Source organism: Aegilops tauschii, chromosome 1 (genome assembly GCF_002575655.3).
Source record: "Aegilops tauschii subsp. strangulata cultivar AL8/78 chromosome 1, Aet v6.0, whole genome shotgun sequence".
NCBI lineage: Eukaryota > Viridiplantae > Streptophyta > Magnoliopsida > Poales > Poaceae > Aegilops > Aegilops tauschii.
Window position 1 is genome coordinate 14664166 of NC_053035.3, and position 70309 is coordinate 14734474.

The window sequence follows — 70309 nt, forward strand, 5'->3', positions numbered from 1 at the left end:
ATCATCGACTTGGTCATCTTTGTGGGTCTCGCTTGTCGTCACTAGTTCGTCAAGGTCTTCTGGGATCTGTCTCAGGAGATGTCTCTTTAGAGTGTCAGGGTTGTAGACTAGGAAAATAGATTTAGTTACCTTATCCTACTAGTGAGTAGGCGTCTCAGCGTCCTTTTGATTTAGTCCATTCTGATGTATGGGGTCCGGATCCCTTCGCTTCGAAAGGGGGCCATTGATACTATATTATTTTCATAGATGATTTCTCTCGTTACTCTTGGCTTTATTTTATGACTTCTCGCAGTGAGGTTCTTTCCATCTATAAGCGTTTTGATGCCATGGTTCACACTCAGTTCTCTTCGCCTATTCGTGTGTTCCGTGCTGACTTTGCTGGCGAGTATATTTCCAAGATGTTGCGTGGTGTTCTTGCTGAGCAGGGCACTCTTCCTCGGTTCTCTTGTCCTGGTGCTCATGCTCAGAATGGCGTGGCTGAGCGAAAGCATCGCCACCTTCTTGAGACGGCTCGTGTGTTGATGATCGCCGCTTCTCTTCCACCTCATTTTTGGGCGGAGGCTATCTTCACCTCCACCTATCTCATCAACCTTCAGCCGTCCGCTGCTCTCCAGGGTGGTGTTCCTTTTGAGCGCCTCTTTGATCGTTCTCCTGATTATTCGACGCTTCGCTTGTTTGGTTGTGTTTGCTATGTTCTTCTTACCCCTCGCGAACGCACCAAACTGACCGCTCAGTCTGTTGAGTGTGTTTTCTTAGGCTATAGTGATGAGCATAAGGGCTATCGTTGTTGGGATCCTATCGATCGTCGGATGCGTATTTCTCGGGATGTGACTTTTGATGAGTCTCATCCCTTCTACCCGCGTCCATCTTCCTCGACCTTTTCAGTGGAGGATATCTCTTTCCTCACCTTTTCCCGACACACCTATCACTCCAGTTGCGCCCTTGTCTCTCCTTCCTGTTCACTCTACTTCTCCACATCTTGCTGATTTGCCGCCACCATCTCCCACGGTTTCCTCACCTCGCATGTCACCGGATTCTGCACCTTCATCCCCGGTGATTTCTTCGTCTCCACCTCCTGATTCTACCTCGGCTACTCCTCCTCGTATTCTTCCATCTTTTTCTCAGTATTACACTCATCGTTCACGTAATGTGGATGCGTCTGTTGATGTGCCGTCCTCCTCGTCTCAGCCTACCTATGGCTTGCGTCCTCGTCCGCTTCCGCCTATTGATCGCCTTGGTTTCTCAACCGCTGGTGCTTCTGTTCTTGAGCCAACTTCTTATCGTGGGTTGTTGTTCATCCCGAATGGCAGTTTGCGATGGCAGAGGAGATAGCTGCTCTTGACCGCACTGGTACATGGGATCTTGTTTCTCTTCCTCCAGGTGTCCGCCCCATCACTTGTAAGTGGGTCTACAAGGTTAAGACTCACTCCGATGGTTCTCTTGAGCGTTAGAAAGCTCATCTTGTGGCTCGTGGCTTTCAACCGGAGCATGGTCGTGATTATGACGAGACTTTTGCTCTTGTGACCCATATGACCACTATTTGTACACTTCTTGTCGTGGCCTCTGCACGCCACTGGTCTGTATCTCAGCTTGATGTTAAGAATGCCTTTCTTAACGGTGAGCTGCGTGAGGAGGTATACATGCAGCCACCAACTGGCTATTCTGTTCCTGATGGCATGGTATGCCGTCTTCGTCGCTCTCTCTATGGCCTTAAGCAAGCCCCCCGCGCCTGGTTTGAGCGTTTTGCCTCTGTCGTGACTGCCGCTGGTTTTTCAGCGAGTGCTCATGATCCAGCATTGTTTGTCCACCTTTCTCCTCGTGGTCTTACTCTTCTTCTTCTCTATGTTGATGACATGATCATCACTGGCGACGACCCCGAGTATATTGCCTTTGTAAAGGCCCGTCTTAGTGAGCAGTTTCTTATGTCTGATCTTGGACCTCTTCGCTATTTTTTGGGATTGAAGTCTCTTCTACCTCTAATGGCTTTTTTATATCCCAAGAAAGGTATATACAGGATCTTCTTGCTCGTGCTGCTCTTACCGATGAGCGCATTGTTGAGACTCCCATGGAGCTCAATGTTCACCTTCGTGATACTGATGGTGACCCCTTGCCTGACCCGGCGCGTTATCATCATCTTGTTGGGAGTCTTGTCTATCTAGCTGTCACTCGTCCGGATATCTCTTATCCGGTTCATATTCTGAGTCAGTTTGTCTCCGCTCCCACTTCGGTTCATTATAGTCACCTCCTTTGTGTTCTCCGATATCTTCGAGGCACGATCTCTCATCGTCTATTCTTTCCTCGCTCCAGTTCTTTACAGCTTCAGGCCTATTCGGATGCTGCGTGGGCTAGTGATCCCTCCGATCGCCGTTCACTTTCTGCTTACTGTGTTTTTCTTGATGGTTCTCTCATTGCCTAGAAGACGAAGAAACAGACTGCACTTTCCCGTTTGAGTGTAGAGGCTGAGTTACGAGCTATGGCTCTTTTGACGGCAGGCCCATCCCCCACAGCCGCCGGCATCCCACTCTCCGGCGAACTGCCTCCCCTCCCCCGCTCACTGCATCCGGCAACCGGCACCGCCCCTGGCCACGCGCAAAGGCCGCTTGCCTCTTTCCGACCACGCCCCCAGGAGGAGGTCTTCCCGAACCCCCCGCCGCTAGAGGCCTTCCCCGAACCTCGCACCGGATCCGCCGCGCGCTGACCTCCCCAGAACCCCCGCCGCTTGCAACCTCCTCCACTGCTGGCGCGCCTCCTTCCTCGTTGCCGGCGCGCCTCCTTCCCCACTACCGGTGCACTTCCTCCCCAATCGCTGGCGTGTCTCCTCCCTCGCTGCCGGTGCTTCCTCCTTCATTGTGACTCCACCGCCCCCTTCCTTCTTCCTTGTGCCCAACGACCTCCGCTGTCCTCGCATCGCGCTGCTGGCCCAACCCCCCACTACCTCCCGACCATGTGCGCTGCTTCCCGTCAAGAGCGCCAACCACCGACGTGCCCCGCCCTCCGTCCGCCAACGCCGGGGACCCAGCCGTAGACCTCGCTACCACAACCCCTGTTGCTCCTTGGTCGACCAGGACCCTTATCGTTGCTCGATTTATCCACCTCTGCCTGGTTTCTCGCTGCTCTCCACCACAGCAGCGCTCAGGCCGTTCGCCGCTACCAAATCTGGCCGTTCAATGATGCAGCACCAAGACGTTCAGCACCTCAGCCGCCGGCGTCCTGATGGCCCCAATCCCCGTTGGTGCACCAATCCCGCGTGACGCCCGTTCTCTTGGTCGTTGGCTGGTGCAGCTTCCTGCGCCCATGTGGCTCCTGCACCGTCCAACTACGACCTCACGCAGTCCAACCTCGTCTTATACTGCAGGTTGTCCGTCGCTCGCGTGGAACAAGGGCGTGTGTGATGTGTGCGGTCGTGCGTGCTACCTGCATCTGTCGTTTAGGATGCAGGCAATGAGGCAAAAGTATTCTTTCTGAAAGGAGTATGGGTTGTTCACACGAAAAGAACTCTTGAGTGGACGTAAAATCCTGCCCAGCAGTGATTAAACCTCTAAAATCAGTAATTTCTTACAATGTTAGTCCCTTCAGGAAGTTGAAAGTGTTATAAGTCCTATTGGAACGGACTGTGGCAGGTTGAGGAACGCGAGATCCAAGCAGCCGCAGCAAAGGATTTCCTTTTGCTCACTGTTGTCCATGAGAGTTGTTCTTCTCGCTCCAAATTCAGATCAAAATGTACAAATGTTGATGATTGCTTCTGTATGGGGACTTGGTGGCCTAATACGCATGAGCCGCCGTCGCAGAATGATTGGAAGGTCAGATGCAAAAACCAATGAAGTTCAATGATAAAATACGAAAAAAAACAGGAGAACTCTGCAATCAATAGTATTTCAACAGCAGTTCTGCTGCATATGCATAGTTCCATAAATAAAGAACAGACAAGCACTGAAAGTGTGTGCGAGATGCAGGCAGAATGCTAGGTGGCCGAGTACTAGTTGTATTTTTTAATTGAGACTACTAGTTCAAGACGTGGTGGGGCATGTACTAAGTTGGGACATCTACGGCAGAAGGATTTTTTGTTTTCCTTTATTTCCTTTTCGCAGAGAACTAGTGCTCCACTGATGTCTGTCTGGAACCCCATTATATCCATCTGGAAATTTTCAAAAAGTTGAAATTTAAATAAAAATGAAACTTCAAAAAACTGAAGCAAGTTAATGTATCTTGTTAGAATCTTTTCTCCATTCATGTGTCGCCAAAAAAATGTACACATAATTATTTACCATGGGGCACTAGACCCAATGTTCAAAGAAAAAAATTACAAAGTAGTTCAAAAAGGTAAATAAAAACGAATTTTGCCCAATTTTTTAAAAAGCTAGTAGTTAAAATTTAAATAACAGAGCGGTTCGATGATTATTACAAAACTCGAATTTCACCAGTTATTAAAGAATATACCAGGAAGTTCAAATTAAAAAAACTGAGTGGTTCGATGATTAGATACCAAAGAAGAAAATAAACGTCACCTAGAAAATATTAACTCTCAAAGTTAAAATTTAATAAGTTGGAGAGTTTAAAGAAAATGTTATGGCTGTAGAAAAAAATTCCCATGGATTTTCCTGTTATCAAAAAAAGATACTCAAAAAGTTCGAATTAAAATAACAGAGTCCTTCATATTTGTAACAAAAAACATATTTTCAAGTATAAAAAACCCAGAAGGTCAAACTAAAATAACATAGCAGTTCAAAAATAAAAGAGCACTCAGAAGCAGATATTTCACCATTTCTGAAAACAAAAAACAAGAAGTTCAAATTTTAAAAATAGAGAAGTTCAAAAACCATAGAAAATGACTTTCGTCATTTCTAAAATTAAAAAAATCTAGAAGTTCAAATTTAAATAAAAACTTTCCAAATGGTATATCCTATGCTCTATTCCAAAGGGTATATCACACACTCTATTCCGAAAAAACAGTTAAAACAAATTGGTGTATGTTGTTCATAATTAATATTGTGGGATGTCCGACCTCCAATTACATGTTTTAAAATGGCAAGAAATGGCGTCCGATGTTCAATTGCGTGTAATTCGATGTATACACAAAAATGTGACAGAAGTTCATAGTGAAAACAACGAGAGGTTCAAGTACTACAAGGATTGCATTTCAGGTGAGAATAAAAGTATAGAAAAATAAAAGCTTAAAAGGTTGTTGAAAGAAGTTCAAGTGCTCTGTCCGGAGAAGTTCAAAAAAACTTGCGAGAGAGGTTCACCTTGTATTTCCATGTTTGATTTTTTCCATATAAAAATCGAATACAATTTTTACTCAAAATATAAAAAGGTGAAGTTCATATTGAAATAACAGGGAAGTTCGGAGTTTATTAAAACCTAGGATTTACATGTTCAAAAAATAAAAAACACAACGCCATTTTTTGCACTTTTAAAAACAACTCATAAACGAAAAAAATGGTTGCTAGAAGTCCAAGTGCTCTGCGAGGAAAAGTTCAAAAAATTCTTGTGAGAGAGGTTCACCGTGTATTTAGATGTCCAAAATACATAAAAAAAAACATGTTGTTTTTTGTGTTTCAAAATAACTCTCTCAAACCAGAGAGAAGTTCAAAATGATAATAACCAGAAGTTCACGTACTACATAGTGTGTATTTCATATAAGAAAAAAAACAATAAAGTGAAACAGAGTGAAATTCAAACATACATGCACCAGTAGTTCAACTACTTCACGCAGTGCAAAAAACAGCACGTCAAAAACAGAGTGAGGTTCAAACAGACATGCCCGAGAAGTTCAACTACTTCATGCAGTGTGTTTCCATTTGCAATGAAGGCAGAAATCATGATCCCGTCATTTCTCTAATTTATTTCAAAACGACAAGAATATCATTTGTGTGTGTTCAAGTCCTCGGTCGGAGAAATTTAAAGAAAATATCGTGACAGAGGTTTGTACAAAAAGAATATTATTTGTGTAACACTGACGAAATGGATGAGAAAATTACAAACAAAAATACGTCACAGAAGTTCAACGTGAAAACAGCAGGAAGTTCGACTACTATAGTGAATGAATTTGAGATGAAAAACTTTTAAAATAGTCGTGAGTATGAAAAAATGATTAACACGGGAAAGTTGCGTGTTTACATCAGCTTTCCACCGGTATATTACTTGCTCAATTCCGGTGAGTGTTCCGGTGAGTGGATGGAGAGCTACGGGCAAAAAAAGCACGTGAAAAACAGAGTGCAGTTCAAGTAGACATGCCGAAAAGTTCAGGTTCTTCACGCGGTGCATTTTCGAAGAATCTATTTCGCGATAAAGGCAGAACGAAATCTTGCCATTTTCGAAATTATTTGAAAACGGCTAGGAATCAGAGAAAACCATCAACATGAAAAAGTTTCGCATTTTCCTTAGCTTTTCATCGCTATATTATTTGCCCCATTCCGATAAAGTTTGTAGAAATTACGGTGAAAATAAGTTTTTATTCATTTTCAAAATTGACTTAAAACAGTAAGGAATTGGGAGAAACAATATATACCAAAACGTTTCGCATTTCCTCAAGCTTTCCAATGCCATATCATTTGCTACATTCGGACGCACGGTTAAAAAGTTAGCTCGAAAATACGAACTCGGTGCAACTTGGACCGTTTGATAAATCACTTTTAAACCGTTCAAAATTAGAAAGAAAATTCAACATTAAAAGGTAGCGCATTTTCATAATCTTTCCAACGCCATATCATTTGCCTCAATTGGATTAGCCGTTTAGAAATGACAACGAAAATATGAACTCGGCTGTTCGGTTTGTGAAATTTTACGATTTTCTAAATTACTCTTTAACCGTAGGGAATTAGAGAAAACATTCAACATGTGGAAGGAGCGGTTTTGCAGCAGCTTTCCAACGCCATATTATTTGCCTCATTCCGATAAACGATTTTACAATGCGATCGAAAATACGATTCACGTTTTTTGTATGACGAAAAAACGATTTTCAAAACTGCTTTTAAACCGCTTACATTTTGCCAAAAATTTAATTTGGCTCATGATACTGGTGTCCATAGCTTTCCAACAGTATATCGCAAGCCCCATTTGGGCAATGTTGGCGGAAGTTCAACTTAGCACTGGGAGAAGTTCAGGTCGAACAACTCAAGCAGTAAAATTGCAAAAAACGCAATTTCATCCCGACCCGAGAGCAAAATCCGTCAATGAGCGAGATTCCTATTTACAACCGGTATTTAGTTACTAAAAACGTATTTAGATTACACTAACATCATATAGAACACGACTAACCAGAATATTTCACGGGAAAGCCACGGTTGCGAAGATAGCCCGAAGGTCGGGTTCATATAGAGGGAAGTTCAGGCACGTTACTCAGGCAGTTTAGGTTGTGATCAGAATATTATTCTGATCCCGTGTGTGTGTGTGTGTGTGTGTGTGTACTGGCCTATGGCCTCCTGGAAATACAAGTTGCATATTTCCTAACACACACAACTAAGTGGGCACATGGTGTTGCCTCAAAGTAAGCAATAGTACGATCTCAGCAAATGTATCTTCAGGCACCTATGCCTCATCACCATGCCTTTGCGAGGGATACAGCTAGCATAGTTCGAGATGTTCTGGCACGCTCCTCTTGCAAGCTCCCATCTAGGCTCCAATACAGCTCCGCGGCCATCGCAAATTCATCCATAACCTTTCCGAAATGCTGGACTATTATCGGCTCAAATAAGGCTCTTAGATTGTTCACAAACCTGGTTGGGGTGCTCAGGGTGGTGGTCATGTATGTTCTAGGGTCGTGCACCCGCATCTCCCTGATCGAAAAAGAGCCTTCTGCCTCGATGATCTCCCTCAGCTCTTCGCTGGAAGATCCATACAACGGCACGTAGAAAGAATCAAACTTTGCTTTGTCGATCACACCCTGCCAATCATATCATAGACCATGTGGTGAGGTAATGGCACGTTGGATCGCAAGAGAAAAAAGTGTTATGCTAGAAATGTACCTCTGCGACCAGGACACTCAGGATCTGAGCTACAATTCCCGGGAAAAGAATAAATTTGGAGGCAATTGCGTTAGAACACGTCCCTACCAGGGAAATAACCATTCGGCCTCCTGAGACCAATTCCTTGGCTCTCAGCTCCAAATAAAGTGAGAAATCTTTCCTGAATTGTTGTGCATAGGCCTCATGGACCATAGGGAGCCTTTCACGCCTAGCGTGTTCATCAATGTCGTATACCGGGATGTGGTTCCTTGTTAAATCTTCAGGAGCCTGTAAAGGTAAGATTTTGCTTACGATACCCACAACTAATTCAATTGGATCAATTTATTGAGCTCACACCTTTGAGAGCCAATGCAAGCTGTTGGACGAGCAGACAAGATGCAAGGAGTCACTAGTGAACAATCGCTCGTAAAATGACCCCGGTGCGACACCAGTCACAACAATAGTCTTCTTGCTTTGACGGAGCGTGACCAAGTTCTTCACCACCATGTTGAAGTCGTTGTCAGGCAAGCCATTTAGTAGCACACACACTTCCGGTGGTGGTTGGTTTATCTGAAGGCAGTTACCATGGATGGCGTCAGTGGCAGTTGATATCAGTGCTACCGCATTTGGGCCAGAGGAGCAGCCCACATCCACGATCATCATCTTTCCATGCAACCAGTGGCGAAGACAGGGGGACCAGCAGGGGCCCTGGCCCCCCCCCCTAACATCTGAGATTTATTGCTAATTTGCTGATGCAGACTGTAAATTTAGTGATTATTTGGTGCTCAGATCATGTTTTTTCTTTGGTTTGGCCCTCCCTGATCTGTTTCAGCAGCACTCAGCCCCCTCAATCCTTTTTTCTGCCTCCGCCACTGCATGCAACAAGGTGTTGGTGTTGCTGTATAAGTCAGTGATTGCCGCGTCTATCAGAGGCTTCATCCTGTTCTGCTCAGCATTCTGCAATCAGGCTGTGGTCCTTTAGAAAATCTAGTCTAACATTTTTTGCTAACGAGTGTGCTAATTAGCTCCTTCGCTCAGTAGGTTGCATATTCCTTTTATCTGCAATTTCCAAATTCTCCATAGTAGTTTCCAGTGACTTACTCTTCATCAGCACATAAGTACTATCAAGAAGCGAATTTGTTTTGTCTTGAATACATTTCTTTTCTCCTTTCATGTTGTTTAATTCACTCATGATGCAGAGAGGGAAAGAGTTTAGCATCAGTAACAAATGCAATGAGCTGCAAAAGGACACATACAACAGAAATACCCAACGGGTCTTTGGGTCCCATTGCACCTGATTTGAAAATGATAATTTAGAAATTGTAAAAAATGTCAAACATCCTGAAACTTTTTGGAAACAAACTTGATCTAGTGCTATATTATGTACAAAAAAATTCGTGAAGGAGTGACTTCCGTGGACTTCAGGACAAAAAAACAAAAAACAAATCGAGAGTTCAAAAAGTGTGAATAGTAATCTTTATACAATATCAAAAATAGAATACCATGGAACTCATTTGTTCGCACAACTTTTCGCACAAGTATAACACTATAGCATTCTTGTTTCCAAGTAGTTTCAGCAATTTTTGACTAATTTTGCGGGAAAAGAAAAAACAATTCGGTTGCATTGGCACCCGAGACCCAAAGATCCACGTACCACGTACAACCAATAGTTTACCAAATCATATCCATCCCGATTTCTTATCTAGGGTTGCTCTATCGGCTGTAGCTTGTTCTCCTTTGATTTCTTATCTAGGGTTGCTCCATCTTATCTAGGGTGGTACTTCACCGGAGGGTGCAGCGGTTACCGGTCATCTTTGTTTCGCTGATCTACCGGTGTCGGCATTTGTTTCTCTTTCTTTTTCTCTCGTTTTTATTTTGGGCTTGTTTGTGTTGCGACCCAAGTGAGCTGGTTGTATCGGATGGTTGCTTTATAATATAAAGCGGGGGAAACCCTTTATCGTCAAGCTCCTAAATCCATATTATGTAATAGTTTGTCAGCCAATTGCATATTGCAATGAAGTTTCTGGTTGTAACATTTGTATAAAAGGAAAAAAATCCTTCATGTGTTGTTTTTAATTAATGGATAATAACAATGCACATGCTTTCATGAGAAAATCGATTTTAAGAATTAAAAATGACATTCAAGTGTTATTATCATTTGCAATGCAATGCAGAATAAAGAGGTCAATGTTTGTGTACCACCTTCTTTATTTTGTGCATCAGGTGTATAGGGTCGAATTACATTTTTTTATCAAAGTACGCTGCAAGTGAATTATTTCAATTATTTTTCTGTTTATTATTGCCTATCTTTCTATCTACTCCCTTCTTCCATCTATAGGGCCTAATGCATTTTTCGAGGCTAACTTTGACCAAATGTTAGAGCAATAATATATGACATGCAACTTACAACAAGCATACCATCAAATTCCAATGACATAATTTTCACATTATATATCCCATATACTATTAATGTTGTCAATAGTCAAAGATGGTCTTGAAAAACGTACTAGGCCCTATATAGATGGAAGGAGGGAGTATGTAAAATTTGACATGCAACAAATACAAATTTTCAGAAGCCCGTGGCAACGCACGGGCAGTCTACTAGTTGTGACAGAGAATGAGTCCAGATTACAGCAGTTATCCTATCGATTAGTTCTAGGCCTGGCCACCATCGGACCTATAAAAAAGGGTTTATTAGCAGCGCTTGCATGGGTTTCAACATTATTAAGGTTCCCTAATTGAATTATTAAAAATATCCGAGGTAATCCAAAGAAGGGATTGACTATTCGTCACCATGGGTGAGGAATAGTTATTCTCGACCCCCTCTATTTTAACATTAATGCATCGTAATTTTATGTTCTGTAAATTTTGTCTTATTTCATACATAAAAAGAGAACATAAGAAAATATATTATCTTTCCAAAAATATTTTATGTTATGTAAAATTATCATACGTAAAAACATAGTATAAAATATACATAAAATACATTTTTTCTGGTCTTATGACCTATATTTTTGTTTTCATATGCCAATTTTTACATAATGAACCAATATGAATGTAAATATTTGTATTCCAAATGTAATTTATTTTTGAAAGATTGTAAGATTACCTTAGGTGAAGAATAACTTATTCTGCACCATGGGTGATGAAAATGCTCAATGGAGCTTGGCCTCCATGGAAGCCAAATTTGAAATGATCAGAATTCAAATTTGCTTGTTTCAGTTTTTTTAAAATAAATATAGATATACTTAAAGACATAATGCACAAGTGTGTAAATTTTTAGGATGAAAATACGTTAAAATGAGTGCTATTAAAAACAAATCAGAGGCTTTTTAGTAGATGCACTATTCATCCTCAAAGTCCATGAATTTGTTTTTTCTTTGGCACAAATCGCAGTTTAAGGTATTTCATCCTAAAATTTTACACACATACACATCATTCACATCTTTGTTTACTTGTAAAAAAATCAGATTTTTTTTACAAGTTAAAAGTTTGATTTTATTTTATTTTTCAAAAATTTCAGCCTCCATGGAGGATAGTTTGTTGTACTCTATCTCAATAAAAGTATCATATTTTTTTCATGATTATCTTAGTTCAAAATTGAATTGTTGGTGCCTAGCTAGTTGATGAGATTTGCACTCATGCTCTGCCGTGTATCTGAAGTATTTTACCTAGGCTAGAGTGATACAGGTGTACCAAATGTCTAAGAGTGTAAATGCCTCTGAATTTTATTTACAAAATCGACAGCAGTGTTAGTTATCAGGTCATGAAAATGCATGTCGAGATTCAATCTATACTACTAGAAGAACAGGCCAAGAAAATACTAGTAGAAGAAAATAAAACAAAATGTATTAAAATTTCGGACATAATTGAAAAGAAAATGAAGAGACTATTCAAAAAACTTGTATTTTGTTTCCATTTGATAGTTGATATATGTACACCAATAACAACAACAAAGCCTTTAGTCTCAAACAAGTTTGGGTAGGCTAGAGGTGAAACCCATAAGATCTCGCGACCAACTCATGGCTCTGGCACGTGGATAGCAAACTTCCACGCACCCCTGTCCATAGTTAGTTCTTTGGTGATACTCCAATCCTTCAGGCCTCTCTTAACCGAACGAATTTCTTTTTTCTATTTCCCATTATTAGATAGTGGGCATAAATCTCATGATAAGTCCCCAAAGATTCATATTGAACTTCAATCGGAACTTCTCTTGACCTAATGACGCGTTGATCCAGGTTTCACCTTTTTCGAGAACCTTTTAGAAGTTCTACCCATATGTGTTCTGATCGCCAATTCATATTAGATATACTAAATCCAGCAGCGGTCGATTGAAATTGAGAGAATAAGCTAAATAATTTTGAGGACTCATCTCATGTTAAATTCGGTCTACCCCGACCTCTGTTGACATTCTCCGCACGCTTTAGCCGTCCTCTATGCACTGGAGTTTCTGGAGGCCTGCGCTGAATATGCTGAAACCATCTCAGACGATGTTGGACAAGCTTTTCTTCAGTTGGGCCCTGATAGTTGATATATATAATGGTTCAATTTTTGGAGGGTAGTTTGTTGTGCTTTACCTCATTAAAACATCAGTTTTTTCGTAATTATTTTCTCTGCCTTTTGAGATTGGTATAGTGGTACCGTAAAAAGCTTTGAGAATGGTCACGTATCTATGATAAACTAGGTGATTTCCCCACGCGTTACTGCGGGAATTTAAAGATTAATTTTGAATGAATTTTGAATTGGGTTGGCATTGGCCTACGTTCGGCGTTCCTTTGCGTCCTTGACAAGCTCCTCCTCCGAATGCCACAAGGATCTTGCCGCCGTCGTAGCCAGCTACGTGCCCGTGCTAACCCATGCCTGGGGCTTCGCCACTTCCGACCTCGAGGTGGCGCGCACGGCTGCCGAGCCCATGGGCGGCACTGCGGCCACATCAGCCTCTGTGTTCCTCAAGGTCGTCGATGCCATCGCCACTGCGGCCATGGTGTTGGAGTCCTCTACCTCATCGTCCAAGGCGAGGCTGGCGCTGGTGTGCGTCAAGAGGCCGATCGCCGCCAGCGAGGATTTGTATGGGGACACGGCGAAGCTGCAGGCGCTGAAGCAGTGAGCCGGGGAGATGAAGAGTGAGAATGTGTTCAGGAGCCTCATGCCCACCAAGGTCTCTCCGCACAACATCCAGACGCCAATTTAGTTTCATATTGCTACCCACACAGTTACTCAAGCGATCTCAGGGTGAAAGGATTGTTGCAATAAGACTTGCTTGCTGGCAAAGATTAAAATAACTGGAACTTCCATCGAACAATATGTGTGTGAGGGATCTTTTCAACTTTGCTTCCTGTTCAATTCGGTGCATATTTCATGTTTTTTTCGAGTGGATTTCAAAATAGTTGGACAACTTAGAGAGGGGGTCAACGGGCAAGGTGATGTTCTGTATATTTTTGTGTAGTTTGTCTCACAGAAGTCGCATTCATTTCTCTTGATATTTGTCTGTGTGTAGAGAAAAATAGCTAAAGGCCGGCTTTAGTTAAGACTGATATAGAACTGGTTGAACAATGCCAACATTGCATAGTTGTATGTTAGTTAGGGTTGTCTAAAGTTCACAACAGCTGGAGTTGTCTGATGTCTCCGACTATGTTGATCTCACGAGGTAATAAATTTTATAGCATTATACTTAGCATACTTAGAATGAAAAGTTAAATCATGCATGTATTCAGGAACTAAGTTCAAACTCATGCTATCAGTTTCTTTCTAAGTTGCGAACACTTTTTTTAGCAAATGTTGGGGAAACATTTGGTTATGCTTGATTTTCGTCTTTCTTACGCCTTTGGTCATCACGGTAATATATATTTTACCGTAATGCACTGACATTCAACTACAATATGAAGTAATTCTTCACAGATTCGTCGATGAAATTGCTAAATGTTGTCTGTGGCGCACACAGGCATTGTCCTAGTAGTTTTTAAATATTGTGTAAAATATTAATTTAGTCCTTGCGATTGAAACTATGTGCATGTCACTTTTAGATGTAGGTGTACCTAAAACCCACTCCGAATGCGCTCATGCATGTTACATACTATGTTACATGATAGAGGACTCTCATGCATAGATCGAACAGATGCTACTGGATCAAGCTAGTAAATTTAACGGTTATAACAATTTTTATAATGTGGAAGCACGCTTAGAAAATTAGAAGTTATTCTTTTTGAAGATCACTATCAGTTTTTTTTTTTTGGAGCAAAATCACTCTCAGGTATATAGGGTGATGAGCTGGCATGATCAGGTGGGCCTAACGTGACACAGCCCAGGGCCCAGGCCCAGTCAAAACACGACCCAGCAGTTCGGCAGGTGCGTAAACGCTCTCGGAAGGCGGAAAGCGCCCTCTCTCCCTCTCCCCTCCTCTCCTCCGTGACCTCTCTCTCCATGGCCGCCAAGAGGAAGCTCCGCAGGTCGCCGCCGGCGAATGCGAAGGCGTAAGCCAAGGAAGAAGACGCGGAGGGGCTCTTCTCTTCGCGCTCCTTCGCCCGCCTCCAAGGTCCCTCCCCCCTCCCCCTCTCTGATTTGGAGCCCTCGGGGAACTAGGAGCTCAACCCCCTAATGTCGTCCACGTCTTTTTTGAGAAAAAAAAAATCTGTACATATGATTTCCTGATTTTCAAAATGATGTTCGTAGTTTAAAGTAGTAGAAGTTTGACACAAGGCATGTCCAAAGCGTCACCCACCAAAGATGTGATATGGAGAGAGTAATAAATACTCCTATGTGTGAACATTGGTGCATTCTATTGAATTCCCGTTTAGATTAAGCCCAATTGCCGTCTTCAAATCGGAAATAGAAAATCCACTGTCTAGGTATGGTATTACCATTAATCTCATGTCTTGTAGGCCAACTGATCCAGTTTATTCATCAGGAATTAAAAAAAAACGACAGAAGAAAAAGTATTTTACAGTCACCTTTTTGTCCACTATACAAAACAATGACCAACAGACCCAGCTAGGGGCTGAAGGTCCAGTTAATTCAGAAGCACTCACCCACGACAGTGGAACATAGCGAATTCGGGGCTTGATTGCGAGTAATTTGGGCGAAGCTCAGATACACCTTAAGGGCCAATCAGGAACACTGGCGGCTAAGGTTCACCCCGATACAAGCAGAATAGTCTGGAAGTTTCTCGAACCTTGGCTTTATAGCCTTACAAATGGGATGAGAGCGAAAGATAAGGTAAAAACAGAGTGGTTAGCCACTGTAGTAGCCTTTGCCAGAAAGTTGAAGACATCTTCAACAGCATAAAGTACTTATCATCATATATAATCTCTGGAAAGGTAAAACTGTCTGAATCTTACTTATCATCATATGTTTCATTAGGTTTCCATTTGGATATAGCATAAAGTACCCTCCCTTTCCATCCTTGTAGCAGCCAACCGCGATCTTCAACAACAAAGAATTCCTCATGAGAACGTAAGTTCTTCATTTGTAGTATTATCTTTAACATGGCTGGGTCGACAGGAAGCTGCTGGAACCCAGCCTTGAGGCACCTTGCTTGCCACTGCCTGTAACTTTCTGGCCTCTCAGTTCTTTCTGCACCTTCACATGCTATGATGTTAAGTGCATCCTGCCCAAATAGGATCTTCTCAATCAACTTTCTTGCTTTGTTATCCTGTCGAATATTTGCATCAAGCATGTCAAACATTGAAGAATAATGGAACATAACCTCTTTGAAGCGTTGTATGAAGAAGGGTGAACAGCTTAACCCATTCACGGTGCCCAAAATAAGAATCTTTGGGTTCATCCTCCTCATAGTTTTTAGCACCCTATCCCTACTATTTACGGCTTCGGTTTCATGACCGAGATTCTTCATCCGGAACATGCAGTTGATTATCAGAACTTCATCCTCGTCAATGTTAAGATCCTCAATTTTGATGGTCTCCCATCTTGAAGCTGCAATGCCCTGATACTGAAAAGGTACCTTGAACATGTTTGCATAATCAGCCAACCGCTTCCCTGTCTCCTCAATCATTTCGCAGGGGTGTAAACCTGGCTGGGGAACGTCTATACCTGTGATCCGAAGCTTAGGGGCTCCCTCTTCTTGCTGTGAAAACCTCTGAATCATTAATGGCCACTGAAGGCCGAAGCCGATACCGAAATCAACGATGTGCACCCTTGGTTGCCCTTGTGAAACATCAAGAATTGCTTGGCTGGCAAAGTAGTGTGACGTCCTGTCGAAAGGGCAGGATGCATGAAAATGGCTGCAAGCGTCTAACCAATCTGTGGTACTTGTTCGCCTCTCCATGAGGTTGCGATAAACTTGACTCCCGATCCCAGCCAAGCGTGCCGCGAGGCCATCCGCCATGTAAAATGCCAGTCTCTGAGTGCAATCACCATCTGCTGAGGAGTGCTGTCTTATCTTCTTCAGGAGTTCACTGGCCACCAGGTGGTCGTGTTCTGCCACAGCTTGTGCGCAATTGACGAGGAGAGTCCTGAGATCAACCAACTCTCTCCTCGGTTGCTTCCTCTGCCATAACTTCTGACGTCCTTTGCTCCGGCCTTTCATCGAGCTCTTGCTGCCTTCCTCTGCCATCCCTCTTTGTGATCTTGTTATTTGTTCGAAACTCTTCCGACCATAGCATAGCAGAATTCGGTCGAAATTTTCATTTCGAATTATTGCACAAGTGGTGAAGGCAAGATGTTTATTGCTCCTTCCTTCCAAGATATCCCAGTCACTTGGGTCTGCCACCTCAAAGATTGCATTTTCGCTCCTCTCTCCTACTTTCGCATTTGTAGTCAGTTTGGTAATAGAAAGTATGCCATTCTCTAAATATATCACCAGCTTATCAATACTTGGAGCAGCCACCGTTGCCTCCTCGACACCTCTCTGACGATGCAAGGCAGGGAAACCAGACCTAGAAGTCGGTCCAACACTTATAAATGGACGTTTTTGTAGAGAAAGACTCCTATTGCAGGTACATGGACTCAGCGGGTTTGTTAAGGGCTGTAACATGCTGTAACTGGAGTAGTCATTACAGAAGCTAGCGCTCCAGAGCCTCTTGTAACGGCTGGTCCAACTATTATGAGAGTTACCTGTTTCGTTGTTGCTATGCAATGACGGCCAGTTAGTAGCCGGCGGGTATACAGGCCCAAGGATGTCACGGAATGGTTTCTCGGCAGCCTGGAGAGCAGCCTCCTCTTGGCACACGCCAACCGGTGTCTCGTCAACGTCCTCCATTAGCATCTGGCTTATGTAGTGAAGAGCATCGTTTGATCTGATCTGGCGGTGCTCAGGGCTACCCCTTGCGGCAATCTGAAATTGGTTTTGTACAAGGCTGCTATTAAAGTTGCACAACCCGGGGCTGGTGGCTGCAGCATGCAGATATGTGCTTGCTCCAGTGGTTGTTGGCTGGGCCAGGAACAGCGGACTACTCAGGTCGTAGCTGTCCACGGTGAGTTGCTGCTGGGAAGAGGAAGCGCTGTCCAGATCGGCAAGGAGAGGTTCAATTGCCATTCTGGAAAACCTCTTTCTGTTCCACTTCAAATGGAGGATTCTCCTGGCAGAACTGAACAAGGCGCATGTGATTTTTCTTTGTACCACAGCAAATGAATCAGATTGTTGCCTGCACACACACAAAAAAGAGAGGGAAATTTAAGCTTATTATTTTCTGGAGTGATCCGGACTCCAACTGTTGTTGTCTGTCCGTAAAACGGAATTCTGCTCGGCGAGCACTTATTATTTTCCCTCTTCTTCAGCTTATGATTGTTTTGGCATGCCATATACTGAATTACTGATGAAAGAGATATTTTCCGAAGGCTTGCGGAAACGAGCATGACTATTTTACCTGGTTAAACCTAGAATGTTTAGCATCAATATAACAGAAAAAGGACTCACCTCTGGTACTTGTTAAGGCAATTCTGAAATTGCGACGCCCCTAATAGCTTTGTTCCTTTTTATTTGCAGGAGGCTCCTCATCTGATCTGAGCAAGTAGCAAAAGCAGGGAAACACACATGTTGGTTATTAAGCAGCAGCAGCAGGATCAAATCAGAAGCTTGGAGAAGGAGGGATCTAGAGGAAGGGGTCTTGTTATTAAACTGAGTACTGAGCTGTGGTGTCGATGTAAACAAAGTGTTTTGTTCCCGAAATACAGCCGTGGTGATTGTGACAGAGGATGATCCAGATTGCAGCCGTCATCCTGTCGATTATCCCTAGGCCCGGCTGCGCATCAGACATAAAGAAAGTTATATTAGGAACGCTGGCCTTGGTTTCAGTCATTATCAAGGTTCCTAATTGAGCGATGCAGCTCTACCAATGTTCAAGGAGTGTAAACACCTCTGAATTTTGTTTACAACATCGACAGCAGTGTTAACCATCATGTCATGAAAATGCACATCCAGATGCAATCTATACTGCTAGAAAGAAGAGACACAATCTGTTAAAGATTCCGAGGTCACTAAAAAAAAGGGAGATGTGCACTGTTCAAAGATTATTATTATTTTCCTTGCACTTGATAGTTGATACATATGACGGTTTTGGTTGAATTTTTTAATACTCATTAAAATAAACCCTTTTTCTGTTACTGTTTTCACTGTATTTTGATATTGGTTTCATGGTATCATGTAAAGCTTGGTACCACTATAGTGTATAGATATTCTCTTGGCGCTGTATATGATAAAGTAATCTGAGTTCCTGCTCTTAACAAAATAAATACTGTTTACCCTGGCGAAAACCACAGAAATGGGCAGGCGGTGGCGTATTTTCTCTGATCTCCATAGTGAAAAGCATCATATTTTTGTATGAGAAAGGGAGAAAATATGATCTTTTGTCATGCTGACCATGAGTTAGCTCCTTTTCTCGAATTGGTAACTCATGCAAGACTACCCCTGGTCATAGGCTCCACATCACCCACTATGGTTGATGAGATACACAGGTCACTGAACCTTAGGTTTGATCCCTGATGAGATCCGGTGCTTCCAAGGTTTAGATGATACCGTGCTCCCAACTCATGAAAGCCAAATTCAAAAGTTACAAAAAAAACTCCAAAAAAATTTGTGGATGCTCCCAACACATGTTTCTACAATTCCCGCAAAAAAAAAACACATGTTTCTACAACCCCTAAAAGGTCCAGATCAAAATCACATAGAGAAACAAAGAGAAACTGTGAAATGGTATTGATGCCTATGTCACCAACAATTGTAACTTGTTCCCGAAAAAAAAAACAATTGTAACTTGTTCACCCAATATATAATTCGCATTTCATATGATTTCATTTAGGGCTCACCTTTTCCTTTTGGACAGCAGGGACATCTTGTTCATCTGACGAAAAGTGGGCCTGATTTTTTTAAATTTTTTTTGTGATAGGGGGAGGGTCTTATTTTTCTTGGACAAATTCTGGGCTTGATAAGGTGGGCCTAACGTGACACAGCCCAGGCCCAGTTAAACCACGACTCGGTAGTACGTAAACGCTCTGGGAAGGCGGAAAAACGTCTCCCCTGTTTCCTCTTCAGTTCGCCCTAAACCCCTCCCCTCCTCCTCCGCGACCTCCCTCTCCATGGCCGCCAAGAGGAAGCTCGGCAGGCCGCCGCCGGCGGCAGCGGCGGCTCCAGCGGCGCCGAAGGCCAAGGCCAAGGCTAATGAGGACGACGCGGAGGGGCTCTTCTCCTCGCGCTCCTTCGCCGACCTCGGCCTCCACCCCACACTCTGCGCCCACCTCCAAGGTCCCTCCCTCCCTCCCCCTCTCCAACTCGCCATGCCTCCGTCTAGTGTCGTCCATGTATTTTCCTTCCCTGTTCGAGCTTCCCATCGAAACAGCGACTAATTGAGACATTTAGTCTGTATATACCATCAAATTAGTGTAGAAAGAACACAAATTTCATGGCTCTCTGTCCTGACTGGGACGAGTGGAGGATAGATTCTTGGTTGCTGGGTCAAATCTAGCAGAAGAGCTCACATATTTCGGTGAGATTTTGTACATGGGATGCCGTGGTAGGATGTATGTCTCTGTATCCTGCCGAGCACAGCCTGCAATCATAGGGATGGGCTGCCAACACATTCTGCAACGAACTAATGTAGTAATTCTTACTCCCTTCAGCTTGCTTGCTGATATTTCTGTGCTTTCGTTTCTCCGGTGTAGATAAGATGGGTTTCCAGGGGCCGACGCGGATCCAGGCCCAGGCGATCCCCGTCGCCATGTCAGGGCAGCACCTGTACGCACCCGTCAGAACCTCATTTTGCTCAACTGCATAAACTACAGTGCTGCTTCTGTATTCAAAGGTTTCTTTGTTTTTGTTTGCGCTGCCAACCGCAGGCTCGTGAAGGCGGCGACTGGCACCGGCAAGACGCTCGCGTACCTCGCGCCGATCGTCCACCTCCTCCAGATGAGGGAGCCTCGTGTCGAAAGAACTCATGGAGCTTTTGGTAATGGCTCATTGCGCTCTGCTCTTATTCCTTTTTTTGCTGCATATACGTGGATATGCTCTGTTTATCATGGTATTTTTTTGGTCATTAAATCTGGTTGGTGGTTATATCTGCTGGAGTTCAGCTATGTTACCAGTCTTTATAAGGAAAGTTGCTGATAAGCTGATTGATATGTCGGCTGAAACATAACCGAAAGGTGCAAAAAAAAAACATATCATATAACTATAACTGAACTCTATCAATTGCTATATGAAGGGAGGGGTCCCCGATTAAACTCACCTATCAAATTTCTATGGAGCTTTAAAATTGCAAATCACTCTAGTTATCTTGTGAAGAACCCTCGATATTCCGAATGATGTTACTAATTATTTGACTGCAGCGTTGGTAATTGTTCCAACGCGGGAGCTGTGCTTGCAGGTTTATGGGATTGCGCAGCAGTTGGTGCATCGTTTTCACTGGCTTGTCCCTGGGTATGTGATGGGTGGTGAGAGCAGATCAAAAGAGAAAGCAAGACTGCGGAAAGGTATATCTTGTCCCGTCAAGGAGTTGATGCAACTTCTCATATAAAATGTTGCCTTCATACAATCTTGTATTTTGACTCCCCATGTTTTCTCTAGGAATATCAATCCTAATTGCCACTCCTGGGCGCCTTCTGGACCACTTACAACATACTTCATCATTTGTTTATTCAAATTTGCGCTGGATAGTTTTTGATGAAGCTGACAGGTCTGCTAGTCATAAACTCATTATTTGCTTGACACTTTTCCATAAAGACATCGTATCCAATGGACACAACTCTTACTGCGACGGTGTTTATTTGTATTCATGCAGCATTCTTGAGCTTGGTTTTGGAAAAGCAGTCGAGGATATACTAGGGCTCTTGGGTTCCAGGAACGATGCTTCTGATGAGAATAAAAGCAAAACCGACCCTATGCAAAGGCAAAACCTTCTCTTATCAGCAACTCTCAACGAAAAGGTGAACCGCTTAGCCAACATTAGTTTGAAGAACCCAGTGATGATTGGACTTGACGAACAAAAGAAGCCTTCTGAGAGGTCCAGTGCCCTAGGGAAGAAGCACACTTCCTTATTATCCGACGATGAGGAGGAAATACCTGACAAGCACAACAATATAGCGGAACCTGCGGTTGATGATTTTAAGCTTCCTGCACAATTGGTTCAAAGATATGTTAAAGGTAGCGGAAATCTGCTCGCTTGGAAGTTTACATTGCTTGTCATGTGTTGCTTTGGTAGTTACTGCAATGCTTTTTTGTTTTATGCAGTTTCATGTGGTTCGAGGCTTGCGGTTCTTCTTACCATTCTGAAATCTCAATTTGAAAGACAAGTGTCCCAGAAGGTAATTTGATAACCATGAAGCTGCTTAACTTTCACTACACTAATTTTTTTCCACTGCAAATTTTGCTTGTCATCCTGTATGTTCTGTTCGTCCTGAGAATTGAACTATTTTGAGTAAGTTTTCATCTTCCTTCTGCAGGTTGTTGTTTTCATGTCAACATGTGACGCTGTAGATTTCCACCACACTGTACTCAGCCAGCTTGAGTGGAGCCGTGGCCTCGCATTAGACACAGATAAGAAGCAAAAATTCCTTGGCTGCAAAGTGTTCCGTTTACATGGTAACATGGACCAGGAAGACCGCAAAAAGTCATACTTGGGGTTCAGTTCGGAAAAATCTGCAATCCTTGTATGTACTGATGTTGCTGCTAGAGGCTTGGACATTCCGAAAGTTAGGTGCATCATACAGTATGATTCACCTGGGGAGGCTTCTGAATATGTTCACAGGTACCTTAAGCATCTCATGTCATGCATTTTTAGGTTATACTGGTCTCATATTTTCTCCATAATTGTTGCCAGATTCTTTGTTCATATGCAACTGAATGAAGCAAACACACAGAGTTCTTTCTCTTCATTACTGTCAATCTTGTACACTGTTTAGCTCTTTCTTGTGAATGCTGTGGCGTTTTGTAGTTCTTTTAAGAAGATTTGATATTATAAGCTAATAAAGACAGTTTACCTCATACTTCGTCTGCACTAGCATCTTCTTCTGGGTATGCTTGAGTTTCAATAACATCAGTTGTTTGTTATAGGGTTGGAAGAACTGCAAGGATTGGTGAAAAGGGAGAGGCCCTCTTATTTCTCCAACCTGTTGAACTCGACTACTTGAAAGACCTAGAGCTACACGGTGTATCTCTGACTGAATACCCCTTCCAAAAGGTTTTAGACGGTTTCCCTGTGAACGGAGAGAAGCCTCTCAAGAGGAAGCCAATATCTTTAGATATGCACCCATGGATACTCTCTGTACAGAGAACGCTGGAAAATTACGTCGCATCCGAGGTAACACATTTTTTTCTCCTTCCTTCAGTTGACTCTTGCATAGCTAGAAGAACAGCTTCGATTGCTTCTTTATTGTAAAATATCATGCTTCTGCGGATCTCAACAAATGTGCTATCATGTACTCTTATCCAGGCCACAACAAATAAGCGTGCAAGGGATGCCTTCTGTTCCTGGCTTCGCGCCTACACCGCCCACCGAGGCGAGCTGAAGAAGATTTTCATGGTGAAGAAGCTCCACCTGGGACATGTCGCGAGAAGCTTCGGGTTGAAGGAGCAACCCTCGCTGGTCGGGAGGTCGCACCAGGTGCAACTCAAGAAGAGGAAGAAAGAACAGAAACGCGAAGGACAAGGACCGACCAAGCAGAGAAAATTCCCCACCAAGAAGTGAATTCCCATATGGTAATAGAAGATCGTCACACAGGAGACAGCACCTGATGGATGGTGGATCATGAAACTAACAGCAGCAGCGATTTTTGCAAGAAACTCACGAGAGCTAGACAACTAATTTACTGTGCAATCACAGGATTTTGTTACGTTTCCTTGGATGTAAAATGTTTGATTATCTTTGATCATAACTCTTGTTTGTCAAAACCTCATGCTCGTCTGTTCATCCGTTTGGAAGCAACTGCTCGCTCGAAATCACGAAATAACAAAATCTCACGATGAGCTCGAAATCATGAAATAACAAAATCTAATGATGATCTACATGTTAAAACATTTTATTGAATCGACGCAAGAGAATGATATCCAATAGTTACATGTCAAGCATACTGAACATGTTCTGCCAACAACTGGTATGCTAAGATGTTCTATCAAAATTACACTGGGATTCAGAGACAACATGACTGCCTGAACCGATTTCATACAATGCTGTTCTAGGGCTCTTCAATAATCTACAGAGTTCTGGTGAATTTTTTTCCGCCAATCCGATCCCAAATCACGGTATGTTCAACAAAGGAGCTTCTCATCAAAAGTGAGCCAAACTGTACACAAGAATCCATGAAAGCTGCAACAAGAAACAACAATCTTCTTGTCAGTTTGTAAGTAAACATCATCTGCTGATTGAATATGCATTGTCAAAGAAGTAATGTGCTCCCTCTGTCCGGAAATACTTGTCGAAGACCTAAAATATGTCTAGATACATCCATTTCTCCGACAAGTACTTGCTATGTGCCTTGTCGAAGAAATGGATAAATCCTAAAATATGTCAGATACATCCATTTCTCTGACAAGGACTTGCTATGTGCTATTACTACTTCAACCTTTTATGTACTTGCTACTGCAGACTGGATTTCAGAATGATTACAGAGAACAGCAACATCATGATGGTAGAAAGAACCAATAAATGCAGTCTGGGTTTAGGAAACCAAAATTGTTGAATGAAAGGCTTTACCAGGAAAAGGGTGAAAGATGCAAACATCCCCTCCTGAAGCAGCGCGCCATGGCCTCCGAATTCTTCCTCGTCGACCTTCAATAGGTGCGCATAGTACCAGTAAATTATGCCAGAAGAAATGGCCACGAACCTGTGAGAAATCAGGCAGTATAACCATCAAAAGCTCACAAACAGGTAGCTAAAACAGGGCCCTAATAACCAAAAACACATTCCAACAAAAAATACATCTCAACGGGCTCATGGCAGCAACACTGGATCTCAATTTGTACGAAAGCCTTGCCCACATTCCAAATTTGAAAACAGCTAATTATTACTCACAATACCAGAAATAACTGAAACGGCAAGATCCTTACACCCCGGCCAGGGCAAAAAAAAGGAGAACCCAGTTGAGGTACTACAAGAAACATGTGTGCTGTGCTCAGGCCTTGCAAATCCAGCAACTCCCTGAACAACATTATTCCTCCTAAAATCCGTTCAACTCCAGCAGCACCCCGAAATGGCACCCCCTAAATAACATTTGTAACAGCTAGTTCTCCAACGAAGGGGAACCTTGGCGCAGCGGTAAAGCTGTTGGAGTCACGTGTTCGAGTCCTGGAAACGGCCGCTTGCAAAAATGTAGGGAAAGGCTACGTACCAAAGGGAGGAGGCTCCCCTGACGTGTGGGCCAGCATGTAGGTTGGCAGGGCACAGTACGTCAGGGGAGCCACCTCCGTACCAAAGACCACCCAAAGTGGTCGGACCCTTCCCCGGACCCTGCGCGAGCGGGAGCTACGGGCACCGGGCTGCCCTTTTTTTAGTTCTCCAACGGCTAGTTTTCATGTCCATATACACAAGTTCATCCCCCATATATCTCTCTCTCACACACACTCCTGTCCTAGCTCTGTCTCCTCTTCCACATCCCATTCCCCATCTCTCCGCAATCTCCCGCAACGAAATGAGCGGCCGCCGTCGCAGCTTGGCCTGGCAATACTTCTTGGATTCCTCGTCCGACGAAGAGGAGCTACTCTACATGGCCGCAATCATAGCGCAAGAAGAGCAAGAGCGGCTGGACGCTCCTCCAGACCACAGCAGTTCTGTCCCGGCAAGTCTCTGCTCCTCTGTCGCCGCCGCATCCGCTACAACCTCCCGCGCCCGCCAGCCCACTGCATCCACCACATCCACCGCGACCTCCCGCATCCGCCGCGCCCGCCGCCCAGGCTCTGCTCCCCGGTCACCGCCCCCGCGGCGCCTCGGATCACCTGCGCGGACGGCGGTGACCACCTCTCCCGCTCCCCCAGGTCACCCTCTCTCGGTCGCCGCTCCTCCGGCCGGCTTCGTCACGCGGAACGGGGAGGAGCCGGAGGTCGAGGAGAGCAGATAGCCGGTGAGGCGAGAGGGGAGCTGCTGCCGGGCATGACTCCACGGGCAAGAGAAGAGAGAAAAGGACGGGGGGCGGGAGATTCGGGGCGCTTACAGGACGATCCAGGCGGCGCCGACGAGCGGGACGGCGCCCCAGAGGAGGCCGCAGGCGAGCCCGACGGCCTGGCGGATCCAGTGCACGGCGTCCAGCAGCCGGTCCTTGTCCCACGGCGCCTCCGGGTCGAGGTACCGCGCGAGGCCGGACGGCGCCGCGTGCCCGGCCCCGTCGCCCTGCTGCGCCGCCTGGCTCTTCTTCGCCGACGACGACGACGGCTTCGCCCGCGCCATGGTGGGTGGGGGCAGGCGGCGGCGGCGGGATCGAGGTGTGGGGAGAGACGGCGATGGGATCGAGGTGGAAAATAGTCTTCTTTCCCTCTTTGGACTGAAGAAGAAGATCTCGTGCAAGTTTGGTTGGTGGTTGGGCTTTTGCGCGCAGGCCCTCAGATAATACTGGTATTTGCGCTCACGCCCCTAAAAAGTGAAAAAAGCAAATCATTGGCCCATCATGGGTGCACTTGATTGGCATTGTCCGGTTTAGAGCCGGATTTTGCAAAACAAAACAAAAGTGGAAGAGAGTTGACGGTGCTATATTCATGATACCTTACGTGGAGGCTCGTGCAAAAATTTCTTTTAGTTTCGTTTCTTCCTTTTTTTTTTTATATGTTGTGTCACTCGACCGAGACTTGGTTAAAATCTTAGCTGACCGAGATCCAGCCACACCCAAAAGGAAACCTTGCTTTTGGATAATGGTCGTTTCATTTCGCATGATTTTTTTAAAACGTTGGGATATAAAGAAACGCGTGATTGAAGTATCTTGGATCTTGTATGATTTAGAAAACGACATGAATTTCAAACCAGAGAGTGCTTGAGAACACAGAAAACAAAAAGGTAATTTTACCAAGAGGTCCATGTCGATGAATTTTTTCCTCCAAACCCCTAGAGATCCCGTTCTTACGAATCAAACGATCAACGCATGAACAAGCCGCAAATAAACGGCAAAAGACTGGCCACCATTTTGGCAAAAGCATAACACAAAAATATATGGCAAAAAGAGCATGGCACGAACACGAGTAGTATGACATTAGCCATAAACAGATGCAAATTGATGAAATGGCCATGAACTGAACATACACCGAAGATCTCGACCGTAACATTGCACGGCACTACATAGGCTCAACAATAGATCCTACATTGCAGACACAGCAAGGATGTCAACCGGGTCCCGTTTAATCCCGTTTAAAGTCCACTTATGATATGATAATTCAAAAAGGTTTTTTGTTTGTTTGAGGAAAATGAACTATCAAGCTAGCAAAAACTAACTAAACGGGATTGCGGACGCCATTTATTTGCCACTTACATCCCTAAGCAAAACCACGCCCAGAATTACATCCACCTTCGGCACAAGCCCTCCCCGCGACAAAAACCATGTCCAAAATCACATCAACGCTTCGGAGGCCACACCAAACTCTGTTCTAAACGATCGACAGACAACTCCGCAGGCTTTCTGCCAGCCAGGCCATCCGTGGAAGTTCAAGGGGACTGAAGAATAGCATTCTCTTTGGGGAGTTAATGGGGATTGAACAATAGCCGAGTCTGCTGCCCAACGACGTTTACAGGGAAGAGCGGGATGGCCAAATCATCGGTTAAGAATTAGTTTGGCCAGGTCAGGGTATGCATCAGCTGGCGACTTGCCCGTTCCCCTGCGCAGAACAATGGGGGGAAATCGTGTTATTTGCATAATTGCGTATGAGGTTTGCGTAAGCAAAGCGCAAGACTGAGGTATGCTGAACAGAACCCAAATGCAGCAATTTTGCGCAGAGAGTAAAGTGTGATTTTGTTAATGCAGTTCTCGTTTCAGGAAGTCAAAGATGAACCATGGTACTCCTACTTGGTTTTTACACCTTATACCTACAAGGAATTTCAGATAGCAAGCAATGTCATCCTGAGGACGCATGTCTGGAAAGAAATCAGTACATAAAGCTCAGTTTTCATGGCACTTTTTCTCTCAAGAAAAACCAAACCTCAGTTTTCATTGCCTTCTTTTTAATACCAAGTAAATGTGCACACTGCAAAGAAAATATTGGTTGCCTGACACTGGCTAGCCAACAGTGCAACAAAAACTGCAAGGCCACAGATTTGTCGTTCTTGCTGACAGGATAGTAGGTCATGCCAAATTTAGCGAGAAATCATTGTTAGATCAATTAGTGGTAAATCTCTAAGTTCCGGAAGGCCTACGAAGGGAGTAGTCTGGCAGTGATTCATATACACAGAAACTGATCTAGCCCTCTGAAAGATTTATTACTTGCTCCACGGAAACCACATGTGCAAAGAAGCAATATCGAACAAAAAGTAGGTACGTCCGACTTGCTAGTGTATTATCTGCAACATGGGAATAATAATCCGAATTGATATTTTGGTGTACAAGCTGTTTTCCTCCAGAGTATTTTCTAGACCAAAGGCCAGACGGTCCCGATTTATAGAAAGCCATCACAAGTACGCGGAGGCAGTTTAAGAATTCCAGGTTTCATGTTCCACTAGATAATGCTAAACTGAAAATAGGGGTGATGAGACGGTTACCACAAAACGCGGGGAGCGACGCACAGAACCAGGAGATGCTGCCGATACGGCGGAAGCTTTTCTCTTAGCAGGAAGAGCCGGCTTCCTGTTCTTACTTTGAGAATTACTTCTATCTCTATCATTTTTGCTTCTGGAGTCAACTGACTTTATCACCGGAGATGAGATGGGTATAGCGGAAGCATCTGAACAAACAGTTGGGCTTACAGGAAGATCCCCTGTGAAAGACAAATTAATAAAAAAATTAAAGATTACATGACAAAGGACAAAAGCTTATGTGAATAAACAGGCAAAGGAAGGTTCAGTTCCATGGAAAAAATAGAAGACCCAATCTTGTACGTGAAAATCATACATTGGATTATTTGGAACATTTGACATATGGTTTGGGCAATTCTCAAACGCCAGAACCAAAAAGTCGTCAACTTATTTGGAACATCAGATACAGTTTGGAGTTCCAGGAAATAAGCCTCATTCATATGGTTACTGGGGGAAACAGACCTGATGAAGCTTATAGGCTTGTTGTGCCTTACTAGCACGCAGAAGTGAAGGAAGGAAATACAGATTGTTCATTGTACTATACTAATATAAGATGCTTATGAACTTGATGCTTGATCGTACAAAAAAAATAAAAATATATTGGGTACCATTCAAAGCAGCAGCCTGGAACCTCTGTCGGATTATTCTTACAAACTTGACTAGATCGTTAGTGAGGTTCAAATCCTTCATCAGTTCCTCAGAATCTTCCACGGGTGGACTACATTGAAGTACTGCTAGGAATAAAAAGAGTGTGCGTTTTATGACTAACCATGTGAAATGAAATATAAGGTATAAATTTAAGACGAAATCCATGTGAAATTCCAACTCACGGGTATATCTATCACTGTCAAACTTTAAGGAAAATGAAAACTCCTTCTCAGGGCTTTGCAAGTCAACCTTGTCGAATATGAATTTCACGCCTTAAGAAAAAGAAAAAGAAAAAGAAATCAAGAGGAATCATGACATCAACATAATTTCCTTAAGCATGGCACCAAAATTATCAATTACCTTCCCCTTCAACAACGGGCTGGAAGCCAAGGCGCTTTTGATACCAGCAGATAGCTTTTTCCATGTCTTTCATCAGTGTAACATCTTCCTCATTCTTTGCTTCAAAAGCCTCAGCAGCTGCCATGGTACATTGAGAATTACATCGATGTCACATAAACTATCTTGGAGCAGTTCAATTAATAAGGAAACAAGCGTGACAACAAACAGGTACAAAGCTACGCTGCACCAAACGATATACTACGACAACGGCATAACTCCCAGATGCTAAACTAGAAATATTTTGAAGTTACCCTCGAGCACATCCGATATGACCGCGGCATGCCGCTCGCTCCTGTTCCTCTGATTGGTGACCAGGTCACCTAGCTGCTCACTTGTTGCAGCCGAGGCTGAAATCGACTCCCTGAGTTTCTCGCATTTCGACTCCATGACGAGTTTAACTGCAAAAGTTGGCACACACACAGATTTCAGGCATACCATGAACCAGTCACCCAATAACACCACTGAAAAGAACAGTGTGCAACATTGAGCAAAGGAAATGTGCAGATTTCAGGGTCTTGACTTACCGGACAGAGCTTGCCCTAGGTCAGCTCCCAGGTCCCGCAGCCGCTTCTTGAGTCCGTCGAGGTCCTCTGCAACACGGAGAATCTCGTCAATCGGAGCGAAAACACGCCTAATCGAGCCCGAAATCTGAAGAATCTCGCCCGCATTTGGCGCATTTCGTTTCGGCCGGTCGAAAAGAGGGCCCCTTGGAGAAAGATTGGGGTTTTCAGTTCGGGCTGAGACGAGTGGGAGGGGGGCGTGCCTCGGCGGGAGAGGGACTGGTGGGCGCCGGAGCGGGCGGAGAGGGTGGCGGCGCGGACGGCCGCCGAGGCGGAGGCGAAGCGGTCTCGGCCGGCGGCCATCTGCCGCTCGCACGCCGCCCGCTGCGCCGCCATGTCCTCCGCCATCTTCGACCGCGGCTGGTCCATACCTGCCGCCGTATCCTCGCGGCGGGTGAGGAGCTTGGGCCGCCGGCGAGGAGAGCAAGGCGGCGCCGGTGAGGAGAGCGGGCGAGGAGCAAGGCGCTGCTTCCGCTGCTGCTCTCCGCTGTCTGCTGAAGGTTGTTGAAGTGGGACACACCAACCCCGTCTCGCTTCTTTCTGTTTTTGGGGGTATTTTCGGTTTTGCCCCTCCCAGGGTTTAAGCAGTTCTCTTTGGCAGTCTCTCCATGGGCCCACCGTTCAGTGAGAGACAAAGAGAGCCTAGTTGCAAAATTCACTTTTCTTCCATATTTGTTTTTCAGCATTCGGATCTAGGAGATGCTTTAAACCGTCTCATCATCGCCGAGGACGAAACCAAACCACTTGGGTCGTTTAGATCATCGCAACAGCAACAACATCAACAATATCGCAGGAGGTAGAGGCTGCAGACGCCGAACCAAAACCTAACCGCCTCCCCCATGGTTCCAAGATCGGTATGTAAAGAAGGAAACAACTGCCCAAGAAATGACAATGTAGCTCCAAATGGCCACCCTTCAGCTAGAGGATTGAACGACGACATTTGAGTAGGCAGGCAAATAACCACAGCCGCTAATTCATCCATAGAAGGAGGAAAGCGACGTCGAGGGTCGTAGCTACATCGCTGTCACCGCTAATAATATGCTCAGAGAGGATCATCCGCAGACCGCGGATGTTCCAGATCCTTCATCTTCTTCTCTAATGCGAACCTCTAGATGGGTGGGTCATGATGAATTCCCTTACCTTTTTTCCATCTCGCCACCCGCATGGAAGAAACGGGATGGACATAGGCTCAACTTGATCCAACACAAAAACAAGCTTATTTGTCGAGCTTTAGCCATATCCATCTCAGACGGACTTCCTCTGCCATCAAAACTGCTCAGAGACAAAGAAGGCTTGTCGAGGCACTGCTTGGAGACGCCAGAAGTAAGCTCAAGATCAACATAAAGTCGAAAACTAGTAGAATGCATACTAAACTAAACCTACGGTTGCCATCTATAGCCCCATCCTCACTCTGGTTTGCCTCGCTGGTGGATGAGAAGGGAAAGAGGAATGACTTCGCCAAGGCGAGTTTCAAGGGGACTCAAGAGAGAGGAGAAATGGGAGCACGAAAGTAACATTTTGCTTTCTTAATTTAAGTGGGCAGATACTTTGTTTTATAGTAAAGAGGTTTATGTAAAATTTTAGTAGGTGATATGGACTTAACCATTTCTTATTTCATAGAACCGTGCATGACTGCATGTAACACTTCATATACACCGGTTCCCCTCATTTGCGGCGACATTCGAGCCGCTCCGAGATGAGGGAATGGTCTTTTGTATTAGGTTTATGTGTCATTTATGGCGGCGCCTCACCGGTGGAGGCAGTGGTGCGTTGAATATTTGTCTCCTGGCTCCATTTCCGCTTGAATAGCTTTCGTGTCTTATGATGTGGAGCCAACAGTATGTTGGTTTCTTCCGTTTGGTCACATATTCATTATGATCTTCTCTTTCATGGCACGGTAATGAAGCAACAATAACATAGCCCTGTTGTAAGGGTCGTGTCCCCTTCCATGTGTGCGTTCAAAAGGCCTCGATTCCTTACCCTGTTTGTGGCGGGTGACTCGGGCGGCTATTCATGCCCTTCGAGGTTAGCCAAGTTGCACACGTTTGATTTCACCCGAAGAAAAAAAAAAGGTACAAGGTTGATTGCTATGCGGATTATTTACCAGCTGCATGGAAGAAGATCAGGTCGCGACCGGGGGAGACTGTAGATAACGACTTCAGTGTGGGTTTTGATGTAATTTCAAGACTTGTTTTTTTTTGGGGGTTATTTTTCAAGAGTTTGTCAATGTTGTCTGCTGGTTGCTCTTTGTTTGGGTTACTTGGATCTGATCTTGCTCTCTTTGGTAAAAACATGCTGATATTTTGTGCCAAAGCCCATCCAGATATGGACAAGAATGAGATGAGATGAGATTTAGAAACGTCTTGGCAGGCAGCTGACCGGGAAATGAGCAGCTAGCGTCCACCAGTCTCCGGTCACCGCAGCCACACGCTCTTCCTCCTCCGGCGTTTCTTGCCCCCAAGCAACCACCACCGGAAATCTCTTCCCACTTTGTCCGCTTCCCGCCGCGCGTGAGGCCTCCACGCATCCCCCACTCCACCCTCGCCGGATTCTTTTCCTTGCACGCCCCCTCCCTCCCCACCTCGCGCTATCCTCCACCACCACCAGTAGAGGCCCGTACGAGTGGAGTAGTGGTGGCCGTGGGAGAGCACGCGCCGGCGGCTGCGTACAGAGTAAGAAAGTGGCTATCGTCCATGCCCCCCGCCGCCGCCGCCGCCCCGGTGGCCCCCGGGAACCGGCGCCTCGGCCGGCCGCGGGCGCCGAGGGTCGGGCTGCGCGTCTGTGCGGCGGCGGCGGCGGGGGCGGGGGAGGGGCCGTCGTGCCTCTACGTCGGGCCCATCGAGACCGCCAGCCAGGAGATGCTCGAGGCGCTCTACCGCCAGGTAATTCAGGCCCACTCATCGCTCGTGCTCCATGCCATCAGATTACACACCGGCTTGTTATTAGTAGCCTCAGCCACAGTTCAACATGAACCTGAAATTAACTGAAAGTCTGCAATCTCTTTGTACTACACCTTTTGATGCTGTAACCTACACAATGTTGCCTGCTGCACGGTCTTTTTTATACTGCCGCCTGCAGGTTCGATCGGGTTCGCTATTGCTCATGTCCCATTCCATCAGATTACACGTCGGCTTGTCAGTAGCTTCAGCTACAGTCCATCATGAGCCTCAAATTAACTTACTAAAAGTTGCAGCTTTGTTTTCTTTTTCTGATTAACCTTCATACCAGCAACTAACTGAAAGTTGCAATATTTTTGTATTTCATGCTGTACACTTTTAATGTTGTGAATGATGTTGCCTGCTGTGCATTATTATGTGAGCCAAGTTCATCGCCATGACTACCTGTATATAATCTAGTACCATCTTTCATGGCAGGCCAGGGATTCCTACTACAGCGGCCAGCCTCTGATTGTGGACGACATGTTCGACAAAGTTGAGGTGAACAAAACAGGCCTAAAATCACCCAATTTACATATCCACCTGATCCAAACCCCCTTCGCTGTCGCGTACCCGCATCTGCATCCTAACGATACATGTGTCCTTGGCCTTGCTAGCTCAAGCTCCGGGTCTACGGCTCCCCGTCGGTCGTAAAATACCCCCGCTGCAGCCTCAAGCGGCAGTCGGCGTATGCAGACGCCGAGGTAAACCTTTCTGTGAAAATTCACCCTGTTTCTTCTGGCTAAATCTACCCGGTGCTCCATTTACTTACAGACTCACAATTCAGTGTTTTGATTGACATTTGGGTATAGGGCAGGAGGACCACTCGATGTTTATGGCACTGTCGAGCATCTGGACGCTGCTGCTCCTATTTGGTACCTCGGCGTTCCTGGTTCCGAGCTTCTACACTCTGAGCCTGGCGTTCGGGGACGCATTCGGAGCAAGGTCTCTCTTCTCCGGTGCTAAGTCGCTTGACGGGATAACGAGGGTGAACCACATGGTTTTGATCGGATTAGGCTATCTGATTGGCTATCCGGTTGCATCCGCGTCAGGTAAGGGAAGTTCTTCAGTACATATTGTTTCTCTGTTATCAGTGGTATCATGATTTTCGTATTCAGTTTGTGAAATTGTGTTCTCCACACATTTTAAATCATCTTTTTGTACTTTCAGTTGGTGCACTGCAAGGCCTGCTGACAAACAATGTGGTTGCACTAAAAGGATCTTGCCCAAATTGTGGTGAGCAGGTCAGTTTTGCTTCTAGAAGTTGCCCATCATGGCACCTCTTAGTGTTAAACATTGATCCATATTTCTTGGAGTACACAATTTTTGCTCATCTGATTAAGCAAAGCATTTTCTTGCTAGGTCTTTGCATTCGTGAAGACGGATAAATCCATTAAAGCACCCCACAAGGCAGAATGCCATGTCTGCGAGTGCCCACTGGAGTACCGTACTAAAGTCGAGGTATGTGAAATACCTGTAATTTTCGTACAGCTTTTGCAGAACCAAAACGCACAGTTTTCAACCCCCCCCCCCCCCCCTCCCCCCCCAAAATGGGAATTTGATTTATGTTGATAGTAGTGCGTGCGAAACAGCAGTGTTGTGTTTTTGTCAAAGTATGGTCTTGCCAAAGCTACATCAAGTTCATGCATTATGATAAACTCTGCAACCGCTTCTCTATACTTTCTTCACCGATAGAGTATATACTGGGAATGAATATACTGTTGCGGCACAGATACTTGCATGACAAATTCAAAACAGCAAAGGAGTCCAAATTCAGATTTGCAAGTTTTGGTGAAATTTTGCAGTTCTATGTGTGGATCTTCTGACAGTGTAAAACAGAGCATAGCATGTCTTAATTTTTCGACATTGCCTTGCAGAGATCTCTTTCTGGACCTAGAAGAAGTTGGGTTTATGGCCGGGTTTATATGGTGAAGCAAGGACATCCTAGGAAAAGGAGATGGATAAAAGACTAGAAACCCAGTGGTAGCTGTTGAAGAGATCCACATCTAGTGTGTTGTTATTGGCTGAATGAAAGCCTGGAACTACTTCCTGAAGTTCTTGTTGCTCTGTAGTGCATACTGCAATTGTCGAATGATCAAACCAAGCATTTGTAAAGCAGTCCATTCTTTCTCGAGATATCCAAACTCTGCAGATGATAAAATTATTGACCTGTTATCATAATGGTCCCATATCAAATATTTGCTCAACTGAATTTATTGGAAAAAAATGAATACCAGGAAACAAGAGACAATAAATACCAGGAAATATTTTATTGGAAAAAAATGAATACCAGGAAAAAAATGAATACACACTAGCAAGAACATATGTGTAACCGGTGGTCGGCACACTCAAAAATCAGCATCATGTACTGCCACATAGAATCGTGTACATACCTTGAAACAACTTAGAGTACTCAAGATGGAGTGAATATCGAACAATAGAATGGTAAAACGCCCCCATCTCTGCATCGTATATGACGAAGACAACCATAGAAGCATCGGCGATTAAAAGGTTAATAAAAAAGAATCATGGTTGCAGCATCTACCATTCTTAAGAAGTTGCTCCCCACTACTCCCTATTCTCTCATCATGCACCCTGTCCATGTCAGCGATGTGCCACATCATTATTTAGTTTCCAAAAACACCCAATTAGTCTTATTCCCCTGCGGTCGCTACGGTGGAAGAAAGCATGAAAAAAAGCCCCCTGCTTTTTTCCTTCTTCACCCGCAACCGCTCATCCCGCATCCCGCCACGGCCGCCGGCCCTCCCGCAGGATCGGATCCCACCCAGCCTCTCACCAATGGAGTGCCGCCCATCTCCCGCCCTTCCTCCTTTCCGTCCTCAACTCTGCTCTTCCCCACACGGGCGTCTTCCTCCCTCAAGGGCTGACCCTCACAACTTCCAGATGGCTCAGATCTACTCCCTCCGTCCCATAATATAAGAACGTTTTTTACACTACACTAGTGTCAAAAACGTTCTTATATTATGGGACGGAGGGAGTACATCCCAAGGGTCGGCCTCTCCCGTGCAACACATCTCTCCCCGTTGGGTCCGCCTTCCTTGGCTCCGATAATTCTAGCATCGATTGATTTTCCAACGTTTCTACCGTCCTATCATCTCTCCAATTAACTTCCCCACAATTGATTTCCCATTACTCTCTTTATTATCCTCTACGACAGATGATCTTCATCTTCACTAAGATAAGGGGAACGACTATGTGCGAGGTCATCGGCGCCATCGAGGGAAAGGTGCTCCCTGACGACACCATGGTGCGCGCTCGTGGGATGGTGTTGTACCTGCCCACTCCATGGGGAAGTCGGAGTACAACCCCATCGTCGCTAGCTTCTGGCTAGATTGATGGATCGGCGGCGACGGCGCTCGGCAACAAATCACTATTCAAGGTAGGGCCGCTATCTACATGGGCAAATACATGGTGTACCTGCAGATGAAGATGGCGCTATCCATGCTGTGCAGGTTCTAGCTTGTGAAAGGGCCACCCCGTCAAATGCTGCATGTTGACCATCTTCTCCGGGGCACACAACCTCAAGCTCGAGTTGCAGATTAGCTATTGACTATTTCAATTTTCTCTAGCATATTGTGTCAATAGTGTTACTTAAGGTAACTCCAGTTCCTGAATTTTGTTAGCAGGATTGCACTGATTTTCCTGATGACATGTGAAGAAATTATCTTCCACCAATCTCCTTTGATGGTACGGCTTCAATAATCTTCTTTGTGTTTAACACGTCTCATAGTTGTGATTGCTGATGTATTCTGGATGTATCTCTAGATGATCAAAATAGTGTTTGCAGGTTACTTTTGTTGTTAAATTCTTCTTAATGATGGACAATTCGAACCTGCTAGCCACGTTATGGTGATACAAATCTCCTTTGATGGTATGCCTTCCACACATCTCCTTTTGTCGTTCAACATATAATCTGCTAACATGTGAAGAAATTAGCTTGCACAAATCTCCTTTGATAGTATGGCTTTCATAATCTTATTTTCCGTTCAACACATCATCTATTTGTGACTACTGATATATGCTGGACGTATCTCTAGATAATCAAAATATCATTTTTTTGCCATTTACTTTTTTTTTTGTTAAAGTTCTTCTTAATGATGGGCAGTTCTAACCTGCTAGACATGTTATGGTGTAAAACTTGTTTTCCATATCTATACATCTCTTTTTGTATTTCTCAATTATAATCGGACATCATCTCAATTATTCAGGCCATGGCTGATACTGTTCGATGGTCAACTTTACCACATATTGCGGTTGGGTTAGCCAGAGATGGTTTTCACTGTTTCCATGCTCAAGGCGATCAACTTGGAGACTATTTAATTAAGTATTCTTCCTTTGGCTATTTATTAATCAATTGGGGCATGTTTTTCTCGGTTCATACATCATGATCATATTGACTTGAAGTTTCTACAGATAGTTGTAGTGGTTCTCGTGGGACATCTTCAAGCTCAAGTTACTGAACCTAATTATTTTGGTGTGTAATTCATCTTGATATCTTATCATGAAACTAAATTTAGGAAAATTTTGTTGCCTGAAATGATTTTTATTATTGGGCACACTATTCTAATATAAACGTGAAATTACCTACTTCCAAGGGCATAAGTTATGCCGCTATTATTGGACTGTACCATATGATTTATGGGTCTACATTGATATGTTAGAAGTCGCTCATTGCTTCTCTGAACTCTGCTTATTCATACATCTTTATTTTTAGTGACATTTTCTTCTCCATCCCTCTTTAGCAAAAAGAGTGATTTATATTTGCAGAAGCTGGATGGGACCATACATTACAACCAGGGTTCTCCCATTGAAACTTGGAAAAGTACGAGGTGGTTCCAGAACACGGAGATACATTTTTAGTCATCTTGGTATGTTAGAAGAGGTACCATGTTTAGATAAATGTTTTGGTTTATCACTTACGGAAGATTTTGAGATGCATACACACAAATGATGCCATTTCTAAGCCATGTGCTCATACTGATATGATAATAAGATTCTTTCTTTAGTTATATTTTACCTATTTTGTCATTCCTTTTGCTGATTTGAGTAATTTGGTTGAGATGTGATTCTCTGGTGGTGTTGCCTGGGATTATGATGTTAGTTCCTCAACTCAGCACCAAGAGAATTGATTGTAACATGCTGGTTTCAAAGTATGTTCTGACAAAAAATTTGTGTTGCTCTTCAAGAATGGGTGAAGTATAATGCATGAGTGTGCAATTTAGTTGGTTAGCAAAGTGAAGGATTCAGGCAGCCATTTATGTGTTTGTTAGCAAAGTGATTAATTAAGAGCAACCATTTATGTGTGATCGATCTTTTTGCTGAGAGACAACATGCTTAACAAGTGTTTCAAATTATTTATATTTGCCTTATCTAATATATCCCGTTTTTTCGGCTACAATTTCCGCAGCAACTTGCGGGCGGGGTATCATCTAGTTTCAACAAACACCTCACGCGCACAGCAGAGACGCACCTACGGCTGCTGCTCTACTGGGCCTCTACTACTTTTGGTCGCGGATTCCTTCTTAGGATTACTAGGAAGGATGAGAGGGACTAGTTACCAAGTCGACCCGGCAGGGGCCAGATGAGACGGCTTCTTTCGGCGGCGGCGTTGGCTGCAAGCATTCCGCCCAACTTCGGAGGGGACAGCCATGCAGGCATTTCAACCTGCAAATTTCATGCCAAAATGTGCACTTTCCAGTATGACCGGTTGTGTTTTGCATCTCAGGCTGCAGGTGGGGCTGATAGTGAGCGTCGCACGCAAAGTTATTTTGTGCGGTGATGCTATCTAGGCGTAGATCTCACATCGTCGTGTTTTCTGAGATGCATGCAAGCTATGACCCTTCTAGATGTATATAGTAATATATATAGTTGTTGTATCTTCCTTTTTAGTCAAATCAGTGTCAGCTTCATGGGGCAAAAGAAGAAAAAACGCATGAATCTTAGCATATTATATCTGACGATCATGGAATTAGATGAGAGATAACTATTCCTTGTCTAGATGAGGATTAGCAAAATCGTTTAGAGAAAAAGCGATAGCCCAACTTTACAAAGAAAGCCACATGCCGACATCCAAAACACAAATACGCAATCAGAACATCTTATAATCTGAGGAAGAGGAAGTAATATTTTTTTTTTAGAAAAATAGACGCTTCAAAGTGGATAGGAGTAGAGTGGGCTACACATGCGATGCGAGCATGTAGGTGGCTCTTGTTTGTCAAGAAGACGAGAAGGTGAGGCCCGATCCACCACTACCAGAATAACTGGCGATGCCGACGGCCGAACCTATGCCGACGGCCCCCGTCGGCATAGATTGTCCTATCCCGACGGCCCAGCCCAAGCCGTCGGCATAGAAAAGCCGTCGGCGTATATCCATCTATGCCGACGGCCCCCGTCGGCACAGCTCAGCCGCCGGCGTCGCTAGAAATATGCCTACGGCGGCCATCGGCATAGATAAGCCCGTCGGCATAGAACGTGGGCCCGGCTACCCGGGCGGAAACGGCCTTTTGACGGCGTCAGTCTACGCCGACGGGCTAACGGCGGCCGTTGGCATAGCCCCACGTCATCGATCCGCGTCGCCCGCCACGTCATCGATCCGCGTCGCTCGCCGGTCCGTGGGGTGGCAAATCTATGCCGATGGCCTGGCCGTCGGCATAGGCCTGGCCCATGGATGTTGCCACGTCATCGATCCCCGCCCTTTGCCACGTCATCGATCCGTGGCCGTGTGCGCAGGTATGCCGACGGCCTTGCCGTCGGCATACCTCTATTTTTTTTATATTATTTACTTTTTTCTTTTTTTTTCACAACATAAATGGCCGTCGGCATAGATGAGCCACGTGGCGAGCAGCGGTTGGTCGTCACTTGACGGCGACCGCCGTTAGACGGGAACGTTGCCGACGGCCCTGGCCGTCGGCATAGATGTACGGACACCGTCGGGATAGATCCTATGCCGACGGCCTTTCTATGCCGACGGCCTCCCGGGCTGCGCCGACGAATATGTTGCCGACGGCCCTATGCCGACGGGGGCCGTCGGCATAGGCATGTCCCGACGGCATATCAGGGCTATGCCAACGGCCCTCGCCGTCGGCGTAGGGTGCGATTCTGGTAGTGCACGGAGCTTCTCCTCCAAGATGGCATCGATGCGCCGGGCCATCTCGGGCGTCATATGGTTCACCCAGTCCCCGACAACCCCTTTTCTGAAGAAGGTTTCATGCCGGAACTGGATAGGCATGGTCCCAGTGCTTCCTCTTCTGTTGGCGTCCAGGCCTCTCATCGCCCCGATGCTGCACATCTCGGCGATGTCGGCCGGCACTCCCGCCGCCTCTTCGGCCGGCGTGAAGGGCACACCAAGGAACCGCGCGAGCTCCCGGACGGTGCTGACCGGATCGGCCATCATCTGCTCGTACCTCAGGAACATGACCCTCTCCGGAGCTGCTTTGCTCGCGTTCCAGTAGCCTAGGAGCTGGTCCCAGAGAAGGCCATACGCGATCTTGCCCTCGCACGCCAGCTCGAACATGTCGGAGAAGGATAAGGTGACGCCTCGTGTGCTTCTGTACAAGTGCCACGAGGAAACCAGCATATCCTTGGGCTCCCTACATACATATGCCGCTCTCCGTTGGAACGTAATAATATAGAAAGGTGTAACACCTAGCTCACGGGTGCCCTTACACCCTTGTGAACAGTAAATTGAAAAAAAAAATTAAATAAAACTTTTCAGGGATCAAAGACTTGATGCTATTGCAAAGTTTCAGGCACAAATAAGCTTGGCGGAGAAAAGACTAAAAGGAAGGGAAAAAACTTGACCATGCGTGCTCAGTGCTTCCAAAGAGGTTTGTGTTACCTGCAGATGAAGACGAGTTTGCAGTCCGGGGTGCCGGCGAGGGAGTGAGGCAGCATGGAGTGGTGCATGTGCGTCTGCAGGAGCCTAGGCGACGGCAGCGCCTCCAGCTTGGCCTTCTGGCCCTCGCTGAACAGGGCCTCCATGAAGGGGACGCACTCGTGCGGGTTGAGGCGGCGGAGCGGGTGGTTGGCGTCGGAGACCGGGTATGCGGCCCGCGCCATGGTGGCGAAGGCGAGCGCCTTGAGCCAGGTGGTGCCGCATTTCGGAGGGAGGAGCACGTCGCCGGGCCGCAGGACAAAGCGCCGCTGGACGGAGATGGACGCGGGGCGAAGATCGTCGAACAACCACACGCCCTGGTGAAGCCGCAACGGCAAGCCCGGGCTGGTGATGATCACATGGTCGTCCTCGTCGTCCTCGTGCACGTCCGCGTCCTCGGCCTGGGGCATCGCATGGTCGTCGTCGTCCTGGTGCACGTCCTTGAACGGCACGGGGCCGACGAGGCAGAAGGACGTGTCTACTGGAGCAGCCATGGCTACGCCTGCGTGAGTGGAGTGCACGGTTGATGCTTCCTTGGTGGCTTACTTCAAACTTCTCTATGCACGATGAGTTATTTAAGGTCTCAGATCTAGTCCAGTAGTCTACATTAATTTTTTATTTGATTTTATTTAGATCTAGTCCAGCGTTCCCTTTCTTGAGCATGCAACTAGATCTGATGTGCAAATTTTTAGGGTTTATCTTCCGAATCCTATGTAACTAAATATGCCTTTAAATCAAAAAATGTCAGCGCTTGAAAGTAGGAGAATCTCCTCTCTTTGGATCCAGCAACTTCACCACGTGTAGGATGCATGATGCATGGGGAATCTCACCTATCCATCAAACACTGACCATTCTATCTCTACTATATATATTAAAGGGAAGTTGTTAGTCCGGTGTGCATGGAGAAAAGAGATTCTCTCATGCAAGGGAGGTTCCGTGCATGGGTCCCATGCATGGTTCAATCTCTCTCCTCCATTCCCTCTTACACTCTACATTAGTTCTTAACTGTCCGTTTCTTTTTGTGAAACCTTGTCAAAATATATTCAGGATTGGTTTCGTTTGGAAGGCTTCAATATGAGGAACACAAATGTGCAAACAAATCCTGAATCTAATTTCAAGTTCAAAAGACAGTCAAAATATATGAAAAAGTATGGGTGAATTGCACTGTTTGGCACGAATCCCAGCGTAGCTACCAATGGGTGGACCGTGCACCGGACCTCTCATGCACGGTAGTTAATCCAGTCTCGGTGTGCATGCCCAATAGCGGCTGGAGAGATCGAGGAGATAAAGTGGCCATCGTGCTTCTTTAAAAAGCCCAATAGCGCCGTTTCCACTTGCCCACAATTCTCAGGCTGGTTGTAATGGTAGTATCATAGCTAGTATTATGCATGCTAACTAGGCAATTTTGATCAGGTGTCATGAAATTAAATAAAGAAAGAGAGGGTTGAGTATCATATCATGATACCGTATCATAATAAATGCCATGCTACTATGTATAATATCATGCATATGATACTAGTGTATGATACTAGTATATGATACTCCCAATTACAACCAGCCTCACTCGTCGCACGTGCGCACCCCCGACCACTCCCACCTCCACCGTCAACGTTCTACCAAGCTGAATCGACTCTGTTCACGACCGTAGAGCAGAGTGTTCCGGCGGCTGGCAGAACCTATCGTGGTGGCGGAATTAAGCTGTTACATGTACAAAAGAGTATTGTTTTTCTCTTGAGCTGGGCGGGCCGCGACTTTGTTTTGCCCTCGCGAAGCTCCGCCAGTGGCACACACTTCTATATATACATAATATTCTGGCAAAATAATGGGTATTCAAGTAAATACCCATGAATTGAATTGGGCCCGCCCCTACTAGTCAGGTCTACCTTGTGCTTGCGCCCACCAACAGCAAAAAATATGATAAACGTTTGGGGCCGGTGCGCCGGCCGAACGCTCGGCCGGTCACACGCGACCCGTGCGGTCTCCTCTCATCGGGCGGCCGGCCCTCTCGCGTGGTGGGACGCGTGGCCGATGGACCCCACCAACCGCGTTTGCTATCAATGCCCTGTGCGGCTGCCGTCCGCATCGCCGCTCCCAGCCCTCGTCGGCCGTCCGCATCTCCGGTTCCCGCCCCCATTGGCCGTCATCGTCGCCGGTCTCCAGCTCCACCAGCCATCCTCGTCGTTGTTCCCCGCCCTCAGCGGAAGCGGGAACCGCGTCGTGGCTACTGCAACTGGTGCCCAAGAGAGCTGCCATCACGGACGACGAGCAAGATGACCGCGAGCTGCGAGGATGGCGGCGCTGTCCTGAAACAACATTGTAAACGTCGTGAGTTTTGTTGCATGCTACAACTGGTGTCACATTTTGCTACCACCGGCACACCACTCAGCTACAACCGGCTTCATCGCGTGCTACATGCTACGCCGTGGTCGTTGTGCGAGCGACGTTTTGGCTGCAACCGTACCTGTTTTTTGCTACAACCTGCGAGAATTTTTACTACATCCGTTTAAATGGCGTTCATTGGCAGCGTCGTCGTTCGTTCAACCCATGCACGAGCGCCCACGGGTGGAAAAAAGCTTCAATCGGCGTGAAAAAAAGCTTCAATCAGCGTGGAAAAAAGCTTCAACTGGGTGCGAGCATGGCAGCGGCCATGAAGTTTTTTGCTACAACCGTGACCACATTTTGCTACGACCAACATTGAAAATTGCTCCCATGATGGCAGCCGTGTTTTGGGACCTGCACGGTGAGCTACAACCGTTAGCTGTCGGCCACAATGTTTTTTGCTACAAGCATGTCTCCGTTTTGCTTCGACCAGCGATGAAAAAAGCTTCAATTGGGTGCGAGCACGGCGGTGCGGGGTGCAGAGGTGGAGGCGGTGTGGTGGGGCTCGATCCACGACGGCAGCGACTTGCGCGGAGGGCGTTGACAAGCACGACGGGGGAGGAGATGGGGGGGGGGGGGGGGGGGTGCGCGTCGGCGGCGCAACGCTTGGAGCGGTGGGCGCGACGCGAGGAAGAAGAAGGTAAGGGGGAACCGTTTTCTTCGGCAGGATCTAACGGCCCACGCGTGTGGATCGAACGGCTGCGGTGCGACCGGCCTAACAGTTGGGCCGGCGCACCGGCGCAGATCGTTGCCCAAAAAATATGTAGGGCTACGGCCAACCACGCAACACACGCGCTCACGTACGTGACACAAAACATGTGGGTGCAACCATGCACAAGTGATCTCTGCTACCGTAGTTGTCACTCTGAGTTGCTTATGTGACAGCTGAGCCATGGCGGTCGGCGCCGTGGTCTTCTTCCTCCTCGCTGTGGGCTGCGGCTCTAGCAGCGCGAGAGCGAAAACCATTAAGCGCCTAGGGTTGCAGTAGCAAATATATCACGCTCGTCCCCCCTTGTATTCCTCGCAGTGGTCGCCGCCGTAACACATCTAGGGTTTCAGGGTGAGGGTGACGGCGAGATGGAGATGGAGAGGAGTGAGATGAAGGCGTTGGTGTCACCTAAGACGGGCTACAGGCTCGAGGGGCGTAGCCATAGCCACAGTGCGGCGCCGGCATCACCATGATCGGACCAAGAAGCGAAAGAGGACGAAGAAGGGGGACGGCTGCGACCGGCCCAGCCCCGACGAGGTGAATAAGGCAGCGGCGGACGCCGGTGACGAAGAAGAGGAGAGTACGATGAGTAAGATGCCGGTGACGAAGCAGCTCGTGGATTACATCGTCAGTGCCGAGCTCGTCGACTACATGCTCTGCAAGCCCATGCGTAGGCTCCGGGGAAACACCCCCGATCGATTCGAGTTCATGCCCGGCATCACAGATGACATCAACGCGCGTACAGAAGAGCAGGCAGATATCCTCAAACGCCTAGGCTGACCGGCACGCCTCATATCCAGCCCAAATTTGGGACAGATATAGGGTGGCCTGGGCGCGGCCGGGTATGTCCGCCACGTCGGAATGACGTGCGGGCCCCCAAGAAAACACTCGAAAACGCGGCGGTATGAAGGTCGTCTCCTCCATCGGACCGACGGCGCCGCGTGTCGCCGCTCCGGTGATGTCGCCACTAGTAGAAAAAGGGGCTTTCATTCGGGCCTGGCCAGCCCATTAGTCCCGCTTCTGCCACGAACCGGGACCAATGGAGGCATTTGTCCCGGTTCGAGAGCCCAGGGGGCCGGCCGGGGCCTCGTGGGCATTGGTCCCGGTTCGTCTGGGCCCATTTGTCCCGGTTCTTGGCACGAACTGGGACCAATGGGCATCGCTCCTGGCCCACAACCATTGGTCCCGGTTCGTGGTAGGAACCGGGACAGAAGGAAGACCTTTAGTCCTCTGTCCCGGTTCCAGCCACGAACCGGGACAAATGAGTTGCCTATATATATACCCCATCGCCGGCGAGGGGAGGGCATTGGGTGCTCTAGCTCACCTCCTATGCACATAAGGTGTTCGATGAAATGCCCGAGCCACACTAGTTAAGCTTTCTCCTCTCGAAGCTCGACCTCCGAGCTCCATTTTTCCCGAGATTTGTCTAGGTTTATATTAGCGGTCCGTCACGCCCCGTCCCCGTCTTCACCGCCGTCGATCGCCCTCGCCGATCTCGTCGCCGGGACCACCGTGGTGAGCCTCTTGTTCTTATCTTCTTTCTGAAAAAAAAATTCTTACTTTTCATAGATACTTGTCTAATTTTCTTATTTTTGACACACATAATTATATATAATGCACACAGATGAACCGACAATGGATGTACGGTGACAGACACACCTCTGAGTACATTAAGGGCATGCATAATTTTCTCGAAGTGGCTGAGGCAAACAAGCAGAATGGTTTTATGTGTTGTCCATGCCCTAGCTGTGGGAATACGAGGTCTTACTCTGACTCGAAAACCCTTCACACCCACCTGCTTTATAAGGGTTTCATGCCACACTATAATGTTTGGACCAAGCACGGAGAAATAGGGGTTATGATGGAAGACAACGAAGAAGAAGAGGACGATGACAACTATGTGTCCCCTGAATACGGTGATGCTGCAACGGTGGAAGCTGCTGAAGATCAAGAGGAACCAGACGATGTGCCCGATGTTGATCTCCGCCGGGTCATTGTTGATGCAAGGGAAAAGTGCGAAAGTGAAAAGGAGAAGATGAAGTTCGATCGCATGTTAGAGGATCACAAAAAAGGGTTGTACCCCAATTGCGAAGATGGCAACACAAAGCTCGGTACCGTACTGGAATTGCTGCAGTGGAAGGCAGAGAATACTGTGTCTGACAAAGGATTTGAGAAGCTACTGAAAATATTGAAGAAGAAGCTTCCAAAGGATAACGAATTGCCCGACAGTACGTACGCAGCAAAGAAGGTCGTATGCCCTCTAGGATTGGAGGTGGAGAAGATACATGCATGCCCTAATGACTGCATCCTCTACCGCGGTGCGTACAAGGATTTGAACGCATGCCCGGTATGTGGTGCATTGCGGTATAAGATCAGACGAGATGACCCTGGTGATGTTGAGGGCGAGCCCCACAGGAAGAGGGTTCCTGCGAAGGTGATGTGGTATGCTCCTATAATACCACGGTTGAAATGACTGTTCAGAAACAAAGAGCATGCCAAGTTGATACGATGTCACAGTGAGGACCGTAAGAAAGATAGGAAGTTGAGAGCACCCGCTGACGGGTCGCAGTGGAGAAAAATCGAGAGAAAGTACTGGGCTGAGTTTACAGGTGACCCAAGGAACGTATGGTTTGCTTTAAGCGCGGATGGCATTAATCCTTTCGGGGAGCAGAGCAGCAATCACAGCACCTGGCCCGTGACTCTATGTATGTATAACCTTCCTCCTTGGATGTGCATGAAGCGGAAGTTCATTATGATGCCAATTCTCATCCAAGGCCCTAAGCAACCTGGCAACGACATTGATGTGTACCTAAGGCCATTAGTTGAAGAACTTTTACAGCCGTGGAATGGAAACGGTGTACGTGCGTGGGATGAGCACAAACAGGAGGAATTTAACCTGCACGCGTTGCTGTTTGTAACCATCAACGATTGGTCCGCTCTCAGTAACCTTTTAGGACAGACAAACAAGGGATACCACGCATGCACACACTGTTTAGCTGACACCAAAAGTATATACCTGGACAGATGCAGGAAGAATGTGTACCTGGGCCATCGTCGATTTCTCCCAACCAACCATCAATGTCGAAAGAAAGGCAAGCATTTCAAAGGCGAGGCAGATCATCGGAAGAAGCCCGCCATGTGTACCGGTGATCACTTACTTGCTATGGTCTATGATTTACACGTAATCTTTGGAAAGGGTCCCGGCGGACTAGTTGTTCCGAATGACGCTGAGGGACGCGCACCCATGTGGAAGAAGAAATCTATATTTTGGGACCTACCCTACTGGAAAGACCTAGAGGTACGCTCTTGAATCGACGTGATGCACGTGACGAAGAACCTTTGCATGAACCTGTTAGGCTTCTTGGGCGTGTATGGGAAGACAAAAGTTACACCTGAGGCATGGGAGGACCTGCAACGTTTGCACGAAAAAGACGGCATGCCTCCAAAGTAGTATGAAGGTCCTGCCAGCTACGCTCTTACCAAAGAAGAGAAGGAAATCTTTTTTGAATGTCTGCTCAGTATGAAGGTCCCGACTGGCTTCTCGTCGAATATAAAGGGAATAATAAATATTCTAGAGAAAAAGTTCGAGAACCTAAAGTCTCATGACTGCCACGTGATTATGAGGCAACTGCTTCCGGTTGCATTGAGGGGGCTTTTACCGGAAAACGTCCGATTAGCCATTGTGAAGCTATGTGCATTCGTCAATGCAATCTCTCAGAAGGTGATCGATCCAGAAATCATACCAAGGCTAAGGAGTGATGTGGTGCAATGTCTTGTCAGTTTCGAGCTGGTGTTCCCACCATCCTTCTTCAACATCATGACGCACGTCCTAGTTCATCTAGTCGACGAGATTGTCATTCTGGGCCCCGTATTTCTACACAATATGTTCCCCTTTGAGAGGTTCATGGGAGTCCTAAAGAAATATGTTCGTAACCGTGCTAGGCCAGAAGGAAGCATCTCCATGGGCCATCAAACAGAGGATGTCATTGGGTTTTGTGTTGACTTCATTCCTGGCCTTAAGAAGATAGGTCTCCCTAAATCGCGGTATGACGGAAGACTGACTGGAAAAGGCACGCTAGGAGCGGACTCAATAATATGCAGGGACGGGCATTCTTGGTCTCAAGCACACTACACAGTTCTACAGAACTCTACCTTGGTGACCCCGTATGTCGATGAACACAAGAACAGTCTACGCTCCAAACACCCGGAGCAGTGTGACGACTGGATTACATGTGAACACATCAGGACTTTCAGCAGTTGGTTGGAAACACGTCTCAGAGGTGACAACACTGTTTGTGAGGAGCTGTACTCATTGTTCAGGGGACCATCTTTGACTGTATTGACTTACAAAGGATACGAGATAAATGGGAATACATTTTACACGATCGCCCAAGATCAAAAGAGTACCAACCAAAACAGCGGTGTCTGCTTTGATGCAGCAACCGAGAGGGGAAAGGACACATATTATGGTTACATAGGGGACATATGGGAACTTGACTACATACATGATTTTAAGGTCCCTTTGTTTAAGTGCAAATGGGTCAATCTGTCAGGAGGCGGCAGGGGCGGAGCTAGGATTTGGACATGAGGGGGGCGAAAAGCCAATATTCACAAAAGTCACGAAACATTTTTGTTGATCAAAGGGGCGACACAGCCCCATTTTCATTACGAAAATGGAGTCAAATACATCTGTCTCCATTGTTAACTCTCACGATAGTGTTGATGATCATTAAAATGTATATCTAAAACTAGAAAAGAATGTTATATTTCTGTTAATTTAAATTGTGCTCTACAACCACTAGTGTTGAACAAGTTGATAATGTGAATTTTACACCTATTTTTCCTTATCAATATAGAGAATCATGTAATGTGTAAAAAATTGTCTCCATTCTGTTTTGAAAACATCGATAGCCGAAAAAGCTTGTTCAATTCGGTTGTCGCGGTACACATCAAATGAAAGATCAACAGTAGTAGTTTTACTTGTTTAAAATAATCCAACGATTTAGTTGGCAAGTGAAGACAAGATTTTTAGGTTTAGATGGTTGCAAACATCCAGCTAGAAATGGGCAAGTTTAGACTCAAATTGAGCCCGTTCTTCACTAGAAAAGACTACATGATACGAAAATCCACCACGGTGCGTATATTAGACACGTAAAATAGCTCATGTCGTGGATCCAAAAGTGCACAAATTGTCAAAAGCCCTATTTTGTAGGCACTTATTGACCAGACTAAGATCATAAATCATTCTCCCGCAAAAAAATAAGATCATAATTCATGAAAAAAATACAGGTGTGTAATTGTACCTGCTGCCAATAACTTCGATCCTGGTCACCTGGCTAGTGGCCTCTATCCGTATTCTGAATTTCTGATGATCTAATCCACCTCCGTCTAGTCGTATCCGGACAAGTGAATGGTGTCGTAGTTGGGACGAGCTGCCGCCGCGGCAATGGCAGATGCCCTAGCAGGACACAGACGACAACGGAGGGCACACGCGGCGTCCAGCGGCCGCAGCAAACGCTCTAAGATCCAGCAGAACACGCACGTAGATCAATCAATCGGACGGATCACATTGTCCAGATTGTCGCCGGTCACATTGTCTAGATGTATGGGCTATTGGGCTTTGGTCGTCTATATTCTGAGTTGCTGGTTCAAATGAGCAAACTTTCAACCTTTTCGTAGTTCATTTGAAATGCCTGTTGTAACAGACGAGTTTCCGTATGAAATCCGGATACTTCGAAACAAATTGTCCGTTTTGTACACGAAGTGCATCCAGTTTTTTCCATAACCCTCTCAACTTTCTTGCACATGCTATGTGGGTGAAATGATGATACCATGCCAACTTTCAACCTTTTCAGAGTTCATTTGTAGTGCTTTTCAATTTCAGGGTCTTATAGCTCAAAATAATTAGTAAGTACATGGAAAATAACAAATGAAGTCAGAAATGGTTGAAAATTTATGATGTGGCTTTGAATGGTGCATTTTGAACACAGAAAAACTATGGAGTTCAAATAAGTTCTACAAAAGGAAATCCCTTTGTAACATACGAGTTTCCGTATGAAACCCTGATACTTCGAAAGAGATTGTCCGTTTTGTAAAAAAAAGTGCATTCAGTTTTTGCCGTAACCCTCTCTACTTTCTTGCACATGCTATGTGGGTGAAATGATGATACCATGCCAACTTTCAACCTTTTCAGAGTTCATTTGTAGTGCTTTTCAATTTCAGGGTCTTATAGCTCAAAATAATCAGTAAATACATGGAAAATAACAAATGAAGTCAGAAAGGGTTGAGAATTTATGATGTGGCTTTGAATGGTGCATTTTGAACACAGAAAAACTATGGAGTTCAAATAAGTTCTAAAAAATGAAATCCCTTTGTAACAGACGAGTTTCCGTATGAAACCCTGATACTTCGAAATAGATTGTCCGTTTTGTACACAAAGTGCATCCAGTTTTTGCCGTAACCCTCTCTACTTTCTTGCACATGCTATGTGGGTGAAATGATGATACCATGCCAACTTTCAACCTTTTCAGAGTTCATTTGTAGTGCTTTTCAATTTCAGGGTATTATAGCTCAAAATAATCAGTAAATACATGGAAAATAACAAATGAAGTCAGAAAGGGTTGAAAATTTATGATGTGGCTTTGAATGGTGCATTTTGAACACAGAAAAACTATGGAGTTCAAATATGTTCTAAAAAATGAAATCCCTTTGTAACAGACGAGTTTCCGTATGAAACCCTGATACTTCGAAAGAGATTGTCCGTTTTGTACACAAAGTGCATCCAGTTTTTGCCATAACCCTCTCTACTTTCTTGCACATGCTATGTGGGTGAAATGATGATACCATGCCAACTTTCAACCTTTTCAGAGTTCATTTGTGGTGCTTTTCAATTTCAGGGTCTTATAGCTTAAAATAATCACTAAATACATGGAAAATAATAATTATCATAAAATAAAATAAATAAGTAATTAGAAACAGAATAAAATAAACTAAAATTATCTAAAATTGATGCACCTAAAATTATCAAAGTATTTTCTGTTCAAAATCATTAAAAGCAAAAAGAATTTTCATAAAGAACTTTTTTGTTAGAAACTTTAGTAGCAAAAAGAATTATCTAAAATAAAATAAATAAGTAATTAGAAACAAAATAAAATAAAATAAATAAGTATTTTGTTGTAAGTAGAAACAAAACAAAACAAAATAAATAAAGCAAAAAAGAAAACAAAAAAACTAGGAAAAAATAAAAAATTTGCCACCTACTGGGCCACCACGGCCTGAATACGACTAGAAACCCATCCATGGGCCAGGATTCAGGCCCGGAGTAGGGCCAGCAGGCCCATCAGGCATAGCAGTAACAAGTAGGCCCGTAAGCCTGCAATGGAGAGGAGGTTGAGAGGGGTGCGTGCGGCAGTGGGGCTTATAAACTACTGCGCGCCCCTCTCAACTAGCGAGGTGGGACTAAACTCCCACCACCACGCCGCTGTGCAAGGGCATTTAGTCCCGGTTGGTGCCACCAGCCGGGACTAAAGGGGTGTATTAAAACCGGTTCTGGGTAACAACCGGGACAAATGCCCCCTCTTTAGTCCCGGTTGGTGCCACCAACCGGGACCAAAGGCCTCTACTTCCCGCCCTTTGGGCTGCTGAAAAGAGACCTTTGGTCCCGGGTGGTGGCACCAACCGGGACTAAAGGGGGGCATTGGTCCCGGTTGGTGCCACGAACCGGGACCAATGCTCTATCTATATATACAGCACTTAGGAAATTCCCCCCACCTCCCATTCTCCTCTCGACGCCGAAGCCCTGCCCCGACGCCGATCGACGCCGACGCCGACGCCGATCGACGCCGACGCCGACGCCGACGCCGCCAGGCTACTGCTGCACCGCCCTTCCCCGAGCCTGCACGCTCCCCCCAGTGAGCTCCGCCGCCCCCCAGTGAGCTCCGCCCCCTCTTCCCCTGCCCTACGCCGCCGCCGCTGCCCTGCGCTGCCGCCGCAGCCCCTGCCCTGCCTTGTGCGCCGCCGCGCCCCAGTGAGCTCCGCTCCCATTCCCCCTGCGCTGCCACCGCCGCCGCCCCTGCCCTGCGCTGCCACTGCCGCCGCCCCTGCCCCGCGAGTTGTCGCCGCCACCGCCCCTGCCCCTACGCGTTGCCGCCGCCGCCCCTGCCCCTGCTTCCTAGAATTTTTTAGGTTCATAGAATTTTTTTATTTAATTTTTTTCATATATATAGATGGATGGATTGATGTATTTATATATATGGATGGATGGATTGATGTGTATAGATTTTTTATGTACATATGCAAAGAAAAAGGTCTATTTTTTGGTGATATGTATGTTCATATGCTCATTTCAGAAAATGTTCATATGTTACATTTAAGAATAAAAAGTAAATGTATGTATGTTCATATGCAAAGAATGTGCAAAGAATTATTTTTGGATGAAATGAGATGAGATGAGATGTGTTTTGTGGAGACGAGATGAGATGTTTGTGGATTTTTTTTGTTCATAGAATTTACTAAGTTAAAACTCATATTAAAATTGTGTATGATCAAAGTCTTTTATGTATATGTTCATATTTAGAAGAAAAAGAAGAGGAAAAAGAAGAAGAAAATGAAGAGGAAAAAGAAGGAAAAAAAAGAGGAGAAGAAGAAGGAATAGAGGTTTTTTCTTCTTCTCCTCTATTCCTTCTTCTTCTCTTCTTTTTTTCTTCTTTTTTTTCTTTTTTTCTTCTTTTCCTTCTTGTTCCTCTTCTTATTTTTAGTAAGTACTACTTTATTTTATTTATAGTAAGTGCTTAATTAGTAGTTGAAATAGTTGATTTAATAAAACTACTTTATTTTTCTATATATAGAAATAGTTTATTTTTAGTAAGTACTACTTTATTTTATTTATAGTAAGTGCTTAGTAGTTGAACTAGTTGATTTAATAAAACTACTTTATTTTACTATATATAGAAGTAGTTTATTTTTAGTAAGTACTACTTTATTTTATTTATAGTAATTAAGTGCTTAATAGTAGTTGAACTAGTTGATTTAAGAAAACTACTTTATTTTACTATATATAGAAGTAGTTTATTTTTAGCAAGAAAATTAATAGAACTAGTTTATTTTTTTAGTTCAAGCAATTATTCCCGCATCGACGTCGACGATGCCTATCCCGCATCCTCGTCGTCGACTTGGCGGAGGAGGCCGGCTTGATCAGAGGGGCCATGTCCGGGACTGGGCTCCGCCGGGCTGGTATTGGGAGGTGCTACCTTCTGGGGGGCGTAGGTTGGTGAGGAGCCAGCCCGTCGTTGACCCGATCCTTGTTTGGTGGCGGTCGCGTGGGCCTGTGACGGTGCCGAGGCTTCCGGACACCGCGGAGGTGGTACGTCACCGTGTCAGCGAGGAGGACGAGCACGCCCGTCGCTACATGGTTGCGTTGGAGGGCAGGTTCGACAATATCTGGCAGCTTCTTCAGGGATCTCATTGGAGCTATGATCCTGTGATGGTTCCTTCTCTTTGGGTGTCCACCGCCCGCGCCGATACCCGTCGGGTGCTACGGTTCTAGCTGTACTAGCGATGCTATATGTATGATAGTATTCGAGGTGTATTAGTGATAATATTCGACGATGTACGGACGCAAGAGATGATGTAGTTTTGCTTATAATTGAATGCATCCTAATTTGAATACTACTTTATTTTGCGATTTGATTTTGCTTATTGAATGCTCAAATTGGAAAAAACTACTCCTACTTTGAATGCTAAAATTGGAGAGCACTATGCAAGGCGTATGCATATGATTAGTTGATAGCTTATAGGGTTTTTGTTGTCGCAGAAATCTAGGAGCCCCCCTCCATCATCCCCGCCGTCGTCCCCGTCACCGACCCCCTCCGACCTCGAGGTGAGACCAGCCAAATCCTTTTTTAGAAAGATAATTAAACGATATTTCGGGTTGACTTTAAGTCTGTCGAGTCTCCACCATATATGAGAGGACGAAGAATCCCGACTGTTGTCGTGGGGGTCGCTTCTCCTTCGTTCCCGTGTGCTAGACATTTTGGTGTAATGCACTCGGGGACGAATGGAGGAGCGACCATCACCAACGGTCGAATGTATACACCACGTGAGCTGAGAGTTTTCACGAAAAGACTCGACAAACCGATAGTCAACCCGTGATGACTAATAATGATCTAATTTAGTTTTTGTAGTACATATATTTAATTGTACAAGTTTAATCTTTGAATTATGAATGTAGGAAATGTCATCATCGGACGACGAAAGTCTCTCGGGGGAGTGCGGCTGGTGCCACGACGATCGAGGTCTGTGCGACAGGCCTCACCTGGACGATGATCGGCGCTGCAGCATTAAGCTCGAGGAGACCTTCGATGTTGAAACGGTACGCAACGACGACAAGTGTTTTTTTCGTAATTAAGCATGACTTCAACTATTTCAACGTGTAATTTTCATCTTTTACAATTCGAGTATAGCTTATCCCATGCCATGCAAGACGCTATGTCTTGGAGAGGATGGATTTTGAAGACCATGAAAGTTTTGAAACGAAGAAAATTCACCTAAGGACCCATCATGATGTGGATTTTGAAGTAAATCTGTATAACGCTGAGAGCGTAACCCATTTTGGTTGCAAAAATTGGGAAGCATTTTGCAAGATGTATGGTTTTGATGAGGGTATGCTTGTCACCATGGATCTTGGTGATCCTGACATCGACCAAGACAATATGGACATTTGGGTCCTTGTTGATACGCCTCCAGTTCTACCGCTATGTGAGTTTCTCAAACATAGTTAATTATTAACTAATTTATATTGTTCATTTCAAAATAGTTGACAGCTTATTTCCATTGACAACTTATTTTTATTGTTCAAAGAATGTGCGGAAGATGGTAGACAAAACCTACTACACCGATGGCTCTGAGTTAACTTATAAGGAGAAAAATCATCTGGTCGGATTTTGTACTGATCTTGAGAATTACAATATCTATTGTAAAACTCCTCAACATTATGGTCAATACGTGCCACTAGTGCACGTGTTGAACTACGATAACTACTATGGAGATACCCTGGTAAGATTTTCTACTATTACGACATTCGTGCATCTTTTGCATACTTCTAAAACTAATACATCATTGCTAACTATGAAGTTATTACTATGTTTTTCAACAGAGAATCCCGACAGATTGTGTGCCTCATTTGATGTATGAGTATGGTAGCCTTCATGTTTGGAACATACAACCAGGTCATCCTACGAATCTCAACTGTCCATACCGGATTTCTAAAAGAAGTGGAGACATGCTAATCAGAGAATGGAAAAAAATGTATGGATAGTCGTAAGGAGGTTCTTGGAAGCAAAAGGAAGCGCCGCGCAAGAATTGGAGACAGGATGATCTCCATTCTCCATAATGGAGAGTCAGGGTCTATATTGTTTTATGCTATTTTACCTTAAATAGGGTATTTAGGTCCTGCCTAATACTGATGATCATGTGCTAAGAACAATTAAGTAGGGTTGGTTCGATGACTATCAGGATGATGATCGTATGACTTGTTATTAATAACGAGTATAAGTTGTATGATGATGATTAGTTGGACTTGTTATTATGATGATGCATGATGCGAGCATGAAGAGTTATTATATATCTGTGGGTGAAATGAACATGGATTGGATTGAAGTGAAGCCAACATGCATGTGGTGCATGTCGAAAGTAGTACAATCCAAACTTGATCAAGTTAGGATTAGTATTACTTTCGACATGCACCACATGTTGCCTCACTTCAATCTAAGTCATGTTTAGACATAGCAGTAGCAGTAGCACAGAGATAAGAGAGGACACATATCTCTATTAGCTACCTATAACAACCTAAATTAACCCCCAAAACCCCTAAACCACCTCCTTTCAAAAAAAAACCAGCCCCTGAAATGCTGACGCGTGGAAGCTTATTGGTCCCGGTTGGTGCTACCAACCGGGACCAAAGGCCCTCCTGCCTGGGCTCACCGGAGCGGCCACGTTGAGGCCCATCTGTCCCGGTTCGTATAAGAACCGGGACTAAAGGCCCAGGGCATTAGTAACGACACTTTAGTCCCGGTTCCCCAACCGGGACAGATGGGCCTTATGAACCGGGACAAATGGCCCTTTTTCTACTAGTGCGCTTGAAGCTACGTCGGTATTTCCCCAAAGAGGAAGGGATGATGCAGCACATCGGCGGTAGGTATTTCCTTCAGATATGAAACCAAGGTTATCGAACCAGTAGGAGAACCAAGCAACACAACGTAAACAACACCTGCACACAAATAACAACTTCTCGCAACCCGACGTGTTATAGGGGTTGTCAATCCCTTCCGGGGTACGACGCCTCAAGATAGGCAAAACAGACGTGAGGTAAATTTGTAGTAGATTGATAGATCGAACGCCAAATAAAATAAGTATAAATAAAACGCAGCAATGTATTTTTATATTTTTGGTTTAATAGATTTGAAAATAAATGCAAGGAAAAAGTAGATCACAAAGGCAAATATATGAGAAAGAGACATGGGGGCTGTAGGTTTCACTAGTGGCTTCTCTCGAGAAAAATAGCAAACGGTGGGTGAACAAATTACTGTTGGGCAATTGATAGAACTTCAAATACTCATGCATCACGTCCAAGATTAGTAGACCAACTCCTTCCTGCATCTACTACTATTAGTCCACACATCGACCGCTATCTAGCATGAATCTAGTGTATTAAGTTCATGAAAAACAGAGTAATGCAATAAGAACGATGACATGATGTAGACAAGATCTATCTATGTAGAAATAGACCCATCGTTTTATCCTTAGTAGCAACGATACATACGTGTCGGTTCCCTTTCTGTCACTGGGATCAAGCATCGTAAGATCAAACCCACTACAAAGCACCTCTTCCCATTGCAAGATAAATAGATCAAGTTGGCCAAACAAAACCCAAATATCGGAGAAGAAATACGTGGCTATAAGAGATCATGCATAAAAGAGATCAAAGAAACTCAAATACTTTCATGGATATAAAAAGATAATCTGATCATAAACTCAAAGTTCATCGATCCCAACAAACACACCACAAAATCATATGGATCTCCAAGAGACCATTGTGTTGAGAATTCAGAGAGAGAGATGAAGCCATCTAGCTACTAACTACGGACCCGAAGGTCTACAAAGAACTACTCACGCATCATCGAAGAGGCACCAATGGAGGTGGTGAACCCCATCCGAGATGGTGTCTAGATTGGATCTGGTGGTTCTGGACTCTGCAGCGGCTGGATGAATATTTCGTCGACTCCCCTAGGGTTTCTGGAATATTGGGGTATTTATAGAGCAAAGAGGCGGTCCGGGGGCACCCGAGGTGGGCACAACCCACCAGGGCGCGCCTGGGCCTCCTGGCGCGGCCTGGTGGGTTGTGCCCCCTCGGGGCACCCCCAGGCGCAGCCAGGGCCCATTACGTGTCTTCTGGTCCCTAAAGAATCTCCGTGGAGTTTCGTTGCATTTCGACTCCGTCTGATATTGATTTCATGCAATGTAAAAAAACATGCATAAAACATCAACTGGCACTTGGCACTATGTCAATAGGTTAGTACCAAAAAATGATATAAAATGACTATAAAATGATTATAAAACATCCAAGATTGATAATATAACAGCATGGAACAATAAAAAATTATAGATACGTTGGAGACGTATCGGCATCCCCAAGCTTTACTCCTACTCGCCCTCGAGTAGGTAAGTGATAAAAATAGAATTTTTGATGTGGAATGCTGCCTAACATGTCATATCATATTCTTTTCTTTATAACATGGACATTTGGACTTTTATGTGATTCAAAGCAATAGTCTAGTTTTGACATAATAATTTTGATACTCAAGCATATCAACAAGCAACCATGTCTTTCAGAATATCAACGCTAAAATAAGTTATCCCTAACCCATCATGCTCAACCATTGATCCATTCATGAAACACACTCGAATATTAGTTACACCCAATACTTAAGTACGATTACACTGCCTCCTAGTTGGTGCTTTTATAAGAGAGGATGAAGACTCAAATTCAAAAATAAAAATTCCATAAAGTAAAAGAAAGGCCCTTCGCAGAGGGAAGTAGGGATCTGTAGAGGTGCCAGAGCTCAAAGCGAAAAACTGAGAGATAAAAACATTTTGGGAGGTGTATCCATCCCACCAACGAAAACGACTTAGAGTTTCCAACACTTTCCATGCTAGATATATCATAGGCGGTTCCCAAACAGAAAATAAAGTTTATTCCTTTTTCCACCATACTTTCACTTTCCATGGCTAGCCGTATCCACGGTTTCCCTCCATACCAACACTTTCCAAGGAATTTATTAATTGACAACATAAAGTAAATTCATTTTTCATTTCGGGACTGGGCATCCCTAAAGCCTTTGCCTTACTCTCATGCAATGACAAGTGAATAAACACTCATCGTGAGAATAACACATCCAGCATGGAAAATATTAGCCACCCCTCACCGCTCCGCGAGCGAAACAAACACACAAAAGAAAAGTTTATTTTGAAAATTAGAGATGTCACATGCAAATTTGCTTAGAACGGCAAAAGAATACCGTATATAGGTAGATATAGTGGACTCATGTGGCAAAACAGGTTTAGAGGATTTTGGATGCACAAGTAGAGATCATACTTAGTGCAAAATGAAGGCTAGCAAAAGATTGAGAAGCGACCAACCAAGAAACGAATAATCTCATAAGCACGCATTAAGCACAAATAACACTGAATAATGCACCATAAGTAGGATATAATTGCATTGCATGATTATTGACTTTTGTACTTGCATAGGGAATCACAAACCTTAACACCAATATTCTTGCTAAAGCATAATTACTCATCAACATAACTCACATATCACATCATCATATCTCAAAACTATTACTAAGAATCAAGTTTATTTTGTCCAATGATCTTCATGAAAGTTTTTATTATATCCTTCTTGGATATCTATCACTTCGGGACTAATTTTCATGTTTTTCTTTTCATAAGCTCAAACAAATATAAGTGAAGATCATGAGCATAAAATTTTCTTTCTCTCAAAATAATTTAAGTGAGCAAGAGAGAATTTATTCAAAATTTTACTAACTCTCAAAAAAATCTAAGTGAAGCAAGAGAGCATTTTTTTCAAAAATACTAAAGCACACCATGCTCAAAAAGATATAAGTGAAGCACTAGAGCAAGTCCATTGCTCATAAAAATTTAAGTGAAGCATAGAGAGCAATTCTAACAAGTCATGACATAATTTTGGCTCTCCCAAATAGGTGTGTCCAGCAAGGGATCAAGACTTAAAACACAAAATAAAATAAGCAAAGATTCATATCATACAAGACGCTCCAAGCAAGACACATAGTATGTGACGAATAAAAATATAGCTTCGAGTAAAATACCGATGGTCGTTAGAAGAAAGAGGGGATGCCACTCGGGGGCATCCCCAAGCTTAGTTGGTTGCTCATTTTTGGATAATAGCTTGGGATGCCGGGGCATCCCCAAGCTTAGGCTCTTCTATCCTTCCTTCATCCATTGTAAGATAACCCAAAACTTGAAAACTTCAATCACACAAAACTCAATAAAACCTTCGTGAGATCCATTAGTATAAGAAAGCAAACCACTACTATAAGTACTGTACCAAACCAATTCATATTTTGTTTTTGCATTATATCAACTGTATTCCAACTTTTCTATGGCAAAAACTCATCAAAGAAACCATAGAGCCATCAAAATAATCACACAACGCTAAGAAAACAGAATCTGTCAAAACAGAACAGTCTGTAGTAATCTGACTATTTCGAGAACTTCTGGAACTCCAAAAATTCTACCAAATTAGGACGACCAGGGTAATTTGTATATTAATCTTCTGCAAAAAGAATCAGGGCAAAATCACTTTTTTGTGATTTATGAAAATTATTTTCGTGAGTGCATAAGTTTCTGTTTTTCAGCAAGATCAAACAACTATCACCCAAGAAGATCATAAAGGCTTTACTTGGCACAAACACTAATCAAAACACAAAAAACACAATCATAACAGTAGCATAATTCTGCAAACACTCAAGAACAGGAAGCAAAAAGCAAAAATTTTTTTTATTCATTGGGTTGCCTGCCAACAAGCGCTATAGTTTTATGCCCCTAGCTAGGCATAAGATTTTATTGATGCTCAGATGGAAAATAAGAATTGAAGCACAAAGAGAATCATAAAACATGTGAATAAAACATTTAATTCTAACATACTTCCTATGCATAGGAATATTATAAGCAAACAAATTACCAAGACAAGAAACCTCTATCACATGCAAAGAAAAGGAATAAAATATTGACGATCTCATCATAACGAGAGGTAATTTAGTAACATGAAAATTTCTACAGCCATATTTTCCTCTCTCATAATAATTGCATGTAGGATCATAATCAAATTGAACAATATAACTATCTCATAAAATATTCTCTTGATCATCCACATGCATGCAAAGTTGACTCTCTTCCAAAATAGTGAGATTATTTTTAGCTAAAGTTGACACTCTTCCAAACCCATTTTCAATATTATCGCAATAATATTCATCATGAGGCTTAAATAAATTTTCAAGATCATAAGAATCATCACCCCAATCATGATCATTGCAACAAGTAGTGGACATAGCAAAATTAGCATGCCCAAGCTTGGGGTTTTGCATATCATTAGCACGATTGACATAAATAGAATTTACAATAACATCATTGCAATCATGCTTTTCATTCAAGGAGCAATCATGAATCACTTCATAAATTTATTTATCACAATTTTCAGATTCACGAATCTCAAGCAAAACTTCAAAAAGATAATCTAATGCACTCAATTCACTAGCAATTGATTCATCATAATTGGATCTTTTGAAAAATTAGCAAGTGCATGAGGATCCATATCAACAGATTTTTAGCAAGCGAAGATGCAAGCAAATAAGAGACACACGGCAACACAAGCAAACAAGAGATCTGACACGAAAAATGCAAACGGAAAGAAGGCGAATAAAACGGCAAATTTTTGTGAAGTGGGGGAGAGGAAAACGAGAGGCAAATGGAAAATAATGTAAATTGCGAGGAGATGAGACTTGTGATTAGGAACCTGGTATATGTTGAAGATCCTCCCCGGCAATGGCGCCAGATATTCCTTTTGATGTCGGTTGAAGCTACGTCGGTATTTCCCCAAAGAGGAAGGGATGATGTAGCACAGCGGCGGTAGGTATTTCCCTCAGATATGAAACCAAGGTTATCGAACCAGTAGGAGAACCAAGCAACACAATGTAAACATCACCTGCACACAAATAAGAACTTCTCGCAACCCGACGTGCTAAAGGGGTTGTCAATCCCTTCCGCGGTACGGCGCCTCAAGATAGGTAAAACGGACGTGAGGTAAATTTGTAGTAGATTGATAGATCGAACGCCAAATAAAATAAATAGAAATAAAATGCAGCAAGGTATTTTTGTATTTTTGGTTTAATAGATCTGAAAATAAATGCAAGGAAAAAGTAGATCGCAAAGGCAAATATATGAGAAAGAGACCCCGGGGCCGTAGGTTTCACTAGTGGCTTCTCTCGAGAAAACTAGCAAACGGTGGGTGAACAAATTGCTGTTGGGCAATTGATAGAACTTCAAATACTCATGACGATATCCAGGCAATGATCATTATATAGGCATCACGTCCAAGATTAGTAGACCAACTCCTGCCTGCATCTACTACTATTACTCCATACATCGACCGCTATCCAGCATGCATTTAGTGTATTAAGTTCATGGAAAAATGGAGTAATGCAATAAGAACGATGACATGATGTAGACAAGATCTATCTATGTAGAGATACACCCCATCGTTTTATCCTTAGTAGCAATGATACATACATGTCGGTTCCCTTTCTATCACTGGGATCAAGCACTGTAAGATCGAACCCACTAGAAAGCACCTCTTCCCATTGCAAGATAAATATATCAAGTTGGCCAAACAAAACCCAAATATCGGAGAAGAAATATGAGGCTATAAGAGATCATGTCAAAGAAACTCAAATACTTTCATGGATATAAACAGATATATCTGATCATAAACTCAAAGTTCATCAATCCCAACAAACACACCGCAAAAGAGTTACATCATATGGATATACAAGAGACCATTGTATTGAGAATTCAGAGAGAGAGAGATGAAGCCATCTAGCTACTAACTACGGACCCGAAGGTCTACAAATAACTACTCACGCATCATCGGAGAGGCACCAATGGAGGTGGTGAACCCCATCTGAGATGGTGTCTAGATTGGATCTGGTGGTTCTGGACTCTGCGGCGGCTGGATGATTATTTCGTTGACTCCCCTACGGTTTCTGGAATATTGGGGTATTTATAGAGCAAAGAGGCGGTCTGGGGGCACCGGAGGTGGGCACAACCCACCAGGGCGCGCCTGGGCCTCCTGGCGCGCCCTGGTGGGTTGTGCCCCCTCGGGGCACCCCCCCAGGCGCAGCCAGGGCCCATTATGTGTCTTCTGGTCCATAGAAAATCTCCGTGGAGTTTTGTTACATTCGGACTCCGTCTGATATTGATTTCCTGTGATGTAAAAAACATGCAGAAAACAACAACTGGCACTTGGCACTATGTCAATAGGTTAGTACCAAAACATGATATAAAATGACTATAAGTGGTTATAAAACATCAATGATTAATAATATAACTGCATGGAACAATAAAAAATTATAGATACGTTGGAGACGTATCATCCAGCAGGCCGCGCAAGGGCCCTAGCACAGCTATCTAAGCCAGATGTTGGCACCGAAACACTACCCATCCACATTTCCTTCCCTTCCTGTCCGCCGCTGCCACTTCCCACTCGTCATCTGCCACCACAATCAACTAGCCATGCACGGCGCCGGGTGACGAGCTACTCTTATGTAACACTGGAGCACCGGCTACAACTCCTTGAGCAGATTCGGGCAAGGCGTGAAGCCCAGTCGCTGGGGGGCTACCTTCGAACGCGGTGGATCCGAAGAAGGAGTTGGAAGAGGAGGAGGAGGAGGATTTGGTGGTGGAGGTAGAGGTGGCCCAAGCGGCGGAGGCGGCGGAGCAGCAAGCAATCCTAGAGTCCCTCCAATCGGAGGCGGAGGTCGAGGGCAACTGCCATATCCTCTACGAGTAGGAAGCGGACGTCGACAAGATATTTGCCTATATGGATGAGGATGAGGAGCCTGAGCCGTGCTATGCGCTCTCATCTACCCGACATCTGGCTAGTGTAGGCTAGGGTGATCATGTACATCTCTGACGACAAAGCGTAGTGTAGGCTAGGGTGATCTTCGTAGTACATAGGTTCTCTTTTGCATGCTTTCTATGGACTATATGAAGTCCCAAATTATTTAAAGTAGGGAAAACGAAAAAGAAAAAGAAAAAGAAAAAACTAAATTTAAAATTCAGGTCGCCCGGACATGGGCTGACCCAAACGGGGCGTTGCTTCTTCTCCCAGCGTGCCGAGTGCAGTATAGGAGATCCCTACTACATGGGCCGTCCCAGGCAGGGGATTCCCCTGTGTGGGACTACCACTTGGTTGGGATCCTGTTGCCCGTGAGGCTCCCGCGTCGCTCCCGCGGACGGCTTGGGAGAAACCCTAGCCGTCGCCACCTACCCCACCTCCAGTCCTCCTCTTCTCACCGCCGCCGAAGAGCGTCGCCGGGCAAAGCCCGCACGGCACCGGCGGCGGCAGGGATGTCTCACCCTCCTCTCATCCAGGCGTGGTGGTGCGGGGCGCTCGACTGGCGATGGGGACTCGCGTGCAGATGTGGGTGTGCAGTTGATACGTCTCCAACATATCTATAATTTTTGATTGTTCCATGCTATATTATATTCTGTTTTGGACATTAATGGGCTTTATTATACAGTTTTATATTATTTTTGGGACTAACCTATTAACCGAAGGCCCAACCTAGAATTGTTGTTTTTTTGCCTATTTTAGAGTTTCGCAGAAAAAGAATATCAAACGGAGTCCAAACGGAATGAAACCTTCGGGAAAACGTGATTTTCGGAACGAACGTGATCCAGAGGACTTGGACCCTACGTCAAGACATCAACCAGGAAGGCACGAGGTTGGGGGGCGCGCCCTCCACCCTCGTGGGCCCCACGTTGCTCCACCGACGTACTTCTTCCTCCTATATATACCTACGTACCCCCAAACTACCAGATACGGAGCCAAAAACCTAATTCCACCGCCGCAACCTTCTGTACCCATGAGATCCCATCTTGGGGCCTTTTCCGGAGCTCCGCCGGAGGGGGCATCGATCACGGAGGGCTTCTACATCAACACCATAGCCTCTTCGATGATGTGTGAGTAGTTTACCTCAGACCTTCGGGTCCATAGTTATTAGCTAGATGGCTTCTTCTCTCTTTTTGGATCTCAATACAATGTTCTCCCCCTCTCTTGTGGAGATCTATTCGATGTAGTCTTCTTTTGCAGTGTGTTTGTTGAGACCGATGAATTGTGGGTTTATGATCAAGTTTATCTATGAACAATATTTGAATCTTCTCTGAATTCTTTTATGTGTGATTGGTTATCTTTGCAAGTCTCTTCGAATTATCAGTTTGGTTTGGCCTACTAGATTGATCTTTCTTGCAATGGGAGAAGTGCTTAGCTTTGGGTTCAATCTTGCGGTGTCCTTTCCCAGTGACAGTAGGGGCAGCAAGGCACGTATTGTATTGTTGCCATCGAGGATAACAAGATGGGGTTTATATCATATTGCATGAGTTTATCCCTCTACATCATGTCATCTTACTTAAGGCGTTACTCTGTTCTTATGAACTTAATACTCTAGATGCATGCTGGATAGCGGTCGATGTGTGGAGTAATAGTAGTAGATGCAGGCAGGAGTCGGTCTACTTGTCTCGGATGTGATGCCTATATACATGATCATACCTAGATATTCTCATAACTATACTCAATTCTGTCAATTGCTCAACAGTAATTTGTTCACCCACCGTAATACTTATGCTCTCGAGAGAAGCCACTAGTGAAACCTATGGCCCCCGGGTCTATTTTCCATCATATTAATCTCCCGTCAACAAGTTATTTTTGTCGCCGCCTTTATTTTGCTTTCTTTACTTTGCATCTTTATCATAAAAATACCAAAAATATTATCTTATCACATCTATCAGATCTCACTCTCGTAAGTGACCGTGAAGGGATTGACAACCCCTTTATTGCGTTGGTTGCGAGGATTTATTTGTTTGTGTAGGTGCGAGGGACTCGTGCGTGGCCTCTTACTGGATTGATAACTTTGTTCTCAAAAACTGAGGGAAATACTTACGCTACTTTGCTGCATCACCCTTTTCTCTTCAAGGGAAAACCAACGCAGTGCTCAAGAGGTAGCAAGAAGGATTTCTGGCGCCGTTGCCGGGGAGTCTACGCAAAAGTCAACATACCAAGTACCATCACAAACCCTTATCTCACGCATTACATTATTTGCCATTTGCCTCTCCTTTTCCCCTCCCCCACTTCACCCTTGCCGTTTTATTCGCCCTCTCTTTTCCGTTCGCCTCTTTTTCGCTTGCTTCTTGCTTGCTCGTGTGTTGGATTGCTTGCTTGTCACGATGGCTCAAGATAATACTAAATTGTGTGACTTTACCAATACCAACAATAATGATTTTCTTAGCACTCCGGTTGCTCCTCTTACCGATACTGAATCTTGTGAAATCAATACTGCTTTACCGAATCTTGTCATGAAAGATCAATTCGCCGGCCTTCCTAGCGAAGATGCCGCTACCCATCTAAATAGCTTCATTGATTTGTGTGATATGCAAAAGAAGAAAAATGTGGATAATGATATTGTTAAATTGAAGCTATTTCCTTTTTCGCTTAGAGATCGTGCTAAAGCTTGGTTTTCGTCTTTGCCTAAAAATAGTATTGATTATTGGAATAAGTGCAAAGATGCTTTTATCTCTAAGTATTTTCCTCCTGCTAAGATCATCTCTCTTAGAAACGATATTATGAATTTTAAGCAACTTGATCATGAACATGTTGCACAAGCTTGGGAGAGGATGGAATTAATGATACGTAATTGCCCTACTCATGGTTTGAATTTGTGGATGATTATAAAAAAATTATGCCGGATTGAATTTTGCTTCTAGAAATATTTTAGATTCTTCCGCAGGAGGCACTTTTATGGAAATCACTTTAGGAGAAGCTACTAAACTCCTAGATAATATTATGGTTAATTATTCTCAATGGCACACTGAAAGATCTACTAATAAAAAGGTGCATGCGATAGAAGAAATTAATGTTTTGAATGGAAAGATGGATGAACTTATGAAATTATTTTCTACTAAAAGTGTTTCTTCTGATCCTAATGATATGCCTTTGTCTACTTTGATTGAGAATAATAATGAATCTATGGATGTGAATTTTGTTGGTAGGAATAATTTTGGTAACAACGCGTATAGAGGAAACTTTAATCCTAGGCCGTATCCTAGTAATTCCTATAATAATTATGGTAATTCCTACAACAATTCTTATGGAAATTTTAATAAGACGCCTTTTGAATTTGAGACTAGTGTTAAGGAGTTTATGAATTCGCAAAAGAATTTCAATGCTTTGCTTGAAGAAAAAATGCTTAAAGTTGATGAATTGGCTAGGAACGTTGATAGAATTTCTCTTGATGTTGATTCTTTGAAACTTAGATCTATTCCTCCTAAGCATGATATCAATGAGTCTCTCAAAGCCATGAGAATTTCCATTGATGAGTGCAAAGAAAGAACCGCTAGGATGCGTGCTAAGAAAGATTGTTTTGTGAAAGCGTGTTATTCTAGTTTCTATGAAAATAAAGATGATGATCTAAAAGTTATTGATGTGTCCCCTATTAAATATTTGTTTTTCAATATGAATCTTGATAATGATGGGACTGAATATGATCCACCTTTACCTAGAAGGCGTTCCAAAAATTCCGAGTTTTTAGATCTTGATGCAAAAATTGGTAAAAGTGGGATTGAAGAGATCAAAACTCTAGATATTAATGAACCCACTATTTTGGGTTTCAAGGGATTTAATTATGATAATTGCTCTTTGATAGATTGTATTTCCTTGTTGCAATCCGTGCTAAATTCTCCACATGCTTATAGTCAACATAAAGCTTTTACTAAACATATCGTTGATGCTTTCATGCAATCTTATGAAGAAAAACTTGAGTTGGAAATTTCTTTCCCTAAAAACTTTATGATGAGTGGGAACCTACTATTAAAATTAAGATTAAAGATCATGAATGCTATGCTTTGTGTGACTTGGGTGCTAGTGTTTCCACGATTCCAAAAACTTTGTGTGATTTGCTAGGTTTCCGTGATTTTGATGATTGCTCTCTAAACTTGCACCTTGCGGATTCCACCATTAAGAAACCTATGGGAAGAATTAATGATGTTATTATTATTGCAAATAGGAATTATGTGCCCGTAGATTTTATTGTTCTTGATATAGATTGCAATCCTTCATGTCCTATTATTCTTGGTAGACCTTTCCTTAGAACGATTGGTGCAATTATTGATATGAAGGAAGGGAATATTAGATTCCAATTTCCGTTAAGGAAAGGCATGGAACACTTCCCTAAAAAGAAAATAAAATTACCTTATGAATCTATTACGAGAGCCACTTATGGATTGCCTACCAAAGATGGCAATACCTAAATCTATCCTTGCTTTTATGCCTAGCTAGGGGCGTTAAACGATAGCGCTTGTTGGGAGGCAACCCAATTTTATTTTTAGTTTTTTGCTTTTTTCTTCTGTAGAGGAATAAATATTTGATCTAGCCTCTGGTTAGATGTGTTTTTATGTTTTAATTAGTGTTTGTGCCAAGTTAAATCTATAGGATCTTCTTGGATGATAGTTATTTGATCTTGCTGAAAATTCCAGAAACTTTCTGTTCACGAAAATAATTGTTAAAAATCACCAGAACGTGATAAAATATTGATTCCAATTGCTTCTGATCAATAAACAAATTATCTAGGTCTTCCTATTTTGGCTGAATTTTTGGAGTTCCAGAAGTTTGCGTTAGTGACAGATTAGTACAGACTGTTCTGTTTTTGACAGATTCTGTTTTTCGTGTGTTGTTTGCTTATTTTGATGAATCTATGGCTAGTAAAATAGTTTATAAACCATAGAGAAGTTGGAATACAGTAGGTTTAACACCAATATAAATAAAGAATGAGTTCATTACAGTACCTTGAAGTGGTGTTTTGTCTTCTTTCGCTAACGGAGCTCATGAGATTTTCTGTTAAGTTTTGTGTTGTGAAGTTTTTATGTTTTGGGTAAAAGATTTGATGGATTATGGAACAAGGAGTGGCAAGATCCTAAGCTTGGGATGCCCATGGCACCCCAAGATAATCTAAGGACACCAAAAATCCAAAGCTCGGGGATGCCCCGGAAGGCATCCCCTCTTTCGTCTACTTCCATTGGTAACTTTACTTGGAGCTATATTTTTATTCACCACATGATATGTGTTTTGCTTGGAGCGTCTTGTATGATTTGAGTATTTGTTTGTTAGTTTTCCACAATCATCTTTGCTGTACACACCTTTTGAGAGAGACACACATGATTCGGAATTTATTAGAATACTCTATGCGCTTCACTTATATCTTTTGAGCTATATAGTTTTTGCTCTAGTGCTTCACTTATATCTTTTAGAGCACGGCGGTGGTTTTGTTTTATAGAAACTATTATTCTCTCATGCTTCACTTATATTATTTTGAGAGTCTTAAACAGCATGGTAATTTTCTTAAATTGGGAAATTAATCCTAATATATTAGGTATTCAAGACTAGTAAAAAACTTTCTTTGAGTGTGCTGAATGCTAATAGAAGTTTGATGCTTGATGATTGTTTTGAGATATGGAGGTAGTGATATTAAAGTTGTACTAGTTGAGTAGTTGTGAATTTGAGAAATACTTGTGTTGAAGTTTGCAAGTCCCGTAGCATGCACGTATGGTAAACGTCATGTAACAAATTTGAAACATGAGGTGTTCTTTGATTGTCCTCCTTATGAGTGGCTGTCAAGGACGAGGGATGGTCTTTTCCTACCAATCTATCCCCTAGGAGCATGCGCGTAGTGCTTGGTTTTTGATGACTTGTAGATTTTTGCAATAAGTATGTGAGTTCTTTATGACTAATGTTGAGTCCATGGATTATACGCACTCTTACCCTTCCATCATTGCTAGCCTCTTCGGTACCGTGCATTGCCCTTTCTCACATTGAGAGTTGGTGCAAACTTCGCCGGTGCATCCAAACCCCGTGATATGATACGCTCTTTCACACATAAACCTCCTTATATCTTCCTCAAAACAGCCACCGTACCTACCTATTATGGCATTTCCATAGCCATTCTGAGATATATTGCCATGCAACTTTCCACCGTTCCGTTTATCATGACACGTTCATCATTGTCATATTGCTTTGCATGATCATGTAGTTGACATTGTATTTGTGGCAAAGCCACCGTTCATATTTTTTTTCATACATGTCACTCTTGATTCATTGCTATCCCGGTATACCGCCGGAGGCATTCATATAGAGTCATACTTTGTTCTAGTATCGAGTTGTAATCATTGAGTTGTAAATAAATAGAAGTGTGATGATCATCATTCATAGAGCATTGTCCCAAAAAAAAGAGAAAGGCCAAAAAAAGGAAGGCCAAAAAAAAAGAGAATAAAAAGGGACAATGCTACTATCCTTTTTCCACACTTGTGCTTCAAAGTAGCACTATGATCTTCATAATAGAGAGTCTCTTGTTTTGTCACTTTCATATACTAGTGGGAATTTTTCATTATAGAACTTGGCTTGTATATTCCAACAATGGGCTTCCTCAAATGCCCTAGGTCTTCGTGAGCAAGCAAGTTGGATGCACACCCACTTAGTTTCTTTTGTTGAGCTTTCATGCATTTATAGCTCTAGTGCGTCCGTTGCATGGCAATCCCTACTCCTTGCATTAACATCAATCGATGGGCATCTCCATAGCTCATTGATTAGCCGCGTTGATGTGAGACTTTCTCCTTTTTTGTCTTCTCCACATAACCCCCATCATTATATTCTATTCCACCCATAGTGCTATATCCATGGCTCACGCTCATGTATTGCGTGAAGGTTGAAAAAGTTTGAGATTACTAAAGTATGAAACAATTGCTTGGCTTGTCATCGGGGTTGTGCATGATGAGAGCATTCTTGTGTGATGAAAATGGAGCATGACTAAACTATATGATTTTGTAGGGATGAACTTTCTTTGGCCACGTTATTTTGAGAGGACATAATTGCTTAGTTAGTATGCTTGAAGTATTATTACTTTCATGTCAATATTAAACTTTTATTTTGAATCTTTCGGATCTGAATATTCATACCACAATTAAGAGAATTACATTGAAATTCTGCCAAGTAGCATTCCACATAAAAAATTCTGTTTTTATCATTTACCTACTCGAGGACGAGCAGGAATTAAGCTTGGGGATGCTTGATACGTCTCCAACGTATCTATAATTTTTTATTGTTCCATGCTATATTATATTCTGTTTTGGACATTAATGGGCCTTATTATACACTTTTATATTATTTTTGGGACTAACCTATTAACCGGAGGCCCAACCCAGAATTGTTGTTTTTTTTGCCTATTTTAGTGTTCCACACAAAAATAATATCAAACGGAGTCCAAACGGAATGAAACTTTT

At 44.1% G+C, this 70309-nt stretch overlaps 6 protein-coding genes, 1 long non-coding RNA gene and 1 pseudogene across 7 annotated transcripts; 4 read left to right on the forward strand and 4 right to left on the reverse strand.

Annotated features, from left to right (window-relative positions):
• Nucleotides 1-7537: 7537 nt before the first annotated feature.
• LOC109756589 (salicylate/benzoate carboxyl methyltransferase-like) lies at nt 7538-8606 on the reverse strand. Its single transcript, XM_040393440.2, has 3 exons — nt 8301-8606; nt 7965-8231; nt 7538-7882 (listed from the first exon to the last, which is right to left on the reverse strand). Exons 1-3 carry the CDS (start codon nt 8604-8606, stop codon nt 7538-7540), a joined length of 918 nt encoding a protein of 305 aa, XP_040249374.2.
• Nucleotides 8607-14309: 5703 nt separating this feature from the next.
• Nucleotides 14310-18545, forward strand: LOC120976801 (uncharacterized). Its single transcript, XR_005773240.3, has 2 exons — nt 14310-14475; nt 17884-18545. It is a non-coding gene; the product is annotated as an uncharacterized lncRNA (long non-coding RNA).
• Nucleotides 18546-19404: 859 nt separating this feature from the next.
• LOC109756582 (DEAD-box ATP-dependent RNA helicase 17) lies at nt 19405-23277 on the forward strand. The gene is made up of 10 exons (XM_020315430.3): nt 19405-19638; nt 20055-20127; nt 20229-20338; nt 20718-20861; nt 20956-21064; nt 21170-21531; nt 21619-21692; nt 21831-22135; nt 22441-22687; nt 22820-23277. The coding sequence occupies exons 1-10, from the start codon at nt 19473-19475 to the stop codon at nt 23072-23074; spliced, it is 1845 nt and encodes a 614-aa protein (XP_020171019.1). The 5' UTR covers nt 19405-19472; the 3' UTR covers nt 23075-23277.
• Nucleotides 23278-23389: 112 nt separating this feature from the next.
• Nucleotides 23390-25942, reverse strand: LOC109756581 (uncharacterized). Its single transcript, XM_020315429.4, has 3 exons — nt 25533-25942; nt 24080-24209; nt 23390-23692 (listed from the first exon to the last, which is right to left on the reverse strand). The coding sequence occupies exons 1-3, from the start codon at nt 25763-25765 to the stop codon at nt 23654-23656; spliced, it is 402 nt and encodes a 133-aa protein (XP_020171018.1). The 5' UTR covers nt 25766-25942; the 3' UTR covers nt 23390-23653.
• Nucleotides 25943-26553: 611 nt separating this feature from the next.
• Nucleotides 26554-30201, reverse strand: LOC109756579 (kinetochore protein SPC25 homolog). The gene is made up of 8 exons (XM_073506686.1): nt 29898-30201; nt 29659-29724; nt 29386-29532; nt 29096-29212; nt 28918-29007; nt 28696-28818; nt 28055-28269; nt 26554-27177 (listed from the first exon to the last, which is right to left on the reverse strand). The coding sequence occupies exons 1-8, from the start codon at nt 30061-30063 to the stop codon at nt 27154-27156; spliced, it is 948 nt and encodes a 315-aa protein (XP_073362787.1). The 5' UTR covers nt 30064-30201; the 3' UTR covers nt 26554-27153.
• Nucleotides 30202-32073: 1872 nt separating this feature from the next.
• LOC109756583 (uncharacterized) lies at nt 32074-34805 on the forward strand. Its single transcript, XM_020315431.4, is given in 8 exon segments — nt 32074-32576; nt 33069-33131; nt 33248-33334; nt 33448-33682; nt 33801-33874; nt 33993-34091; nt 34508-34576; nt 34579-34805. Coding segments are annotated over 8 exon segments (855 nt in total). The 5' UTR covers nt 32074-32387; the 3' UTR covers nt 34618-34805.
• Nucleotides 34806-38865: 4060 nt separating this feature from the next.
• LOC109756587 (cytosolic sulfotransferase 5-like) lies at nt 38866-41018 on the reverse strand. Its single transcript, XM_020315438.1, has 3 exons — nt 40489-41018; nt 39764-40240; nt 38866-38899 (listed from the first exon to the last, which is right to left on the reverse strand). Exons 1-3 carry the CDS (start codon nt 41016-41018, stop codon nt 38866-38868), a joined length of 1041 nt encoding a protein of 346 aa, XP_020171027.1.
• Nucleotides 41019-45236: 4218 nt separating this feature from the next.
• On the forward strand, nt 45237-48200 carry LOC141026820 (uncharacterized; annotated as a pseudogene).
• Nucleotides 48201-70309: the final 22109 nt, after the last annotated feature.

Coding starts and splice junctions, on each gene's coding strand:
- LOC109756579 (XM_073506686.1), bottom strand. CDS start 30,063: ATGGACCAGCCGCGGTCGAAGATGGCGGAGGACATGGCGGCGCAGCGG. Junction 29,533..29,658: donor CCTAGGGCAAGCTCTGTCCG/GTAAGTCAAGAC, acceptor CAACTTTTGCAG/TTAAACTCGTCATGGAGTCG. Junction 29,008..29,095: donor GCCCGTTGTTGAAGGGGAAG/GTAATTGATAAT, acceptor CTTTTTCTTAAG/GCGTGAAATTCATATTCGAC.
- LOC109756587 (XM_020315438.1), bottom strand. CDS start 41,018: ATGGCTGCTCCAGTAGACACGTCCTTCTGCCTCGTCGGCCCCGTGCCG. Junction 40,241..40,488: donor AAACTCGTCTTCATCTGCAG/GTAACACAAACC, acceptor ATATGTATGTAG/GGAGCCCAAGGATATGCTGG. Junction 38,900..39,763: donor GCCATCTTGGAGGAGAAGCT/CCGTGCACTACC, acceptor TTATTCTGGTAG/TGGTGGATCGGGCCTCACCT.
- LOC109756581 (XM_020315429.4), bottom strand. CDS start 25,765: ATGGCGCGGGCGAAGCCGTCGTCGTCGTCGGCGAAGAAGAGCCAGGCG. Junction 24,210..25,532: donor GGCGCCGCCTGGATCGTCCT/GTAAGCGCCCCG, acceptor GATTTCTCACAG/GTTCGTGGCCATTTCTTCTG. Junction 23,693..24,079: donor CATCTTTCACCCTTTTCCTG/GTAAAGCCTTTC, acceptor TTCTTGTTGCAG/CTTTCATGGATTCTTGTGTA.
- LOC109756582 (XM_020315430.3), top strand. CDS start 19,473: ATGGCCGCCAAGAGGAAGCTCGGCAGGCCGCCGCCGGCGGCAGCGGCG. Junction 21,532..21,618: donor GGTTCAAAGATATGTTAAAG/GTAGCGGAAATC, acceptor TGTTTTATGCAG/TTTCATGTGGTTCGAGGCTT. Junction 21,693..21,830: donor AAAGACAAGTGTCCCAGAAG/GTAATTTGATAA, acceptor TTCCTTCTGCAG/GTTGTTGTTTTCATGTCAAC.
- LOC109756589 (XM_040393440.2), bottom strand. CDS start 8,606: ATGATGATCGTGGATGTGGGCTGCTCCTCTGGCCCAAATGCGGTAGCA. Junction 8,232..8,300: donor GCTTGCATTGGCTCTCAAAG/GTGTGAGCTCAA, acceptor TTACCTTTACAG/GCTCCTGAAGATTTAACAAG. Junction 7,883..7,964: donor TGAGTGTCCTGGTCGCAGAG/GTACATTTCTAG, acceptor TATGATTGGCAG/GGTGTGATCGACAAAGCAAA.